The sequence below is a fragment of the Coregonus clupeaformis genome, unplaced genomic scaffold, assembly GCF_020615455.1.
Source record: "Coregonus clupeaformis isolate EN_2021a unplaced genomic scaffold, ASM2061545v1 scaf0709, whole genome shotgun sequence".
Lineage (NCBI taxonomy): Eukaryota > Metazoa > Chordata > Actinopteri > Salmoniformes > Salmonidae > Coregonus > Coregonus clupeaformis.
In genome coordinates, this window is record NW_025534164.1 from 92,909 (window position 1) to 164,997 (window position 72,089).

At 45.3% G+C, this 72,089-nt stretch overlaps 1 protein-coding gene across 1 annotated transcript; it reads right to left on the reverse strand.

The window, feature by feature from the left end:
- Window positions 1-10,462: 10,462 nt before the first annotated feature.
- On the reverse strand, window positions 10,463-48,093 carry LOC121560686 (speckle-type POZ protein-like A; the record flags this gene model as incomplete). Its single annotated transcript, XM_045216431.1, has 9 exons — window positions 47,725-48,093; window positions 46,195-46,353; window positions 30,671-30,787; window positions 28,397-28,518; window positions 27,886-28,037; window positions 27,631-27,758; window positions 11,178-11,355; window positions 10,701-10,756; window positions 10,463-10,585 (listed from the first exon to the last, which is right to left on the reverse strand). Coding segments are annotated over exons 2-9 (909 nt in total), but the record flags the coding sequence as incomplete, so codon positions are not given.
- Window positions 48,094-72,089: the final 23,996 nt, after the last annotated feature.

Consider the following 72,089-nt stretch of genomic DNA (forward strand, 5'->3'; position numbering starts at 1 on the left):
TAACCTATCCTCCTACTGAGAGAGACAGACAACCTATCCTCCTACTGAGAGAGAGAGACAATAACCTATCCTCCTACTGAGACAGAGACAACCTATGCTCCTACTGAGAGAGAGACAATAACCTATGCTCCTACTGAGAGAGAGACAATAACCTATCCTCCTACTGAGAGAGAGACAATAACCTATCCTCCTACTGAGAGAGAGACAATAACCTATCCTCCTACTGAGAGAGAAAATAACCTATCCTTCTCCAGAGAGACAATAACCTATCCTGCTACTGAGAAAGAGACAATAACATATCCTTCTACTGAGAGAGAGACACAATAACCTATCCTTCTACTGAGAGAGACAATAACCTATCCTCCTACTGAGACAGAGACAATAACCTATCCTCCTACTGAGAGAGAGCGATACAATAACCTATCCTCCTACTGAGAGAGAGACAATAACCTATCCTCCTACTGAGAGAGAGAGAGACAATAACCTATCCTTCTCCTGAGAGACAATAACCTATCCTCATACTGAGAGAGAGACAATAACCTATCCTCCTACTGAGAGAGAGCGATACAATAACCTATCCTCCTACTGAGAGAGAGAGACAATAACCTATCCTCCTACTGAGAGAGAGAGACACATAACCTATCCTTCTCCTGAGAGACAATAACCTATCCTCATACTGAGAGAGAGACAATAACCTATCATCCTACTGAGAGAGAGAGATAGAATAACCTATCATCCTACTGAGAGAGACAATAACCTATCCTTCTCCTGAGAGAGACAATAACCTATCCTCCTACTGAGAGAGAGACAATAACCTATCCTCCTACTGAGAGAGACAATAACCTATCCTCCTACTGAGACAATAACCTATCCTCCTACTGAGACAGAGACAATAACCTATCCTCCTACTGAGAAAGAAAGACAATAACCTATCCTTCTACTGAGAGAGAGACAATAATCTATCCTCCTACTGAGAGAGAGAGACAATAACCTATCCTTTTCCTGAGAGACAATAACCTATCATCCTACTGAGAGAGAGACAATAACCAATCCTCCTAATGAGAGAGAGACAATAACATATCCTCCTACTGAGAGAGAGATAGAATAACCTATCCTCCTACTGAGACAGAGACAATAACCTATCCTCCTACTGAGAGAGACAATAACCGATCCTCCTACTGACAGAGACAATAACCTATCCTCCTACTGAGAGAGACAATAACCTATCATCCTACTGAGAGAGACAATAACCTATCCTTCTCCTGAGAGAGACAATAACCTATCCTCCTACTGAGAGAGAGACAATAACCTATCCTCCTACTGAGACAGAGACAATAACCTATCCTCCTACTGAGACAGAGACAATAACCTATCCTCCTACTGAGACAGAGAGACAATAACCTATCCTCCTACTGAGAGAGAGACAACCTATCATCATCATACTGAGAGAGAGACAATAACATATCATCCTACTGAGAGAGAGACAATAACCTCTCCTACTGAGAGAGAGACAATAATCTATCCTCCTACTGAGAGAGAGAGACAATAACCTATCCTACTGAGAGAGAGACAATAATCTATCCTCCTACTGAGAGAGAGACAATAACCGATCCTCCTACTGACAGAGACAATAACCTATCCTCCTACTGAGAGAGACAATAACCTATCATCCTACTGAGAGAGACAATAACCTATCCTTCTCCTGAGAGAGACAACCTATCCTCCTACTGAGAGACAATAACCTATCCTCCTACTGAAAGAGAGAGACAATAACCTATCCTCCTACTGAGAGAGACAATAACCAATCCTCATACTGAGAGAGAGACAATAACCTATCATCCTACTGAGAGAGAGAGATAGAATAACCTATCATCCTACTGAGAGAGACAATAACCTATCCTTCTCCTGAGAGAGACAATAACCTATCCTCCTACTGGAGAGAGACAATAACCTATCCTCCTACTGAGAGAGAGACAATAACCTATCATCCTACTGAGAGAGAGACAATAACCTATCCTCCTACTGAGACAGAGACAATAACCTATCCTCCTACTGAGACAGAGACAATAACCTATCCTCCTACTGAGAAAGAAAGACAATAACCTATCCATCTACTGAGAGAGATACAATAATCTATCCTCCTACTGAGAGAGAGACAATCTATCCTCCTACTGAGAGAGAGACACTAATATATCCTCCTACTGAGAGAGACAACCTATCCTCCTACTGAGAGAGAGCGAGACAATAACCTATCCTTCTCCTGAGAGAGACAATAACCTATCCTCCTACTGAGAGAGAGACAATAACCTATCCTCCTACTGAGACAGAGACAATAACCTATCCTCCTACTGAGACAGAGACAATAACCTATCCTCCTACTGAGACAGAGAGACAATAACCTATCCTCCTACTGGAGAGAGAGACAACCTATCATCATACTGAGAGAGAGACAATAACATATCATCCTACTGAGAGAGAGACAATAACCTCTCCTACTGAGAGAGAGACAATAATCTATCCTCCTACTGAGAGAGAGAGACAATAACCTATCCTACTGAGAGAGAGACAATAATCTATCCTCCTACTGAGAGAGAGACAACCTATCATCATACTGAGAGAGAGAGACAATAACCTATCCTCCTCCTGAGAGAGAGAGAGACAATAACCTATCCTCCTATTGAGAGAGAGAGAGACAATAACCTATCCTCCTACTGAGAGAGAGAGACAATAACCTATCATCATACTGAGAGAGAGAGAGACAATAACCTATCATCCTACAGAGAGAGACAATAACCCATCCTCCTATTGAGAGAGAGCGAGACAATAACCTATCCTCCTACTGAGAGAGACAGACAACCTATCCTCCTACTGAGAGAGAGAGACAATAACCTATCCTCCTACTGAGACAGAGACAATAACCTATGCTCCTACTGAGAGAGACAATAACCTATGCTCCTACTGAGAGAGAGACAATAACCTATCCTCCTACTGAGAGAGAGACAATAACCTATCCTCCTACTGAGAGAGAGACAATAACCTATCCTCCTACTGAGAGAGAAAATAACCTATCCTTCTCCTGAGAGACAATAACCTATCCTGCTACTGAGAAAGAGACAATAACATATCCTTCTACTGAGAGAGAGACACAATAACCTATCCTTCTACTGAGAGAGACAATAACCTATCCTCCTACTGAGACAGAGACAACAACCTATCCTCCTACTGAGAGAGAGCGATACAATAACCTATCCTCCTACTGAGAGAGAGAGACAATAACCTATCCTCCTACTGAGAGAGAGAGAGACAATAACCTATCCTTCTCCTGAGAGACAATAACCTATCCTCATACTGAGAGAGAGACAATAACCTATCATCCTACTGAGAGAGAGAGATAGAATAACCTATCATCCTACTGAGAGAGACAATAACCTATCCTTCTCCTGAGAGAGACAATAACCTATCCTCCTACTGAGAGAGAGACAATAACCTATCCTCCTACTGAGAGAGACAATAACCTATCCTCCTACTGAGACAGAGACAATAACCTATCCTCCTACTGAGAAAGAAAGACAATAACCTATCCTTCTACTGAGAGAGAGACAATAATCTATCCTCCTACTGAGAGAGAGAGAGACAATAACCTATCCTTTTCCTGAGAGACAATAACCTATCATCCTACTGAGAGAGAGACAATAACCAATCCTCCTAATGAGAGAGAGACAATAACATATCCTCCTACTGAGAGAGAGATAGAATAACCTATCCTCCTACTGAGACAGAGACAATAACCTATCCTCCTACTGAGAGAGACAATAACCGATCCTCCTACTGACAGAGACAATAACCTATCCTCCTACTGAGAGAGACAATAACCTATCATCCTACTGAGAGAGACAATAACCTATCCTTCTCCTGAGAGAGACAATAACCTATCCTCCTACTGAGAGAGAGACAATAACCTATCCTCCTACTGAGACAGAGACAATAACCTATCCTCCTACTGAGACAGAGACAATAACCTATCCTCCTACTGAGACAGAGAGACAATAACCTATCCTCCTACTGAGAGAGAGACAACCTATCATCATACTGAGAGAGAGACAATAACATATCATCCTACTGAGAGAGAGACAATAACCTATCCTCCTACTGAGACAGAGACAATAACCTATCCTCCTACTGAGACAGAGACAATAACCTATCCTCCTACTGAGACAGAGAGACAATAACCTATCCTCCTACTGAGAGAGAGACAACCTATCATCATACTGAGAGAGAGACAATAACATATCATCCTACTGAGAGAGAGACAATAACCTCTCCTACTGAGAGAGAGACAATAATCTATCCTCCTACTGAGAGAGAGAGACAATAACCTATCCTACTGAGAGAGAGACAATAATCTATCCTCCTACTGAGAGAGAGACAACCTATCATCATACTGAGAGAGAGAGACAATAACCTATCCTCCTCCTGAGAGAGAGAGAGACAATAACCTATCCTCCTATTGAGAGAGAGAGAGACAATAACCTATCCTCCTACTGAGAGAGAGAGACAATAACCTATCATCATACTGAGAGAGAGAGAGACAATAACCTATCATCCTACAGAGAGAGACAATAACCCATCCTCCTATTGAGAGAGAGCGAGACAATAACCTATCCTCCTACTGAGAGAGACAGACAACCTATCCTCCTACTGAGAGAGAGAGACAATAACCTATCCTCCTACTGAGACAGAGACAATAACCTATGCTCCTACTGAGAGAGAGACAATAACCTATGCTCCTACTGAGAGAGAGACAATAACCTATGCTCCTACTGAGAGAGAGACAATAACCTATCCTCCTACTGAGAGAGAGACAATAACCTATCCTCCTACTGAGAGAGGAAATAACCTATCCTTCTCCTGAGAGACAATAACCTATCCTGCTACTGAGAAAGAGACAATAACATATCCTTCTACTGAGAGAGAGACACAATAACCTATCCTTCTACTGAGAGAGACAATAACCTATCCTCCTACTGAGACAGAGACAATAACCTATCCTCCTACTGAGAGAGAGCGATACAATAACCTATCCTCCTACTGAGAGAGAGACAATAACCTATCCTCCTACTGAGAGAGAGAGAGACAATAACCTATCCTTCTCCTGAGAGACAATAACCTATCCTCATACTGAGAGAGAGACAATAACCTATCATCCTACTGAGAGAGAGAGATAGAATAACCTATCATGCTACTGAGAGAGACAATAACCTATCCTTCTCCTGAGAGAGACAATAACCTATCCTCCTACTGAGAGAGAGACAATAACCTATCCTCCTACTGAGAGAGACAATAACCTATCCTCCTACTGAGACAATAACCTATCCTCCTACTGAGACAGAGACAATAACCTATCCTCCTACTGAGAAAGAAAGACAATAACCTATCCTTCTACTGAGAGAGAGACAATAATCTATCCTCCTACTGAGAGAGAGAGAGACAATAACCTATCCTTTTCCTGAGAGACAATAACCTATCATCCTACTGAGAGAGAGACAATAACCAATCCTCCTAATGAGAGAGAGACAATAACATATCCTCCTACTGAGAGAGAGATAGAATAACCTATCCTCCTACTGAGACAGAGACAATAACCTATCCTCCTACTGAGAGAGACAATAACCGATCCTCCTACTGACAGAGACAATAACCTATCCTCCTACTGAGAGAGACAATAACCTATCATCCTACTGAGAGAGACAATAACCTATCCTTCTCCTGAGAGAGACAATAACCTATCCTCCTACTGAGAGAGAGACAATAACCTATCCTCCTACTGAGACAGAGACAATAACCTATCCTCCTACTGAGACAGAGACAATAACCTATCCTCCTACTGAGACAGAGAGACAATAACCTATCCTCCTACTGAGAGAGAGACAACCTATCATCATACTGAGAGAGAGACAATAACATATCATCCTACTGAGAGAGAGACAATAACCTCTCCTACTGAGAGAGAGACAATAATCTATCCTCCTACTGAGAGAGAGAGACAATAACCTATCCTACTGAGAGAGAGACAATAATCTATCCTCCTACTGAGAGAGAGACAATAACCGATCCTCCTACTGACAGAGACAATAACCTATCCTCCTACTGAGAGAGACAATAACCTATCATCCTACTGAGAGAGACAATAACCTATCCTTCTCCTGAGAGAGACAACCTATCCTCCTACTGAGAGACAATAACCTATCCTCCTACTGAAAGAGAGAGACAATAACCTATCCTCCTACTGAGAGAGACAATAACCAATCCTCATACTGAGAGAGAGACAATAACCTATCATCCTACTGAGAGAGAGAGATAGAATAACCTATCATCCTACTGAGAGAGACAATAACCTATCCTTCTCCTGAGAGAGACAATAACCTATCCTCCTACTGAGAGAGAGACAATAACCTATCCTCCTACTGAGAGAGAGACAATAACCTATCATCCTACTGAGAGAGAGACAATAACCTATCCTCCTACTGAGACAGAGACAATAACCTATCCTCCTACTGAGACAGAGACAATAACCTATCCTCCTACTGAGAAAGAAAGACAATAACCTATCCATCTACTGAGAGAGATACAATAATCTATCCTCCTACTGAGAGAGAGACAATAATCTATCCTCCTACTGAGAGAGAGACACTAATATATCCTCCTACTGAGAGAGACAACCTATCCTCCTACTGAGAGAGAGCGAGACAATAACCTATCCTTCTCCTGAGAGAGACAATAACCTATCCTCCTACTGAGAGAGAGACAATAACCTATCCTCCTACTGAGACAGAGACAATAACCTATCCTCCTACTGAGACAGAGACAATAACCTATCCTCCTACTGAGACAGAGAGACAATAACCTATCCTCCTACTGAGAGAGAGACAACCTATCATCATACTGAGAGAGAGACAATAACATATCATCCTACTGAGAGAGAGACAATAACCTCTCCTACTGAGAGAGAGACAATAATCTATCCTCCTACTGAGAGAGAGAGACAATAACCTATCCTACTGAGAGAGAGACAATAATCTATCCTCCTACTGAGAGAGAGACAACCTATCATCATACTGAGAGAGAGAGACAATAACCTATCCTCCTCCTGAGAGAGAGAGAGACAATAACCTATCCTCCTATTGAGAGAGAGAGAGACAATAACCTATCCTCCTACTGAGAGAGAGAGAGACAATAACCTATCATCATACTGAGAGAGAGAGAGACAATAACCTATCATCCTACAGAGAGAGACAATAACCCATCCTCCTATTGAGAGAGAGCGAGACAATAACCTATCCTCCTACTGAGAGAGACAGACAACCTATCCTCCTACTGAGAGAGAGAGACAATAACCTATCCTCCTACTGAGACAGAGACAATAACCTATGCTCCTACTGAGAGAGAGACAATAACCTATGCTCCTACTGAGAGAGAGACAATAACCTATCCTCCTACTGAGAGAGAGACAATAACCTATCCTCCTACTGAGAGAGAGACAATAACCTATCCTCCTACTGAGAGAGAAAATAACCTATCCTTCTCCTGAGAGACAATAACCTATCCTGCTACTGAGAAAGAGACAATAACATATCCTTCTACTGAGAGAGAGACACAATAACCTATCCTTCTACTGAGAGAGACAATAACCTATCCTCCTACTGAGACAGAGACAATAACCTATCCTCCTACTGAGAGAGAGCGATACAATAACCTATCCTCCTACTGAGAGAGAGAGACAATAACCTATCCTCCTACTGAGAGAGAGAGACAATAACCTATCCTTCTCCTGAGAGACAATAACCTATCCTCATACTGAGAGAGAGACAATAACCTATCATCCTACTGAGAGAGAGAGATAGAATAACCTATCATCCTACTGAGAGAGACAATAACCTATCCTTCTCCTGAGAGAGACAATAACCTATCCTCCTACTGAGAGAGAGACAATAACCTATCCTCCTACTGAGAGAGACAATAACCTATCCTCCTACTGAGACAATAACCTATCCTCCTACTGAGACAGAGACAATAACCTATCCTCCTACTGAGAAAGAAAGACAATAACCTATCCTTCTACTGAGAGAGAGACAATAATCTATCCTCCTACTGAGAGAGAGAGAGACAATAACCTATCCTTTTCCTGAGAGACAATAACCTATCATCCTACTGAGAGAGAGACAATAACCAATCCTCCTACTGAGAGAGAGATAGAATAACCTATCCTCCTACTGAGACAGAGACAATAACCTATCCTCCTACTGAGAGAGACAATAACCGATCCTCCTACTGACAGAGACAATAACCTATCCTCCTACTGAGAGAGACAATAACCTATCATCCTACTGAGAGAGACAATAACCTATCCTTCTCCTGAGAGAGACAATAACCTATCCTCCTACTGAGAGAGAGACAATAACCTATCCTCCTACTGAGAGAGAGACAATAACCTATCCTCCTACTGAGACAGAGAGACAATAACCTATCCTCCTACTGAGACAGAGAGACAATAACCTATCCTCCTACTGAGAGAGAGACAACCTATCATCATACTGAGAGAGAGACAATAACATATCATCCTACTGAGAGAGAGACAATAACCTCTCCTACTGAGAGAGAGACAATAATCTATCCTCCTACTGAGAGAGAGAGACAATAACCTATCCTACTGAGAGAGAGACAATAATCTATCCTCCTACTGAGAGAGAGACAACCTATCATCATACTGAGAGAGAGAGACAATAACCTATCCTCCTCCTGAGAGAGAGAGAGACAATAACCTATCCTCCTATTGAGAGAGAGAGAGACAATAACCTATCCTCCTACTGAGAGAGAGAGAGACAATAACCTATCATCATACTGAGAGAGAGAGAGACAATAACCTATCATCCTACAGAGAGAGACAATAACCCATCCTCCTATTGAGAGAGAGCGAGACAATAACCTATCTTGCTACTGGGCCCATCATTAAGCTTTAAGACCAGTTAAAGTTATCTACAGTAGCTTATTTCCCATATATTGTAATAGCCTAAGCAGGTGTTGTCCTAAAGTTGCTGCTTTTCAAAATAACAATAATGAAAGTGTGTGTCTTTATGCCCTAGACATAGGATATTGTCAACCACAGCTTTATGAGAGGATGAGGCTCATGATTTATAATACCACGGTAAGACAGACAGTTTGACTGGCACTTTGGTCCATCCAGGCATGCGTCACACACACACACACACACACACACACACACACACACACACACACACACACACACACACACACACACACACACACACACACACACACACACACACACACACACACACACACACACTCCATGATGAAGCTCCTCCACCAGAAACGAATATTAGAAAAGATTTCCAGCACTTAGCCTCTGTCCAGGCATTCAACAACCATATTTTTCATCATGATTCGTCCAGGCATTCAACAACCATATCTTTCATCATGATTCGTCCAGGCATTCAACAACCATATCTTTCATCATGATTCGTCCAGGCATTCAACAACCATATCTTTCATCATGATTCGTCCAGCCTTTCAACAACCATATCTTTCATCATGATTCGTCCAGGCTTTCAACAACCATATCTTTCATCATGATTCGTCCAGGCTTTCAACAACCATATCTTTCATCATGATTCGTCCCAGGCTTTCAACAACCATATCTTTCATCATGATTCGTCCAGGCTTTCAACAACCATATCTTTCATCATGATTCGTCCAGGCTTTCAACAACCATATCTTTCATCATGATTCGTCCAGGCTTTCAACAACCATATCTTTCATCATGATTTGTCCAGGCTTTCAACAACCATATCTTTCATCATGATTCGTCCAGGCTTTCAACAACCATATCTTTCATCATGATTCGTCCAGGCTTTCAACAACCATATCTTTCATCATGATTCGTCCAGGCTTTCAACAACCATATCTTTCATTATGATTCGTCCAGGCTTTCAACAACCATATCTTTCATCATGATTCGTCCAGGCTTTCAACAACCATATCTTTCATCATGATTCGTCCAGTTGTATCATGTAATTTTGCGCTATAGCCCAACGTATTTTTTCTTTTGGGGGGTTGGCCAATAGGGGGAAACACCATCATATATCACGATGTTTTATGAGTTCATAATCTTTATAGGACAAAGGTTGACATCGTTGTTCTCCACAGAGAGAGCAGAGTTGTAGGGTTACAGTCTCCCCAACCATGCGGATTATTTAACATTTTTAAACTAATTGGATTATCATTTGAAATGACTCGTTAGCAGTATATCCACAGGCTACTGTAACATCTGGGGTTAGGGTTAGGGTTTAGGGGTTAGGGGTTAGGGTTGGGGTTGGGGTTGGGGTTGGGGTTGGGGTTAGGGTTGCCAATAACGACTAGCTACATTACATGCTGGCAGTCTTACTTTGTCAGCAGCTGCCAGCAGGTTGTCGGCCATCTTCTCCAGGTTGGGAGCTTTCCCTGTGTAGATGAATCCCATCATCTCCTTAAACACATCTGGGTCCACATCACTGATGTCCACACGGTTCTGAGACAGGTCACATAGACACAGTATCATTGTGTTACTATGACTATGATAAATACAGTAGTAGCAGCGCAACACAATGCGTTCACATCAGGTCATTCTCAATAAAACTACACACCTTTTTACTCTCCTCCATCTCATGTTCAAACATGGCGCTAAAGACGGGAGATCTCGCTGTCAACCAAAGAAGTAAAAACAACATTAGTATGTCTACGTCGTGATTCAAGGCATTCTTTACCAAACTGCTGCCATGTCTAAAGCAGTGAAGGAATCTATCCATATCCTTCAGTCAGCACAGCTGGGACGGCTGAGGTAAGGGAGGGCAGGAGAGCCCCATATGAACCCAGGTGTTACTGCTGTTACTAGTGGAGTGGAGGGGAAGGAGGGGTGTCAGAGTTAGGGGGAGGGGTTACAACCCAGGGTTAGGGTTGTTGCTGGTAGTGAGGTGGTTGTTGCTGGTAGAGAGCTGGTTGTTGCTGGTAGTGAGCTGGTTGTTGCTGGTAGAGAGCTGGTTGTTGCTGGTAGAGAGCTGGTTGTTGCTGGTAGTGAGGTGGTTGTTGCTGGTATTGTTAGAGAGGTATTGTCTGGGTCTTACCTGCCAGGATGGATTTGTGTGCCTTGAACTCCTGCCCCCCCACATAGAGGGAACAGTCAGTGAAGCGAGAACACTCCCACAGGCTCCCCAGGTCGTCTGACAGCTGGCACTCTGGGACCTTCAGCATGTTCATGTTGGACTGGCCAGAGATGTTCACAGAGTCCTGAACCACGCTCACCTAGAATATAATGCATTATCAATACATTATTTACAATGCCTTCAGAAAGTATTTATACCCCTTGACTTATTCCACGTCTTGTTGTGTTCAAGACGGATTTCAAAATTGATTCAATATATTTTTTTCCTCATCAATCTACACACAATACTTCATAATGACAAAGTGAAAACATGTTTTCAGAAATGTTTGCAAATGTATTGAAAATTAAATCCCCAAATCTCTCATTTACATAAGTATTCACACCCCTGAGTCAATACATGTTAGAATCACCTTTGGCAGCGATTACAGCTGAGAGTTTTTCTGGGTAAGTCTCTAAGAGCTTTGCACACATCGATTGTACAATATTTGCACATTATTCTTTTAAAAATTATTCAAGCTCTGTCAAGATGGTTGTTGATCATTGCTAGACAGCCATTTAAGTCTTGTCATAGATTTTCAAGCAGATTTAAGTCTAAACTGTAACTAGGCCACTCAGGAACATTCAATGTTGTCTTGGTAAGCAACTCCAGCGTATATTTGGCCTTGTGTTTTAGGTTATTGTCCTGCTGAAAGGTGAATTTGTCTACCAGTGTCTGTTGAAAGCAGACTGAACCAGGTTTTCCTCTGGGATTTTGCCTGTGCTTAGCTCTATTCTGTTTTTTTCTATCCTAAAAAACTCCCTAGTCCTTGCCGATGACAAGCGTACTCATAACATGTAAATAACAATGCAGCCACCACCATGCTTGAAAATACGGAGAGCGGTACTCAGGGATGCTTTGTGTTAGATTTGCCCCAAACATAAAGCTTTTTATTCAGGACATAAAGTTAATTTCTGTGCCAATTTCTTTGCAGTTTTACTTTAGTGCCTTGTTGCAAACAGGATGCATGTTTTTGAATATTTTAATTATGTACAGGCTTCCTTCTTTTCACTTTGTCAATTAGGTTAGTATTGTGGAGTAACTACAATGTTGTTGATCCATCCTCCGTTTTCTCCTATCACGGCCATTAAACTCTGAAACCGTTTTAAAGTCACCATTGGCCTCATGGTTTCCTTCCTCTCCGGCAACTGAGTTAGGAAGGATGCCTGTATCTTTATAGTGACTGGGTGTATTGATAAACCATCCAAAGTGTAAATAATAACTTCACCATGCTCAAAGGGATATTCAATGTCTGCTTTTTAAATGTTTACCCATCTACCAATCGGTGCCCTTCTTCGCGAGGCATTGGAAAACCTCCCTGGTCTTTGTGGTTGAATCTGTGTTTGAAATTCACTGCTCGACTGAGAGACCTTACAGATAATTCTGTTTGTGGCGTACAGAGATGAGGTAGTCATTCATAAATCATGTTAAACACTATTATTATACACAGAGTGAGTCCAAGCAACGTATCATGTGACTTGTTAAGCACATTTTTACTCCTGAAGATATTGAAGCTTGCCATAACAAAGGGGTTGGATACTTATTGACTCAAGACATTTCAGCTTTTTATTGTTTATTCATTTGTAAACATTTCTAAAAACATTATGGGATGTGTGTGTAAACCAGTGACACCAAATCTAAATGTAATCCATTTTAAATGTAGGCTGTAACGATTCGTCGATGTAGTAGATGGATCGTTACACCCCTAGCTGTAACACAACAACATGTGGGAAAAGTCAAGGGTTGTGAATCCTTTCTGAAGGCCCTGTATACATTATCTATACTAAAACATGTATTCATGTGGGACTGGCCAGAGATGTTCTAACTATCCTGCACCACGCTCATCTACACTACAATATCTTATATCTATACATCTATACCCATTTTGCTTGATAACGATAAATACTTTTCCATTAGTGGCAGGGCTCTAGACTGACTTTTCCATTAGTGGCAGGGCTATAGACTGACATCCATTAGTGGCAGGGCTCTAGACTGACTTTTCCATTAGGGGGAGGGCTATAGACTGACTTTTCCCATTAGGGGGAGGACTATAGACTGACTTTTCCATTAGGGGGAGGGCTATAGACTGACTTTTCCCATTAGGGGGAGGACTATAGACTGACTTTTCCATTAGGGGGAGGGCTATAGACTGACTTTTCCATTAGGGGGAGGGCTATAGACTGACTTTTCCCATTAGGGGGTAGAGCTCTAGACTGACTTTTCCATTAGGGGGAGGGCTCTAGACTGACTTTTCCCATTAGGGGGAGGGCTATAGACTGACTTTTCCATTAGGGGGAGGGCTATAGACTGACTTTTCCATTAGGGGGAGGGCTATAGACTGACTTTTCCATTAGTGGCAGGGCTCTAGACTGACTTTTCCATTAGTGGGAGGGCTATAGACTGACTTTTCCATTAGTGGCAGGGCTCTAGACTGACTTTTCCATTAGTGGGAGGGCTATAGACTGACTTTTCCATTAGGGGGAGGGCTATAGACTGACTTTTCCCATTAGGGGGAGGGCTATAGACTGACTTTTCCATTAGTGGCAGGGCTCTAGACTGACTTTTCCATTAGTGGGAGGGCTATAGACTGACTTTTCCATTAGGGGGAGGGCTATAGACTGACTTTTCCATTAGGGGGTAGAGCTCTAGACTGACTTTTCCATTAGCGGCAGGGCTCTAGACTGACTTTTCCATTAGGGGGAGGGCTATAGACTGACTTTTCCATTAGTGGCAGGGCTCTAGACTGACTTTTCCATTAGTGGGAGGGCTATAGACTGACTTTTCCATTAGTGGCAGGGCTCTAGACTGACTTTTCCATTAGTGGGAGGGCTATAGACTGACTTTTCCATTAGGGGGAGGGCTATAGACTGACTTTTCCCATTAGGGGGAGGGCTATAGACTGACTTTTCCATTAGTGGCAGGGCTCTAGACTGACTTTTCCATTAGTGGGAGGGCTATAGACTGACTTTTCCATTAGGGGGAGGGCTATAGACTGACTTTTCCATTAGGGGGTAGAGCTCTAGACTGACTTTTCCATTAGCGGCAGGGCTCTAGACTGACTTTTCCCATTAGGGGGAGGGCTATAGACTGACTTTTCCATTAGGGGGAGGGCTATAGACTGACTTTTCCATTAGGGGCAGGGCTCTAGACTGACTTTTCCATTAGTGGCAGGGCTATAGACTGACTTTTCCATTAGCGGCAGGGCTATAGACTGACTTTTCCATTAGGGGGAGGGCTATAGACTGACTTTTCCATTAGGGGCAGGGCTCTAGACTGACTTTTCCATTAGTGGCAGGGCTATAGACTGACTTTTCCCATTAGGGGAGGGCTATAGACTGACTTTTCCCATTAGGGGAGGGCTATAGACTGACTTTTCCCATTAGGGGAGGGCTATAGACTGACTTTTCCCATTAGGGGAGGGCTATAGACTGACTTTTCCCATTAGGGGGAGGACTATAGACTGACTTTTCCATTAGGGGAGGGCTATAGACTGACTTTTCCATTAGGGGAGGGCTATGGACTGACTTTTCCCATTAGGGGGTAGAGCTCTAGACTGACTTTTCCATTAGGGGGAGGGCTCTAGACTGACTTTTCCCATTAGGGGGAGGGCTATAGACTGACTTTTCCATTAGGGGGAGGGCTATAGACTGACTTTTCCATTAGGGGGAGGGCTATAGACTGACTTTTCCCATTAGGGGGAGGGCTATAGACTGACTTTTCCATTAGGGGGAGGGCTATAGACTGACTTTTCCATTAGGGGGAGGGCTATAGACTGACTTTTCCATTAGGGGGAGGGCTATAGACTGACTTTTCCCATTAGGGGGAGGGCTATAGACTGACTTTCCAATTAGTGGCAGGGCTCTAGACTGACTTTTCCATTAGTGGGAGGGCTATAGACTGACTTTTCCCATTAGGGGGAGGGCTATAGACTGACTTTTCCATTAGGGGGAGGGCTATAGACTGACTTTTCCATTAGGGGGAGGGCTATAGACTGACTTTTCCCATTAGGGGGAGGGCTATAGACTGACTTTTCCATTAGCGGCAGGGCTCTAGACTGACTTTTCCATTAGTGGCAGGGCTATAGACTGACTTTTCCCATTAGGGGGAGGGCTATAGACTGACTTTTCCCATTAGGGGGAGGGCTATAGACTGACTTTTCCATTAGCGGCAGGGCTCTAGACTGACTTTTCCATTAGTGGCAGGGCTATAGACTGACTTTTTCCCATTAGGGGAGGGCTATAGACTGACTTTTCCCCATTAGGGGGAGGGCTATAGACTGACTTTTCCCATTAGGGGAGGGCTATAGACTGACTTTTCCCATTAGGGGGAGGGCTATAGACTGACTTTTCCATTAGGGGGAGGGCTATAGACTGACTTTTCCATTAGGGGGAGGGCTATAGACTGACTTTTCCATTAGGGGAGGGCTATAGACTGACTTTTCCATTAGGGGAGGGCTATAGACTGACTTTTCCATTAGGGGGAGGGCTATAGACTGACTTTTCCCATTAGGGGGAGGACTATAGACTGACTTTTCCATTAGGGGGAGGGCTATAGACTGACTTTTCCATTAGGGGGAGGGCTATAGACTGACTTTTCCATTAGTGGCAGGGCTCTAGACTGACTTTTCCATTAGTGGGAGGGCTATAGACTGACTTTTCCATTAGGGGGAGGGCTATAGACTGACTTTTCCATTAGGGGGAGGGCTATAGACTGACTTTTCCCATTAGGGGAGGGCTATAGACTGACTTTTCCATTAGTGGCAGGGCTCTAGACTGACTTTTCCATTAGGGGGAGGGCTATAGACTGACTTTTCCATTAGGGGGAGGGCTATAGACTGACTTTTCCATTAGGGGGAGGGCTATAGACTGACTTTTCCATTAGGGGGAGGGCTATAGACTGACTTTTCCATTAGGGGGTAGAGCTCTAGACTGACTTTTCCATTAGTGGCAGGGCTCTAGACTGACTTTTCCATTAGTGGGAGGGCTATAGACTGACTTTTCCCATTAGGGGGAGGGCTATAGACTGACTTTTCCATTAGGGGGAGGGCTATAGACTGACTTTTCCATTAGGGGGAGGGCTATAGACTGACTTTTCCCATTAGGGGGAGGGCTATAGACTGACTTTTCCCATTAGGGGGAGGGCTATAGACTGACTTTTCCATTAGGGGGAGGGCTATAGACTGACTTTTCCCATTAGCGGCAGGGCTATAGACTGACTTTTCCCATTAGGGGGAGGGCTATAGACTGACTTTTCCATTAGGGGGAGGGCTATAGACTGACTTTTCCATTAGGGGGAGGGCTATAGACTGACTTTTCCATTAGGGGAGGGCTATAGACTGACTTTTCCATTAGGGGGTAGAGCTCTAGACTGACTTTTCCATTAGTGGCAGGGCTATAGACTGACTTTTCCATTAGGGGGAGGGCTATAGACTGACTTTTCCATTAGGGGGAGGGCTATAGACTGACTTTTCCCATTAGGGGGAGGGCTATAGACTGACTTTTCCATTAGGGGGAGGGCTATAGACTGACTTTTCCATTAGGGGGTAGAGCTCTAGACTGACTTTTCCATTAGCGGCAGGGCTCTAGACTGACTTTTCCCATTAGGGGGAGGGCTATAGACTGACTTTTCCATTAGGGGGAGGGCTATAGACTGACTTTTCCCATTAGCGGCAGGGCTATAGACTGACTTTTCCCATTAGGGGGAGGGCTATAGACTGACTTTTCCATTAGGGGGAGGGCTATAGACTGACTTTTCCCATTAGGGGGAGGGCTATAGACTGACTTTTCCCATTAGGGGAGGGCTATAGACTGACTTTTCCCATTAGGGGGAGGGCTATAGACTGACTTTTCCATTAGGGGGAGGGCTATAGACTGACTTTTCCATTAGGGGCAGGGCTATAGACTGACTTTTCCCATTAGGGGGAGGGCTATAGACTGACTTTTCCATTAGGGGGAGGGCTATAGACTGACTTTTCCATTAGGGGAGGGCTATAGACTGACTTTTCCATTAGGGGGAGGGCTATAGACTGACTTTTCCATTAGGGGGAGGGCTATAGACTGACTTTTCCCATTAGCGGCAGGGCTATAGACTGACTTTTCCATTAGGGGGAGGGCTATAGACTGACTTTTCCCATTAGGGGGAGGGCTATAGACTGACTTTTCCATTAGGGGGAGGGCTATAGACTGACTTTTCCATTAGGGGGAGGGCTATAGACTTACTTTTCCATTAGGGGCAGGGCTATAGACTGACTTTTCCCATTAGGGGGAGGGCTCTAGACTGACTTTTCCATTAGTGGGAGGGCTATAGACTGACTTTTCCCATTAGGGGGAGGGCTATAGACTGACTTTTCCCATTAGGGGGAGGGCTATAGACTGACTTTTCCCATTAGTGGCAGGGCTCTAGACTGACTTTTCCATTAGTGGCAGGGCTATAGACTGACTTTTCCCATTAGGGGGAGGGCTATAGACTGACTTTTCCATTAGGGGGAGGGCTCTAGACTGACTTTTCCATTAGGGGGAGGGCTATAGACTGACTTTTCCCATTAGGGGGAGGGCTATAGACTGACTTTTCCATTAGGGGGAGGGCTATAGACTGACTTTTCCCATTAGGGGGAGGGCTATAGACTGACTTTTCCATTAGGGGGAGGGCTATAGACTGACTTTTCCCATTAGCGGCAGGGCTATAGACTGACTTTTCCATTAGGGGGAGGGCTATAGACTGACTTTTCCATTAGGGGGAGGGCTATAGACTGACTTTTCCATTAGGGGGTAGAGCTCTAGACTGACTTTCCAATTAGTGGCAGGGCTCTAGACTGACTTTTCCATTAGTGGGAGGGCTATAGACTGACTTTTCCATTAGTAGCAGGGCTCTAGACTGACTTTTCCATTAGTGGCAGGGCTATAGACTGACTTTTCCATTAGGGGGAGGGCTATAGACTGACTTTTCCATTAGTGGGAGGGCTATAGACTGACTTTTCCATTAGTAGCAGGGCTCTAGACTGACTTTTCCATTAGTGGCAGGGCTATAGACTGACTTTTCCATTAGGGGGAGGGCTAGAGACTGACTTTTCCATTAGGGGGAGGGCTATAGACTGACTTTTCCATTAGTGGCAGGGCTCTAGACTGACTTTTCCATTAGGGGGAGGGCTATAGACTGACTTTTCCCATTAGGGGGAGGGCTATAGACTGACTTTTCCATTAGTGGCAGGGCTCTAGACTGACTTTTCCCATTAGGGGGAGGGCTATAGACTGACTTTTCCCATTAGGGGGAGGGCTATAGACTGACTTTTCCATTAGGGGGAGGGCTCTAGACTGACTTTTACATTAGCGGCAGGGCTCTAGACTGACATCCATTAGCGGCAGGGCTCTAGACTGACATCCATTAGCGGCAGGGCTATAGACTGACATCCATTAGCGGCAGGGCTCTAGACTGACTTTTACATTAGCGGCAGGGCTCTAGATTGACATCCATTAGCGGCAGGGCTATAGACTGACTTTTACATTAGCGGCAGGGCTCTAGACTGACATCCATTAGCAGCAGGGCTCTAGACTGACATCCATTAGCGGCAGGGCTCTAGACTGACATCCATTAGCGACAGGGCTCTAGACTGACATCCATTAGTGGCAGGGCTCTAGACTGACATCCATTAGCGACAGGGCTCTAGACTGACATCCATTAGTGGCAGGGCTCTAGACTGACTTTTACATTAGTGGCAGGGCTATAGACTGACTTTTCCATTAGCGGCAGGGCTCTAGACTGACTTTTACATTAGCGGCAGGGCTCTAGACTGACATCCATTAGCGGCAGGGCTATAGACTGACTTTTACATTAGCGGCAGGGCTATAGACTGACTTTTACATTAGCGGCAGGGCTCTAGACTGACATCCATTAGCGGCAGGGCTCTAGACTGACTTTTACATTAGCGGCAGGGCTCTAGACTGACTTTTCCATTAGCAGCAGGGCTCTAGACTGACTTTTCCATTAGCGGCAGGGCTCTAGACTGACATCCATTAGCGGCAGGGCTCTAGACTGACATCCATTAGCGGCAGGGCTATAGACTGACATCCATTAACGGCAGGGCTCTAGACTGACATCCATTAGCTGCAGGGCTCTAGACTGACATCCATTAGCGGCAGGGCTCTAGACTGACTTGTACATTAGCGGCAGGGCTCTAGACTGACTTTTACATTAGCGGCAGGGCTCTAGACTGACTTTTCCATTAGCGGCAGGGCTCTAGACTGACATCCATTAGCGGCAGGGCTCTAGACTGACATCCATTAGCGGCAGGGCTATAGACTGACATCCATTAGCGGCAGGGCTCTAGACTGACATCCATTAGCAGCAGGGCTCTAGACTGACATCCATTAGCGGCAGGGCTCTAGACTGACATCCATTAGCGGCAGGGCTCTAGACTGACATCCATTAGCGGCAGGGCTCTAGACTGACATCCATTAGCGGCAGGGCTCTAGACTGACATCCATTAGCAGCAGGGCTCTAGACTGACATCCATTAGCGGCAGGGCTCTAGACTGACATCCATTAGCGACAGGGCTCTAGACTGACATCCATTAGCGGCAGGGCTCTAGACTGACATCCATTAGCGACAGGGCTCTAGACTGACATCCATTAGTGGCAGGGCTCTAGACTGACTTTTACATTAGTGGCAGGGCTATAGACTGACTTTTCCATTAGCGGCAGGGCTCTAGACTGACATCCATTAGCGACAGGGCTATAGACTGACATCCATTAGTGGCAGGGCTCTAGACTGACTTTTACATTAGTGGCAGGGCTCTAGACTGACATCCATTAGTGGCAGGGCTCTAGACTGACTTTTACATTAGTGGCAGGGCTATAGACTGACTTTTACATTAGGGGGAGGGCTATAGACTGACTTTTCCATTAGCGGCAGGGCTCTAGACTGACATCCATTAGCGACAGGGCTCTAGACTGACATCCATTAGCGGCAGGGCTCTAGACTGACATCCATTAGCAGCAGGGCTCTAGACTGACTTTTACATTAGCGGCAGGGCTCTAGACTGACTTTTACATTAGCGGCAGGGCTCTAGACTGACTTTTCCATTAGCGGCAGGGCTCTAGACTGACATCCATTAGTGGCAGGGCTCTAGACTGACATCCATTAGCGGCAGGGCTCTAGACTGACTTTTCCATTAGCGGCAGGGCTCTAGACTGACATCCATTAGCGGCAGGGCTCTAGACTGACTTTTCCATTAGCAGCAGGGCTCTAGACTGACTTTTCCCATTAGGGGGAGGGCTATAGACTGACTTTTCCCATTAGGGGGAGGGCTATAGACTGACTTTTCCCATTAGGGGGAGGGCTATAGACTGACTTTTCCCATTAGGGGGAGGGCTATAGACTGACTTTTCCCATTAGGGGGAGGGCTATAGACTGACTTTTCCATTAGTGGCAGGGCTCTAGACTGACTTTTCCCATTAGGGGGAGGGCTCTAGACTGACTTTTCCCATTAGGGGGAGGGCTATAGACTGACTTTTCCCATTAGGGGGAGGGCTATAGACTGACTTTTCCATTAGGGGGAGGGCTATAGACTGACTTTTCCATTAGGGGGAGGGCTATAGACTGACTTTTCCATTAGGGGCAGGGCTATAGACTGACTTTTCCATTAGGGGGAGGGCTATAGACTGACTTTTCCCATTAGGGGGAGGGCTATAGACTGACTTTTCCCATTAGGGGGAGGGCTATAGACTGACTTTTCCATTATGGGGTAGAGCTCTAGACTGACTTTCCCATTAGCGGCAGGGCTCTAGACTGACTTTTCCATTAGGGGGAGGGCTATAGACTGACATCCATTAGCGACAGGGCTCTAGACTGACATCCATTAGCAGCAGGGCTCTAGACTGACATCCATTAGCAGCAGGGCTCTAGACTGACTTTTACATTAGCGGCAGGGCTCTAGACTGACATCCATTAGCGGCAGGGCTATAGACTGACTTTTACATTAGCGGCAGGGCTCTAGACTGACTTTTCCATTAGCAGCAGGGCTCTAGACTGACTTTTCCATTAGTGGCAGGGCTCTAGACTGACATCCATTAGCAGCAGGGCTCTAGACTGACTTTTCCATTAGCGGCAGGGCTCTAGACTGACATCCATTAGTGGCAGGGCTCTAGACTGACATCCATTAGCGGCAGGGCTCTAGACTGACTTTTCCATTAGCAGCAGGGCTCTAGACTGACTTTTCCCATTAGGGGGAGGGCTATAGACTGACTTTTCCCATTAGGGGGAGGGCTATAGACTGACTTTTCCCATTAGGGGGAGGGCTATAGACTGACTTTTCCCATTAGGGGGAGGGCTATAGACTGACTTTTCCCATTAGGGGGAGGGCTATAGACTGACTTTTCCCATTAGGGGGAGGGCTATAGACTGACTTTTCCATTAGTGGCAGGGCTATAGACTGACTTTTCCCATTAGGGGGAGGGCTATAGACTGACTTTTCCCATTAGGGGGAGGGCTATAGACTGACTTTTCCCATTAGGGGGAGGGCTATAGACTGACTTTTCCATTAGGGGCAGGGCTATAGACTGACTTTTCCCATTAGGGGGAGGGCTATAGACTGACTTTTCCATTAGCAGCAGGGCTCTAGACTGACTTTTCCATTAGTGACAGGGCTATAGACTGACTTTTCCCATTAGGGGGAGGGCTATAGACTGACTTTTCCATTAGTGGCAGGGCTATAGACTGACTTTTCCATTAGGGGGAGGGCTATAGACTGACTTTTCCATTAGGGGGAGGGCTATAGACTGACTTTTCCATTAGGGGCAGGGCTATAGACTGACTTTTCCCATTAGGGGGAGGGCTATAGACTGACTTTTCCATTAGCAGCAGGGCTCTAGACTGACTTTTCCATTAGTGACAGGGCTATAGACTGACTTTTCCCATTAGGGGGAGGGCTATAGACTGACTTTTCCCATTAGGGGGAGGCCTATAGACTGACTTTTCCATTAGGGGCAGGGCTATAGACTGACTTTTCCCATTAGGGGGAGGCCTATAGACTGACTTTTCCATTAGGGGCAGGGCTATAGACTGACTTTTCCATTAGTGGCAGGGCTATAGACTGACTTTTCCATTAGGGGGAGGGCTATAGACTGACTTTTCCATTAGGGGCAGGGCTATAGACTGACTTTTCCATTAGTGGCAGGGCTATAGACTGACTTTTCCCATTAGGGGGAGGGCTATAGACTGACTTTTCCCATTAGGGGGAGGGCTATAGACTGACTTTTCCATTAGGGGCAGGGCTATAGACTGACTTTTCCCATTAGGGGGAGGGCTATAGACTGACTTTTCCATTAGCAGCAGGGCTCTAGACTGACATCCATTCCAGTGCCAAGTAAGACATGAAAGAAGTTTGCTATTTCATCTAACATGTTCAGGGAATGTATGATGGATATTTTGATGTGCAACATGCCAAAATAGGATCCAGAATAATCCGATTTATTTTGCCTCCAAGTTTTTGGTGCATATTGTCCTAGGCTATATGCTACATAATTCACCATCTGAGGAAGTGGGAACTCAAAACACATTAGCTAGATTGCTAACTCTAAATATTATATTGTTGCTACATACCCATGTAATTGATCTAAAAGTGAATTTAACATCCTACAAATGGCCCACCCATCTCAATGACATAGTTTGTAAAGTGGTGCTTTAGCCTCTATATTGACAGTTGAGAAATAACTCACACCTGTCCCTGTTTCACTGCTGGCTCTCACTCCCATCATACACCTGTCCCTGTTTCACTGCTGGCTCTCACTCCCATCATACACCTGTCCCTGTTTCACTGCTGGCTCTCACTCCCATCATACACCTGTCCCTGTTTCACTGCTGGCTCTCACTCCCATCATACACCTGTCCCTGTTTCACTGCTGGCTCTCACTCCCATCATACACCTGTCCCTGTTTCACTGCTGGCTCTCACTCCCATCATACACCTGTCCCTGTTTCACTGCTGGCTCTCACTCCCATCATACACCTGTCCCTGTTTCACTGCTGGCTCTCACTCCCATCATACACCTGTCCCTGTTTCACTGCTGGCTCTCACTCCCATCATACACCTGTCCCTGTTACACTGCTGGCTCACACTCCCATCATGCACCTGTCCCTGTTTCACTGCTGGCTCTCACTCCCATCAAGCACCTGTCCCTGTTTCACTGCTGGCTCTCACTCCCATCATACACCTGTCCCTGTTTCACTGCTGGCTCTCACTCCCATCATACACCTGTCCCTGTTACACTGCTGGCTCTCACTCCCATCAAGCACCTGTCCCTGTTTCACTGCTGGCTCTCACTCCCATCATACACCTGTCCCTGTTTCACTGCTGGCTCTCACTCCCATCAAGCACCTGTCCCTGTTTCACTGCTGGCTCTCACTCCCATCATACACCTGTCCCTGTTACACTGCTGGCTCTCACTCCCATCATACACCTGTCCCTGTTTCACTGCTGGCTCTCACTCCCATCATACACCTGTCCCTGTTTCACTGCTGGCTCTCACTCCCATCATACACCTGTCCCTGTTTCACTGCTGGCTCTCACTCCCATCATACACCTGTCCCTGTTTCACTGCTGGCTCTCACTCCCATCATACACCTGTCCCTGTTTCACTGCTGGCTCTCACTCCCATCATACACCTGTCCCTGTTTCACTGCTGGCTCTCACTCCCATCATACACCTGTCCCTGTTTCACTGCTGGCTCTCACTCCCTCGCCCCACTTTGCATATGGAGTAAATGGAGAGATACATTCTGATAAGCGCTAGCATACTGACAGTTGAGCAACATTTCAAAATGTAATTGCGGGAAAGATGTTTTAAAACAACTACTGTTACTGATGAAAAAATAGTAGAGTCTCTGCTTGATGGGAGTGAGAGCCAGCAGTGAAACAGGGACAGGTGTATGATGGGAGTGAGAGCCAGCATGAAACAGGGACAGGTGTATGATGGGAGTGAGAGCCAGCAGTGAAACAGGGACAGGTGTATGATGGGAGTGAGAGCCAGCAGTGAAACAGGGACAGGTGTATGATGGGAGTGAGAGCCAGCAGTGAAACAGGGACAGGTGTATGATGGGAGTGAGAGCCAGCAGTGAAACAGGGACAGGTGCTTGATGGGAGTGAGAGCCAGCAGTGAAACAGGGACAGGTGTATGATGGGAGTGAGAGCCAGCAGTGAAACAGGGACAGGTGCTTGATGGGAGTGAGAGCCAGCAGTGAAACAGGGACAGGTGTATGATGGGAGTGAGAGCCAGCAGTGAAACAGGGACAGGTGTATGATGGGAGTGAGAGCCAGCAGTGAAACAGGGACAGGTGTATGATGGGAGTGAGAGCCAGCAGTGAAACAGGGACAGGTGTATGATGGGAGTGAGAGCCAGCAGTGAAACAGGGACAGGTGTATGATGGGAGTGAGAGCCAGCAGTGAAACAGGGACAGGTGTATGATGGGAGTGAGAGCCAGCATTGAAACAGGGACAGGTCAGATACTTTCATTGCAGGAAGCAGGTTAATGCACATTACTGTTGACCAAATAATGGTTTTAGAAGTAAAAATCTGCAGGAACGTTGTGTAGCCTAATCAACGAAATGACCAGCTTCGGTGAGAGGAGGGTCAGTGTAATTCAGTTGATCATCCCAGCTCTAATCTACACTAAAACATAATGTTGGACTGGCCACTGATGCTAACAGTCTTGCATCACGCTCAGCTACAATACATTCATCTATACTACAATACATGTACAATGTCGACAATACATTCCTGATTTGGAAAGAACTTTGTTTGAATAGTTTGTTTTAGTATGAAGAGTTCTTAATGACTAAACTAGTTAAATGTTCATATTGACGCAGTATCTCCTGGTCTTTGTTAGGCCATTAAAGCAGAAGGGAAAACACATTGGAATCCAAATTAAATAGCCAATTGTAACCGAACGAATTAATTAACTTCCTGAAACGCCTAATTAATGAGAGACGTTCCATCTCCAATTTGAATCTAATTTGTTTATAAAATTGCCAATTTCCTTGAAAATGTTAGACCTTGCTGCAAACCATGTCAGGCAAACTGCCACTTATTCCTAGCAGTATTCAGTTAACTGCAAATTCATTGGACACTTCATTTAACTTGTCCCTCCAAAGAGACGTTTCAGAAAACACTTTTATTGTTCTTGACACATTCTAATGTCAGTTCTATTCAATTATTGGTTTTACAACTCCAGTTAGGAACATAATGAATTTAGTGTTAGCAGGAGTGTTTCACTAAACTTGAGATTTTGATCTAACGTGACTGGTCATGACACCAGAGAGCCTGTTCACTACCCTACACTGTCCTGTGAGGTAGGGACCCTTCTCTAGATGGGTGTGAGGTAGGGACCCTTCTCTAGATGGGTGTGAGGTAGGGACCCTTCTCTAGATGGGTGTGAGGTAGGGACCCTTCTCTAGATGGGTGTGAGGTAGGGACCCTTCTCTAGATGGGTGTGAGGTAGGGACCCTTCTCTAGATGGGTGTGAGGTAGGGACCCTTCTCTAGATGGGTGTCAGGTAGGGACCCTTCTCTAGATGGGTGTCAGGTAGGGACCCTTCTCTAGATGGGTGTGAGGTAGGGACCCTTCTCTAGATGGGTGTCAGGTAGGGACCCTTCTCTAGATGGGTGTGAGGTAGGGACCCTTCTCTAGATGGGTGTGAGGTAGGGACCCTTCTCTAGATGGGTGTCAGGTAGGGACCCTTCTCTAGATGGGTGTCAGGTAGGGACCCTTCTCTAGATGGGTGTCAGGTAGGGACCCTTCTCTAGATGGGTGTCAGGTAGGGACCCTTCTCTAGATGGGTGTGAGGTAGGGACCCTTCTCTAGATGGGTGTGAGGTAGGGACCCTTCTCTAGATGGGTGTCAGGTAGGGACCCTTCTCTAGATGGGTGTCAGGTAGGGACCCTTCTCTAGATGGGTGTCAGGTAGGGACCCTTCTCTAGATGGGTGTGAGGTAGGGACCCTTCTCTAGATGGGTGTGAGGTAGGGACCCTTCTCTAGATGGGTGTCAGGTAGGGACCCTTCTCTAGATGGGTGTCAGGTAGGGACCCTTCTCTAAATCTTCTCTAGTGTGCTGATTCAGATGGACTGGCAGCATTCTGCCCATCATCATAACTGGAATATGAGAAACTGTGTGTGTGAGAGTGGTAACAGTGATACTGTGTGTGTGTGTGTGTGTGTGTGTGAGTGGTAACATGGATACTGAGTCCATGTAGACGGTCTTACCTCACAGAACAGGGTTAGCTTGTCGTCAGGTAACAGCCATGTCTTACCTCACAGAACAGGGTTAGCTTGTCGTCAGGTAACAGCCATGTCTTACCTCCCAGAACAGGGTTAGCTTGTCGTCAGGTAACAGCCATGTCTTACCTCACAGAACAGGGTTAGCTTGTCGTCAGGTAACAGCCATGTCTTACCTCCCAGAACAGGGTTAGCTTGTCGTCAGGTAACAGCCATGTCTTACCTCACAGAACAGGGTTAGCTTGTCGTCAGGTAACAGCCATGTCTTACCTCCCAGAACAGGGTTAGCTTGTCGTCAGGTAACAGCCATGTCTTACCTCCCAGAACAGGGTTAGCTTGTCGTCAGGTAACAGCCATGTCTTACCTCACAGAACAGGGTTAGCTTGTCGTCAGGTAACAGCCATGTCTTACCTCCCAGAACAGGGTTAGCTTGTCGTCAGGTAACAGCCATGTCTTACCTCCCAGAACAGGGTTAGCTTGTCGTCAGGTAACAGCCATGTCTTACCTCACAGAACAGGGTTAGCTTGTCGTCAGGTAACAGCCATGTCTTACCTCCCAGAACAGGGTTAGCTTGTCGTCAGGTAACAGCCATGTCTTACCTCCCAGAACAGGGTTAGCTTGTCGTCAGGTAACAGCCATGTCTTACCTCCCAGAACAGGGTTAGCTTGTCGTCAGGTAACAGCCATGTCTTACCTCACAGAACAGGGGTTAGCTTGTCGTCAGGTAACAGCCATGTCTTACCTCACAGAACAGGGTTAGCTTGTCGTCAGGTAACAGCCATGTCTTACCTCACAGAACAGGGTTAGCTTGTCGTCAGGTAACAGCCATGTCTTACCTCCCAGAACAGGGTTAGCTTGTCGTCAGGTAACAGCCATGTCTTACCTCACAGAACAGGGTTAGCTTGTCGTCAGGTAACAGCCATGTCTTACCTCCCAGAACAGGGTTAGCTTGTCGTCAGGTAACAGCCATGTCTTACCTCCCAGAACAGGGTTAGCTTGTCGTCAGGTAACAGCCATGTCTTACCTCCCAGAACAGGGTTAGCTTGTCGTCAGGTAACAGCCATGTCTTACCTCACAGAACAGGGTTAGCTTGTCGTCAGGTAACAGCCATGTCTTACCTCACAGAACAGGGTTAGCTTGTCGTCAGGTAACAGCCCGTTGGCTTCATCAAGCAGGAAATCTCTTCTAATAAACTTTTTGAAGCCCCAGTCCTTCCCCTGGACAAACCGATAGGCTCTTTGGCTTTCTGCAGGGAGGAGGCAGAATCCAAAACACTTAGTTTGTGTCTATGAGGCTCTAACTAGGAGAATACAAGTAACTAGTATGTTTGTTGAATGATGATTTCCATAAAGTAAGTTGTGTTTGTTACTAACCCATAGCTTTAGTCTCTTCTCTTTTAGTGTTCAATAAGGAAAACTTGAACTTCGCTCTGACTTCACTTTTTGGACAACTAACAAGAAGTAAATACAACGACAGATAATCTTTGCTTTCATCATCCAGTCCTTTTGGGTTGACTCTCAGACACCTGGGTAGGAAACAGAGGTGGAACACAACAGAATATTAGTTCTGGTACAGCCAGATCCAGTCCTTTTGGGTTGACTCTCAGACACCTGGGCAGGAAACAGAGGAGGAACACAACAGAATATTAGTTCTGGTACAGCCAGATCCAGTCCTTTTGGGTTGACTCTCGGACACCTGGGCAGGAAACAGAGGAGGAACACAACAGAATATTAGTTCTGGTACAGCCATATCCAGTTGAGACTATATTACCACAGTAGTCATACTTATCCACACAGACAACAAGTCTCCTGACATAAAGCATTGACTCTATAATTAATTGATGACAGTATTAATACAGTAAATGTTGTGACTAATAAAGTTTACCATTTCATCTTGTCATTAGGTCCAGCGGAGAAGGTTGAACTCTTTAAAACCTCCCCCATCTCCTCTCTACAGAAACTGAAGTTGTTGATGGTCCACATGTAGGAGAACTTCACTACTTTTACCTGAAAGAAAAAGGCAACAATCACAACTGTTCTATCCATTTTAAAAGACAGCCTGTGCTGTTGACAAGCAAAAAGAAAACATCCATTACAGAAAGACAAAAACGCCAAAATTAAATATAAAGCCAAACAATCAATGGTGATAAGTAGACCTAGTGAACTAATCTAACCTAGATGTCTGCCATGGGCGGACAGGCAGGCAGGCAGACATCGGGCAGGCAGGCAGGCAGACAGACAGACATCGGGCAGGCAGGCAGACAGACAGACAGACCTCGGGCAGGCAGGCAGACATCGGGCAGGCGGGCAGGCAGGCAGGCAGGCAGGCAGACAGACAGACATCGGGCAGGCGGGCAGGCAGGCAGGCAGGCAGGCAGACAGACATCGGGCAGGCAGGCAGACAGACAGACATCGGGCAGGCAGGCAGGCAGACAGACATCGGGCAGGCAGACAGACATCGGGCAGGCAGGCAGACATCGGGCAGGCAGGCAGACAGACAGACATCTGGCAGGCAGGCAGGCAGACAGACATCTGGCAGGCAGGCAGGCAGACAGACATCGGGCAGGCAGGCAGACAGACAGACATTGGGCAGGCAGGCAGACAGACATTGGGCAGGCAGGCAGACAGACATTGGGCAGGCAGGCAGACAGACATTGGGCAGGCAGGCAGACAGACATTGGGCAGGCAGGCAGACAGACATCGGGCAGACAGACAGACAGACATTGGGCAGGCAGGCAGACAGACATTGGGCAGGCAGGCAGACAGACATCGGGCAGGCAGACAGACAGACAGACATTGGGCAGGCAGGCAGACAGACATTGGGCAGGCAGGCAGGCAGACAGACATCTGGCAGGCAGGCAGGCAGACAGACATCTGGCAGGCAGGCAGGCAGACAGACATTGGGCAGGCAGGCAGACAGACAGACATTGGGCAGGCAGGCAGACAGACATTGGGCAGGCAGGCAGACAGACATCTGGCAGGCAGGCAGACAGACATTGGGCAGGCAGGCAGACAGACATCGGGCAGACAGACAGACAGACATTGGGCAGGCAGGCAGACAGACATTGGGCAGGCAGGCAGACAGACATCGGGCAGGCAGACAGACAGACATTGGGCAGGCAGGCAGACAGACATTGGGCAGGCAGGCAGGCAGACAGACATCGGGCAGGCAGACAGACAGACAGACATTGGGCAGGCAGGCAGACAGACATTGGGCAGGCAGGCAGACAGACATCGGGCAGGCAGGCAGACATCGGGCAGGCAGGCAGACAGACAGACATCTGGCAGGCAGGCAGGCAGACAGACATCTGGCAGGCAGGCAGGCAGACAGACATTGGGCAGGCAGGCAGACAGACAGACATTGGGCAGGCAGGCAGACAGACATTGGGCAGGCAGGCAGACAGACATTGGGCAGGCAGGCAGACAGACATTGGGCAGACAGACAGACAGACATTGGGCAGGCAGGCAGACAGACATTGGGCAGGCAGGCAGACAGACATCGGGCAGGCAGACAGACAGACAGACATTGGGCAGGCAGGCAGACAGACATTGGGCAGGCAGGCAGACAGACAGACATCTGGCAGGCAGGCAGGCAGACAGACATCTGGCAGGCAGGCAGGCAGACAGACATTGGGCAGGCAGGCAGACAGACATTGGGCAGGCAGGCAGACAGACATCGGGCAGGCAGACAGACAGACATTGGGCAGGCAGGCAGACAGACATTGGGCAGGCAGGCAGACAGACATCGGGCAGGCAGACAGACAGACAGACATTGGGCAGGCAGGCAGACAGACATTGGGCAGGCAGGCAGGCAGGCAGACAGACATCGGGCAGGCAGACAGACAGACAGACATTGGGCAGGCAGGCAGACAGACATTGGGCAGGCAGGCAGACAGACATTGGGCAGGCAGGCAGACAGACATTGGGCAGGCAGGCAGACAGACATCGGGCAGGCAGGCAGACAGACATCGGGCAGGCAGGCAGACAGACAGACATTGGGCAGGCAGGCAGACAGACATCGGGCAGGCAGGCAGACAGACATCGGGCAGGCAGACAGACAGACAGACATTGGGCAGGCAGGCAGACATTGGGCAGGCAGGCAGACAGACATTGGGAAGGCAGGCAGACATACATCGGGCAGGCAGCCAGGCCCCCCTACCTGTGTGTAACACCAGCTCTCCGCCACAGGCCCTGTAGACATGTCCCCTGGTGGAGGAGGGGAAGGGACCCGTGACATGGCTTCTCCCTCAGCAGCAGCTTCACCACTTAACCTTTCCTACAGGGGAGCAGAGGAGCAGTTAAGACTAATACACAACAACATCAGACTGAGCCATCAGCACTCCATTACCACATCAGACTGAGCCATCAGCACTCCATTACCACATCAGACTGGGACTGAGCCATCAGCACTCAATTACCACATCAGACTGAGCCATCAGCACTGCATTACCACATCAGACTGAGCCATCAGCACTGCATTACCACATCAGACTGAGCCATCAGCACCCCATTACCACATCAGACTGGGACTGAGCCATCAGCACTCCATTACCACATCAGACTGAGCCATCAGCACTGCATTACCACATCAGACTGAGCCATCAGCACTGCATTACCACATCAGACTGAGCCATCAGCACTGCATTACCACATCAGACTGAGCCATCAGCACTCCATTACCACATCAGACTGGGACTGAGCCATCAGCACTCCATTATCACATCAGACTGAGCCATCAGCACTGCATTACCACATCAGACTGAGCCATCAGCACTGCATTACCACATCAGACTGAGCCATCAGCACTCCATTACCACATCAGACTGAGCCATCAGCACTCCATTACCACATCAGACTGAGCCATCAGCACTGCATTACCACATCAGACTGAGCCATCAGCACTCCATTACCACATCAGACTGAGCCATCAGCACTCCATTACCACATCAGACTGAGCCATCAGCACTGCATTACCACATCAGACTGGGACTGAGCCATCAGCACTGCATTACCACATCAGACTGGGACTGAGCCATTAGAACTGCATTACCACATCAGACTGAGCCATCAGCACTGCATTACCACATCAGACTGAGACTGAGCCATCAGTACTGCATTACCACATCAGACTGAGCCATCAGCACTGCATTACCACATCAGACTGAGCCATCAGCACTGCATTACCACATCAGACTGAGCCATCAGCACTCCATTACCACATCAGACTGAGCCATCAGCACTGCATTACCACATCAGACTGAGGCATCAGCACTGCATTACCACATCAGACTGAGCCATCAGCACTCCATTACCACATCAGACTGAGCCATCAGCACTGCATTACCACATCAGACTGAGCCATCAGCACTGCATTACCACATCAGACTGAGCCATCAGCACTCCATTACCACATCAGACTGAGCCATCAGCACTGCATTACCACATCAGACTGAGCCATCAGCACTGCATTACCACATCAGACTGAGCCATCAGCACTCCATTACCACATCAGACTGGGACTGAGCCATCAGCACTCCATTACCACATCAGACTGAGCCATCAGCACTGCATTACCACATCAGACTGAGCCATCAGCACTGCATTACCACATCAGACTGAGCCATCAGCACTGCATTACCACATCAGACTGAGCCATCAGCACTGCATTGCCACATCAGACTGAGCCATCAGCACTCCATTACCACATCAGACAGCCATCAGCACTCCATTACCACATCAGACTGAGCCATCAGCACTGCATTACCACATCAGACTGAGCCATCAGCACTCCATTACCACATCAGACTGAGCCATCAGCACTGCATTACCACATCAGACTGAGCCATCAGCACTGCATTACCATATCAGACTGAGCCATCAGCACCCCATTACCACATCAGACTGGGACTGAGCCATCAGCACTGCATTACCACATCAGACTGAGCCATCAGCACTGCATTACCACATCAGACTGAGCCACCAGCACAACATTCTACTGAAACCAGGTTAGAGGTTAAGGAACGAGGGCTATAGAGGGGGAGGAGAGAGATTAGACAGTTCTATTTAGCAACAAGTGATAGCCTAGCCACCAACAACAGGGAAACATTTCAATATTGATCTATTTTTGACTGTTTGTACAAGACAGTCCAGATTAGGGTTGTGGCAGTCATGACATTTTGTCAGCTGGTGATTGTCAAGCAAATAACTGCCAGTCTCACCGTAATTGACCGTTGATGAACATAAACACATTTAGCATCTCCGGCTCCCACACATACAAGCCTACAGACCACTGATTTATCCACACAGCCTACAGACCACTGATACATCCACACAGCCTACAGACCACTGATTCATCCACACAGCCTACAGACCACTGATACATCCACACAGCCTACAGACCACTGATACATCCACACAGCCTACAGACCACTGATTCATCCACACAGCCTACAGACCACTGATACATCCACACAGCCTACAGACCACTGATTCATCCACACAGCCTACAGACCACTGATACATCCACACAGCCTACAGACCACTGATACATCCACACAGCCTACAGACCACTGATACAGCCTACAGACCACTGATACATCCACACAGCCTACAGACCACTGATTCATCCACACAGCCTACAGACCACTGATACATCCACACAGCCTACAGACCACTGATACAGCCTACAGACCACTGATACATCCACACAGCCTACAGACCACTGATACATCCACACAGCCTACAGACCACTGATACAGCCTACAGACCACTGATTCATCCACACAGCCTACAGACCACTGATACATCCACACAGCCTACAGACCACTGATACAGCCTACAGACCACTGATTCATCCACACAGCCTACAGACCACTGATACATCCACACAGCCTACAGACCACTGATACATCCACACAGCCTACAGACCAATGATTCATCCACACAGCCTACAGACCACTGATTCATCCACACAGCCTACAGACCACTGATACATCCACACAGCCTACAGACCACTGATTCATCCACACAGCCTACAGACCACTGATTCATCCACACAGCCTACAGACCACTGATTCATCCACACAGCCTACAGACCACTGATACATCCACACAGCCTACAGACCACTGATACAGCCTACAGACCACTGATACAGCCTACAGACCACTGATACAGCCTACAGACCACTGATACAGACCTTTGGAACCCTAACCTTAACTCTAACCCTAATAAATCCATGTAATGTAGCCTACACCATCAACCCTAACCCTAATAAATCCATGTAATGTAGCCTACACCATCAACCCTAACCCTAATAAATCCATGTAATGTAGCCTACACCATCAACCCTAACCCTAACCCTAATAAATCCATGTAATGTAGCCTACACCATCAACCCTAACTCTAACCCTAATAAATCCATGTAATGTAGCCTACACCATCAACCCTAACCCTAACCCTAATAAATCCATGTAATGTAGCCTACACCATCAACCCTAACTCTAACCCTAATAAATCCATGTAATGTAGCCTACACCATCAACCCTAACCCTAACCCTAATAAATCCATGTAATGTAGCCTACACCATCAACCCTAACCCTAACCCTAATAAATCCATGTAATGTAGCCTACACCATCAACCCTAACCCTAATAAATCCATGTAATGTAGCCTACACCATCAACCCTAACCCTAATAAATCCATGTAATGTAGCCTGCACATTCACAATAAATCCATTATTTATTATAAACAGGTCTAATGAAAGATGATATGAAGAAAATGTCGTCTATTTCAGAAGAACAGAATAGCATCCTCTGAGTTGTCCTTATGTTAGGTCCTGATCTGGCTATGCCATATCGCTGTGGGCTACACTAGTTCATTTAGCAGGCAAGATTTGCTTAGAATTCCATGGCATTATTTTATATTTTTGTATAGTATGAACAATAAAATTGAACATAGCTAAAAAAAATAGAAAGGATATTTTTCCCCAACCGATTTCCGAGGGAGTGCGCACATGCGGCTATTCTGTGTTAAGCAGTTAACAAAGAAACAGGTCCTCCTATATGCTTAATTTAGAGTTATTTATGCAACTTTAGTTGTTCTATAAACATTGGGTTATATGTTTAGATTTCTAAAACAGTTTAAGGCTACATAACACGACTAATGATGATTTGAAAACGGTATGGAGCTCTCTCGGCTGTACACACTTCATCAGTCTCTCATTCACTATTTGACAACCACTTGATAATATTCTCACCCATAAAATTATTATCAATTTAATCTGGTCTTTACATATAGCCTAATAATATGTGTGGATTATTAATTTTTTTATAGAACGGCCCCTAAAACATATTTATACAGTAACAGTCAAAAGTTTGGACACACCTACTCATTCAAGGGTTTTTCTTTATTTTAAGTATTTTCTACACTGTAAAATAGTGACGAAATCAAAACTATGAAATAACACATATGGAATCATGTAGTAACCAACAAAAGTGTTGGACAAATCAAAATATATGTTATATTTGAGATTCTTCAAAGTAGCCACCCTTTGCCTTGATGACAGCTTTGCACACTCTTGGCATTATCTCAACCAGCTTCACCTGGAATGCTTTTCCAACGGTCTTGAAGGAGTTCCCACACATGCTGAGCACTTGTTGGCTGCTTTTCCTTCACTCTGCGGTCCAACTCATCCAAAACCATCTCAATTGGGTTGAAGTCAGGTGATTGTGGAGGCCAGGTCATCTGATGCAGCACTCCATCACTCTCCTTCTTGGTCAAATAGCCCTTCCACAGCCTGGAGGTGTGTTGGGTCATTGTCCTTTTGAAAAACAAATGATTGTCCCACGCTGAGCTGTAGTCAATGAACAGCATTCTCACGTAGGTGTTCCTTTTATCCATGAGGGAAAGGCGAGTGTGGAGTGGTATAAGTATTGGAGTGGGTCTAGGGTTTCTGTGATGATGGTGTTTATGTAAGCCATGACCAGCCTTTCAAAGCACTTCATGGCTACAGATGTGAATGCTACGGGTTGGTAGTAATTTAGGCAGGTTACCTTGGCGTTCTTGGGCACAGGGAATATAGTGGTCTGCTTGAAACATGTTGGTATTACAGACTCGGTCAGGGAGAGGTTGAAAATGTCAGTGAAGACACTTGCCAGTTGGTCAGCGCATGCTCTGAGTACACGTCCTGGTAATCCGTCAGGCCCTGCGGCCTTGTGAATGTTGACCTGTTTAAAGGTCTTATTCACATCGGCTATGGAGAGCGTGATCACACAGTGGTCCGGAACAGCTGGTGGTCTCATGCATGCTTCAGTGTTGCTTGCCTCGAAGCGCGCCTAGAAGTCAGTTAGCTTGTCTGGTAGGCTCGTGTCACTGGGCAGCTCGCTGCTGTGCTTCCCTTTGTAGTCCGTAATAGTTTGCAAGCCCTGCCACCTCCAGCGAGCATTAGAGCCTGTATAGTAGGATTCAATCTTAGTCCTGTATTGACGCTTTGATTGTTTGATGGTTCGTCTGAGGGCATTGCGGGATTTCTTATAAGCGTCCGGGTTAGTGTCCCGCTCCTTGAAAGCGGCAGCTCTACCCTTTAGCTCAGTGCGGATGTTGCCTGTAATCCATGGCTTCTAGTTGGGGTATGTACGTACGGTCACTGTGGGGACGACGTCATCGATGCACTTATTGATGAAGCCAGTGACTGATGTGGTGTACTCCTCAATGCCATCGGAAGAATCCTGGAACATATTCCAGTCTGTGCTAGCAAAAAAATCTTGTAGCTTAGCATCCACGTCATCTGACCACTTCCGTATTGAGCGAGTCACTTTTATTTTTATTTAACCTTTATTTAACCAGGTAAGCCAGTTGAGAACAAGTTCCCATTTACAACTGCGACCTGGCCAAGATAAAGCAAAGCAGTGTGATAAAAAAAAACAGAGTTACATATGGGGTAAACAAAACATAAAGTCAAAAATACAACAGAAAATATATATACAGTGGGTGCAAATGTAGCAAGTTATGGAGGTAAGGCAATAAATAGGCCATAGTGCAAAGTAATTACAATTTAGTATTAACACTGGAATGATACAGTGGGGGAAAAAAGTATTTAGTCAGCCACCAACTGTGCAAGTTCTCCCACTTAAAAAGATGATTTTCATCATAGGTACATGTCAATTATGACAGACAAATTGAGGAAAACAAATCCAGAAAATCACATTGTAGGATTTTTTATGAATTTATTTGCAAATTATGGTGGAAAAGAAGTATTTGGTCACCTACAAACAAGCAAGATTTCTGGCTCTCACAGACCTGTAACTTCTTCTTTAAGAGGCTCCTCTGTCCTCCACTCGTTACCTGTATTAATGGCACCTGTTTGAACTTGTTATCAGTATAAAAGACACCTGTCCACAACCTCAAACAGTCACACTCCAAACTCCACTATGGCCAAGACCAAAGAGCTGTCAAAGGACACCAGAAACAAAATTGTAGACTTGCACCAGGCTGGGAAGACTGAATCTGCAATAGGTAAGCAGCTTGGTTTGAAGAAATCAACTGTGGGAGCAATTATTAGGAAATGGAAGACATACAAGACCACTGATAATCTCCCTCGATCTGGGGCTCCACGCAAGATCTCACCCTGTGGGGTCAAAATGATCACAAGAATGGTGAGTGAAAATCCCAGAACCACACAGGGGGACCTAGTGAATGACCTGCAGAGAGCTGGGACCAAAGTAACAAAGCCTACCATCAGTAACACACTACGCCGCCAGGGACTCAAATCCTGCAGTGCCAGACGTGTCCCCCTGCTTAAGCCATGTCCAGGCCCGTCTGAAGTTTGCTAGAGTGCATTTGGATGATCCAGAAGAGGATTGGGAGAATGTCATATGGTCAGATGAAACCAAAATAGAACTTTTTGGTAAAAACTCAACTCGTCGTGTTTGGAGAACAAAGAATGCTGAGTTGCATCCAAAGAACACCATACCTACTGTGAAGCATGGGGGTGGAAACATCATGCTTTTGGGCTGTTTTTCTGCAAAGGGACCAGGACGACTGATCCGTGTAAAGGAAAGAATGGGGCCATGTATCGTGAGATTTTGAGTGAAAACCTCCTTCCATCAGCAAGGGCATTGAAGATGAAACGTGGCTGGGTCTATCAGCATGACAATGATCCCAAACACACCGCCCGGGCAACGAAGGAGTGGCTTCGTAAGAAGCATTTCAAGGTCCTGGAGTGGCCTAGCCAGTCTCCAGATCTCAACCCCATAGAAAATCTTTGGAGGGAGTTGAAAGTCCGTGTTGCCCAGCAACAGCCCCAAAACATCACTGCTCTAGAGGAGATCTGCTTGGAGGAATGGGCCAAAATACCAGCAACAGTGTGTGAAAACCTTGTGAAGACTTACAGAAAATGTTTGACCTGTGTCATTGCCAACAAAGGGTATACAGTGAGGGAAAAAAGTATTTGATCCCCTGCTGATTTTGTACGTTTGCCCACTGACAAATAAATGATCAGTCTATAATTTTAATGGTATGTTTATTTGAACAGTGAGAGACAGAATAACAACAAAAAAATCCAGAAAAACGCATGTCAAAAATGTTATAAATTGATTTGCATTTTAATGAGGGAAATAAGTATTTGACCCCCTCTCAATCAGAAAGATTTCTGGCTCCCAGGTGTCTTTTATACAAGTAACGAGCTGAGATTAGGAGCACACTCTTAAAGGGAGTGCTCCTAATCTCAGCTTGTTATCTGTATAAAAGACACCTGTCCACAGAAGCAATCAATCAATCAGATTCCAAACTCTCCACCATGGCCAAGGCCAAAGAGCTCTCCAACGATGTCAGGGACAAGATTGTAGACCTACACAAGGCTGGAATGGGCTACAAGACCATCGCCAAGCAGCTTGGTGAGAAGGTGACAACAGTTGGTGTGATTATTCGCAAATGGAAGAAACACAAAAGAACTGTCAATCTGTCTCGGCCTGGGGCTCCATGCAAGATCTCACCTCGTGGAGTTGCAATGATCATGAGAACGGTGAGGAATCAGCCCAGAACTACACGGGAGGATCTTGTCAATGATCTCAAGGCAGCTGGGACCATAGTCACCAAGAAAACAATTGGTAACACACTACGCCGTGAAGGACTGAAATCCTGCAGCGCACGCAAGGTCCCCCCTGCTCAAGAAAGCACATATACAGGCCCATCTGAAGTTTGCCAATGAACATCTGAATGATTCAGAGGAGAACTGGGTGAAAGTGTTGTGGTCAGATGAGACCAAAATCGAGCTCTTTGGCATCAACTCAACTCGCCGTGTTTGGAGGAGGAGGAATGCTGCCTATGACCCCAAGAACACCATCCCCACCGTCAAACATGGAGGTGGAAACATTATGCTTTGGGGGTTTTTTTCTGCTAAGGGGACAGGACAACTTCACCGCATCAAAGGGACGATGGACGGGGCCATGTACCGTCAAATCTTGGGTGAGAACCTCCTTCCCTCAGCCAGGGCATTGAAAATGGGTCGTGGATGGGTATTCCAGCATGACAATGACCCCAAACACACGGCCAAGGCAACAAAGGAGTGGCTCAAGAAGAAGCACATTAAGGTCCTGGAGTGGCCTAGCCAGTCTCCAGACCTTAATCCCATAGAAAATCTGTGGAGGGAGCTGAAGGTTTGAGTTGCCAAATGTCAGCCTCGAAACATTAATGACTTGGAGAAGATCTGCAAAGAGGAGTGGGACAAAATCCCTCCTGAGATGTGTGTAAACCTGGTGGCCAACTACAAGAAACGTCTGACCTCTGTGATTGCCAACAAGGGTTTTGCCACCAAGTACTAAGTCATGTTTCGCAGAGGGGTCAAATCCTTATTTCCCTCATTAAAATGCAAATCAATTTATAACATTTTTGACATGCGTTTTTCTGGATTTTTTTGATGTTATTCTGTCTCTCGCTGTTCAAATAAACCTACCATTAAAATTATAGACTGATCATGTCTTTGTCAGTGGGCAAACGTACAAAATCAGCAGGGGATCAAATACTTTCTTCCCTCACTGTATAACAAAGTATTGAGAAACTTTTGTTATTGACCAAATACTTATTTTCCACCATAATTTGCAAATAAATTCATAAAAAATCCTACAATGTGATTTTCTGGATTTTTTTTTCTCATTTTGTCTGTCATAGTTGACGTGTACCGATGATGAAAATTACAGACCTAGGTATTTGTAGTTGTCCACATACTCTAGGTCAGACCCGTCAAGAGTAGTGATTCTAGTCGGGTGGGCGGGTGCCAGCAGCGTTCGATTGAAGAGCATGCATTTAGTTTTACTAGTGTTTAAGAGCAGTTGGAGGCTACGGAAGGAGTGTTGTATGGCATTGAAGCTCGTTTGGAGGTTTGTTAACACAGTGTCCAATGAAGGGCCAGATGTATACAAAATGGTGTCGTCTGCGTAGAGGTGGATCTGAGAGTCACCAGCAGCAAGAGCGACATCATTGATATACACAGAGAATAGAGTCGGCCCGAGAATTGAGCCCTGTGGCACACCCATAGAGACTGCCATAGGTCCAGACAACAGGGCCTCCGATTTGACACATTGAACTCTATCTGAGAAGTAGTTGGTGAACCAGGCGAGGCAGTCATTTGAGAAACCATGGCTATTTAGTCTGCCAATAAGAATGCAGTGGTTGACAGAGTCAAAAGCCTTGGCCAGGTCGATGAAGACGGCTGCACAGTACTGTCTATTATCGATCGCGGTTATAATATCGTTTAGGACCTTGAGCGTGGCTGAGGTGCACCCATGACCAGCTCGGAAACCGGATTGCATAGCGGAGAAGGTACGGTGGGATTCGAAATGGTCGGTGATCTGTTTGTTAACTTGGCTTTCAAATACTTTCGAAAGGCAGGGCAGGATGGATATAGGTCTGTAACAGTTTGGATCTAGAGTGTCACCCCCTTTGAAGAGGGGGATGACCGCGGCAGCTTTCCAATCTCTGGGGATCTCAGATGATACGAAAGATAGGTTGAACAGGCTAGTAATAGGGGTTGCTACAATTTCGGCGGCTAATTTTAGAAAGACAGGGTCCAGATTGTCTAGCCCAGATGATTTGTAGGGGTCCAGATTTTGCAGCTCTTTCAGAACATCAGCTGTCTGAATTTGTGTGAAGGAAGGCAAGTTGCAGCGGAGGGTGCAGAGCTGGTGGCCGGGGTAGCCAGGTGGAAAGCATTGCCAGCCGTAGCAAAATGCTTCTTCAAATTCTCGATTATTGTACATTTATCGGTGGTGATAGTGTTTCCTAGCCTCAGTGCAGTGGGCAGCTGGGAGAAGGTGCTCTTATTCTCCATGGACTTTACAGTGTCCCAAAACTTTTTGGAGTTAGTGCTACAGGATGCAAATTCCTGTTTGAAAAAGCTAGCCTTTGCTTTCCTAACTGATTGTGTATATTGGTTCCTAACTTCCCTGAAAGGTTGCATATCGCGGGGGCTGTTCGATGCTAATGCAGTATGGCACAGGATGTTTTTGTGCTGGTTATGGGCAGTCAAGTCTGGGGTGAACCAGGGGCTATATCTGTTCTTAGTTCTGAATTTTTTGAATGGGGCATGCTTATTTAAGATTGAGAGGAAAGCACTTTTAAAGAACAACCAGGCATCCTCTACTGACGGAATGAGATCTATATCCATCCAGGATACCTGGGCCAGGTCAATTAGAAAGGCCTGCTCGCTAAAATGTTTTATGGAGCATTTGACAGTGTTGAGGGGTGGTCGTTTGACCGCGGACCAATTACGGATGCAGGCAATAAGGCAGTGATCGATGAGATCCTGGTTGAAGACAGCGGAGGTGTATTTAGAGGGTAGGTTAGTCAGGATGATATACATTTACGTCATTTAGCAGACGCTCTTATCCAGAGCGACTTACAAATTGGTGCATTCACCCTATAGCCAGTGGGTTAACCACTTTACAATAAAACATTATTATTTTTTATTTTTTGGGGGCGGGTAGAAGGATTACTTCATCCTATCCCAGGTATTCCTTAAAGAGGTGGGGTTTCAAATGTCTCCGGAAGGTGGTCAGTGACTCCGCTGTCCTGGCGTCGTGAGGGAGCTTGTTCCACCATTGGGGTGCCAGAGCAGCAAATAGCTGCTGAGCTGAGCGGGAACTGTGCTTCCGTAGAGGTAGGGGAGCTAGCAGGCCAGAGGTGGATGAACGTAGTGCCCTCGTTTGGGTGTAGGGTCTGATCAGAGCCTGAAGGTAAGGAGGTGCCGTTCCCCTCACAGCTCCGTAGGCAAGCACCATGGTCTTGTAGTAGATGCGAGCCTCAACTGGAAGCCAGTTACTTTAAAGTATTTTGTGTAGATCATTGACAAAAAAATTACAATTAAATCCATTTTAATCCCACCTTGTAACAACAAAATGTGGAAAATGTCAAGGGGTGTGAATACTTTTACTGATGACTTCTGTAAGTGTTTTGCACAAAGGATTTTGGGGCATTGTTTACTATCCAGCATCAACCTCTTGTTGTTCTGTAGTATCTCATCATCAAAGACCACATATATTTACTATAAACCAAAGAACCTCTCCTGTGTCTCTGCATTTGCATTGATGTCAGAGAGAATAGAAGGACAATAGAGCGCTGAGTCCGTTTGGCAGGCTAATAATGACCATCAGCGGACAGTTCCAATAGAGTGCTGAGTCCGTTTGGTAGGCTAATAATGACCATCAGCGGGCAGTTCCAATAGAGTGCTGAGTCCGTTTGGTAGGCTAATAATGACCATCAGCGGGCAGTTCCAATAGAGCGCTGAGTCCGTTTGGTAGGCTAATAATGACCATCAGCGGGCAGTTCCAATAGAGTGCTGAGTCCGTTTGGTAGGCTAATAATGACCATCAGCGGGCAGTTCCAATAGAGCGCTGAGTCCGTTTGGTAGGCTAATAATGACCATCAGCGGGCAGTTCCAATAGAGCGCTGAGTCCGTTTGGTAGGCTAATAATGACCATCAGCGGGCAGTTCCAATAGAGCGCTGAGTCCGTTTGGTAGGCTAATAATGACCATCAGCAGGCAGTTCCAATAGAGTGCTGAGTCCGTTTGGCAGGCTAATAATGACCATCAGCGGGCAGTTCCAATAGAGTGCTGAGTCCGTTTGGCAGGCTAATAATGACCATCAGCGGGCAGTTCCAATAGAGTGCTGAGTCCGTTTGGTAGGCTAATAATGACCATCAGCGGGCAGTTCCAATAGAGTGCTGAGTCCGTTTGGTAGGCTAATAATGACCATCAGCGGGCAGTTCCAATAGAGTGCTGAGTCCGTTTGGTAGGCTAATAATGACCATCAGCGGGCAGTTCCAATAGAGTGCTGAGTCCGTTTGGTAGGCTAATAATGACCATCAGCGGGCAGTTCCAATAGAGCGCTGAGTCCGTTTGGTAGGCTAATAATGACCATCAGCGGGCAGTTCCAATAGAGTGCTGAGTCCGTTTGGCAGGCTAATAATGACCATCAGCGGGCAGTTCCAATAGAGTGCTGAGTCCTTTTGGTAGGCTAATAATGACCATCAGCGGGCAGTTCCAATAGAGTGCTGAGTCCGTTTGGTAGGCTAATAATGACCATCAGCGGGCAGTTCCAATAGAGTGCTGAGTCCGTTTGGTAGGCTAATAATGACCATCAGCGGGCAGATCCAATAGAGTGCTGAGTCCGTTTGGTAGGCTAATAATGACCATCAGCGGGCAGTTCCAATAGAGTGCTGAGTCCTTTTGGTAGGCTAATAATGACCATCAGCGGGCAGTTCCAATAGAGTGCTGAGTCCGTTTGGTAGGCTAATAATGACCATCAGCGGGCAGTTCCAATAGAGTGCTGAGTCCGTTTGGTAGGCTAATAATGACCATCAGCGGGCAGTTCCAATAGAGTGCTGAGTCCGTTTGGCAGGCTAATAATGACCATCAGCGGGCAGTTCCAATAGAGTGCTGAGTCCGTTTGGCAGGCTAATAATGACCATCAGCGGGCAGTTCCAATAGAGCGCTGAGTCCGTTTGGTAGGCTAATAATGACCATCAGCGGGCAGTTCCAATAGAGTGCTGAGTCCGTTTGGTAGGCTAATAATGACCATCAGCGGGCAGATCCAATAGAGTGCTGAGTCCGTTTGGTAGGCTAATAATGACCATCAGCGGGCAGTTCCAATAGAGCGCTGAGTCCGTTTGGTAGGCTAATAATGACCATCAGCGGGCAGTTCCAATAGAGTGCTGAGTCCGTTTGGTAGGCTAATAATGACCATCAGCGGGCAGTTCCAATAGAGTGCTGAGTCCGTTTGGTAGGCTAATAATGACCATCAGCGGGCAGTTCCAATAGAGCGCTGAGTCCGTTTGGTAGGCTAATAATGACCATCAGCGGGCAGTTCCAATAGAGTGCTGAGTCCGTTTGGTAGGCTAATAATGACCATCAGCAGGCAGTTCCAATAGAGTGCTGAGTCCGTTTGGTAGGCTAATAATGACCATCAGCGGGCAGTTCTGGAGAAGTTAACGGTCAAGTGGAGGTAATACGGTCACCGTAACAGCCCTAGTCCAGATAACATGTTACTGGATCACTATTACTGACTTATTGCACTAAGCTATATCCCAATTATATCTCCTTCCCCACAAAGTGTGCACTTGTTCACTTCCCTTCACTGATCTGAAATGAATGGGATCAGAAATATGGTGGAAACTCACTCTAGCCAATGCCTCCACCAATCAAATGGATCAGAAATATGGTGGAAACTCACTCTAGCCAATGCCTCCACCAATCAAATGCTTTTAGATGTGTCATGTAGTGAACGAGCGAACACTTCAATAGAAATACAATTATTATTATTATTACTGAGACTCTAGTCTGAGACGTGTCTCTAGTCTCAACAGTCTCCTCATCTAGTTGTGTTTCATGACCTGTCTCAACAGTCTCATCATCTAGTTGTGTTTCATGACCTGTCTCAACAGTCTCCTCATCTAGTTGTGTTTCATGACCTGTCTCAACAGTCTCCTCATCATCTAGTTGTGTTTCATGACCTGTCTCAACAGTCTCCTCATCATTTAGTTGTGTTTCATGACCTGTCTCAACAGTCTCCTCATCATTTAGTTGTGTTTCATGACCTGTCTCAACAGTCTCCTCATCTAGTTGTGTTTCATGACCTGTCTCAACAGTCTCCTCATCATTTAGTTGTGTTTCATGACCTGTCTCAACAGTCTCCTCATCATCTAGTTGTGTTTCATGACCTGTCTCAACAGTCTCCTCATCTAGTTGTGTTTCATGACCTGTCTCAACAGTCTCATCATCTAGTTGTGTTTCATGACCTGTCTCAACAGTCTCATCATCTAGTTGTGTTTCATGACCTGTCTCAACAGTCTCATCATCTAGTTGTGTTTCATGACCTGTCTCAACAGTCTCATCATCGTCTAGTTGTGTTTCATGACCTGTCTCAACAGTCTCCTCATCATCTAGTTGTGTTTCATGACCTGTCTCAACAGTCTCATCGTCTAGTTGTGTTTCATGACCTGTCTCAACAGTCTCCTCATCATCTAGTTGTGTTTCATGACCTGTCTCAACAGTCTCATCATCATCTAGTTGTGTTTCATGACCTGTCTCAACAGTCTCCTCATCATCTAGTTGTGTTTCATGACCTGTCTCAACAGTCTCATCATCATCTAGTTGTGTTTCATGACCTGTCTCAACAGTCTCATCGTCTAGTTGTGTTTCATGACCTGTCTCATCATTATCTAGTTGTTTCATGTCTCGACAGGCCTGCCGCCAGTTCATTGTCTCGACAGGCCTGCCGCCAGTTCATTGTCTCGACAGGCCTGCCGCCAGTTCATTGTCTCGACAGGCCTGCCGCCAGTTCATTGTCTCGACAGGCCTGCCGCCAGTTCATTGTCTCGACAGGCCTGCCGCCAGTTCATTGTCTCGACAGGCCTGCCGCCAGTTCATTGTCTCGACAGGCCTACCGCCAGTTCATTGTCTCGACAGGCCTGCCGCCAGTTCATTGTCTCGACAGGCCTGCTACCAGTTCATTGTCTCAACAGGCTACCAGCCTAGACAGGTCTGGAAGACAACACTGATGCATTCACTGAGCTGCCCTGTCCAACCCTGTTCAACACTGACCCTGTTCAACCCTGTCCAACCCCAACCCTGTCCAACCCCAACCCTGTTCAACCCCAACCCTAACCCTGTTCAACTTCTGCTTGCCACTTATTTGCCCGGACATACTATTCTAATGAATTACCCTTCTAATTTAGACTGGTCAGGACAGAATCCAAACACACCCATCATCCCTAACCCTTCTAATTTAGACTGGTCAGGACAGAATCCAAACACACCCATCATCCCTAACCCTTCTAATTTAGACTGGTCAGGACAGAATCCAAACACACCCATCATCCCTAACCCTTCTAATTTAGACTGGTCAGGACAGAATCCAAACACACCCATCATCCCTAACCCTTCTAATTTAGACTGGTCAGGACAGAATCCAAACACACCCATCATCCCTAACCCTTCTAATTTAGACTGGTCAGGACAGAATCCAAAGACACCCATCATCCCTAACCCTTCTAATTTAGACTGGCGAGGACATAATCCAAATCCACCCGACTATGAATAACTTGATATGCATTGTAACATATCCACTACATTACTATCATGACATTAAATTGGTAAGAAATCAGACCTGTGGAACTTGTACTGTACTCACCAGCAGACGTTGAAAGGAATGCTTATATTTCATGCTATTGATGGGAATCCCATGTACCCACCTCTCAGGACGGGTGATCAAATTAATGGTTAGAGATCAGAGTTCCCTAGGACCTAGGTTATCACTGACTGCTTCATGGTGCTGTCTGGAGATCCCACTCTGAGGAAAGAACAACCAACATTCAGACACTTGTTGGAACCAATCAAAATTCAGATGGATGTAAACCCCTTTGTCATCTGGGCCTGAACAGAAGTGACTTTCAAAAAGTAGCAGTTGCCTGACATGCCTGCAGACCAACCAACACCCTGATAATAGCCAACAGAAATCATGTCAGAATAAGATAATTATATTCCATGTATGTTATCATATATCTTAGAAGCATGTATGACTTCTTGTCAAATGACAGCTGTAGTCTGATGTTTTGGAGCAAGCTAGCTACTGGATGTTAGCTCTCAATTAATGTTTACCTGGAAACCCACATACATCATAATTATAGCTAAGAGCTTTATGAATGTCAGTTGGTGAAAAGTGAGAACCATTTTGCTTTATAATTGCCACATCTTCCAAACAAAACTAGTTAGCCAATCATCCCGGGTAAGCTAGTTGAGCATAGCTAGCCAGCTAAGGACCGGTCTCTTATCATTATGATATGTCAGCTAGCAATATAGCCGGCTAGTTTATCCTTGTGTTTTAGGACAAAAGTATTTGCTGTCCGCCTACGATTAATTTGATAATATGCGGCCAGAAGATGTTACCTTTATTTGGCCCAGACTCGGTGCTGAGGTTGTTTGTGTTGGCTAGCTAACGTTAGCTGTTTTGAAGCTAACGTTAAACCAGCAAGATTCAAAATAGCTAGCTAGACTGCCCTCCATTACTAGTTTGAACCAGGTTGATACGGGCTGTTAGCTAGCTAGACTGCCCTCCATTACTAGTTAGAACCAGGCACTATTAAGTGTTGATACGGGCTGTTAACTATCTAGCTTGCTAAATGTTTGGTAAACTGGCGAAGCTATATCATGACTAGGTACTGTACCATAGCTTCACGCTAGCTAACCTCTAAATAGTTGATTCCTCGGCGAGATAGCTATCAAAACTCCAACTAAATAACTGGTTGACTAACGTTAACAATAACATGGTGGCAGAACTAATGACTAACTGGAAAGTATAGTTAGCTATCTAGTTAACGTTGGTTTACACGGTTGTTCTGTTTGAGCAGGCCTGGCTAGCTAACGGTAGCTTAAAATCACTGTTGCTAGTTAATTGGTCAAGATCAAGCTTCGAAACAAAGGCGCTTCAGCATAATCTTCTTGAAAAACACTGCTGTTACCAACTAACATCGGACACTAGTTGGATACAGATGCTAAAATACAAACACACATGTAGTTCAGTTACCAATCATTACAAGGCTTGTTCGATAATATTGTTTTAGAAATACATCGGCGTCCAACGAAATGCTTATTCTGATGGAAAAGACTAGCTAACGTTAGCTAGCTAGGGGAAATTGGAAAATATGATGTTTTGACTACGAACCTTTCATTTCCATGCTTCCACTAAATGCAACGAATCATATCTCAGCCGTTCATTTCACCATCAGTTATTTTGCTAAACAATGTAAAACTGCGTTTGAAACATTCTAGCTACGTAAGATGTATAGCTATATGTTTTTCCAAGTCTACCATGCTAGGCTAGTTGTAGGCTTGTGAGGTGGCAGCAGATCAGTTAGCGGCTAGCTTCTCCCTGCAGACAACGCGGTTGCTGGAACATTTTTACTTCCTGGTCTCATCAGCAGATGATTTATGTGGTATTTTCTATCCTGCACAGCGCTCATGCCGCTTTCAAAACAACTGGGAACTCGGAAAAATACGAGGTCAAATCATTACGTCAGTGATCTTCAGGTCGGAAAGTCGGAGCCCTAGAAAGAGGCCCGAGTTCCCGAGTTGGAATTACGAGTTGGATGACAGACCGTTCAAATCGATCTTTCCTAGTTGGAGCTCGTTTTTTTTTCCGAGTTCCCATTTGTTTTGAACGCATTGAAGTCGGAAGTCGGAGATTTCAGAGTTCCCAGTTGTTTTGAACACGGCATGACTCAGCCGTTGAAAAAGTACTCAATTGGCATACTTGAGTAAAGGTAAAGATACCTTAATAGAAAATGACTAAAGTACATTTTAGTCATTTAGCAGACGCTCTTATCCAGAGCGACTTACAGTTAGTGAATGCATACATGTATATATATATATATATATTTTTTTTTTTTATACTGGCCCCCGTGGGAAACGAACCCACATCCCTGCCGGCCAAACCCTCCCCTACCTTGGACGACGCTGGACCAATTGTGCGCCGCCCATGGGTCTCCCGGTCGCGGCCGGCTGCAACAGAACCGGGACTCGAACCAGGATCTCTAGTGGCACAGCTAGCCTTAGGCCACTCGGGAGTAAAGTAAAAGTAAAAGTCACCCAGTAAACTACTACTTGAGTAAAAGTCTAAAAGTGTTTTGTTTTAAATATACTTAAGTATCAAAAGTGGGCTCCTAACCAACTGTGCTATTTTGTTTGTTTTTTCGCGTTGTTTGTAACTTATTTTTTAACTTATTGTGTACATAATGTTGCTGCTACCGTCTCTTATGACTGAAAATAACTTTTGGACATCAGAACAGCGATTACTCACCTCGAACTGGACGAACATTTTTCCGATTTGAAGAATATACTGCTTTCTTGGGAACGGGCCCAAATCCCGTCATTAGATTGAAGAAAAGACGGAGAAAAAGGGGTCGGAGGTCGGGCTGCCTTCTGAGAATTCGTAGGCGAGTGAGTAAACGTCCACCACCGTCCGTTCTATTGGCCAACGTGCAATCACTGGAAAACAAAATGAATGATCTAAGATCAAGAATATCCTACCAACTGGACATTAAAAACTGTAACATCTAACGTTTCACCGAGTCGTGGCTGAACGACGACACAGATAATACAGAGCTGGCAGGATTTTACATGCATCGGCTGGACAGAGAAGTAAGACGAGGGGCGGGGGTGTGTGTCTATTTGTCAATAACAGTTGGTGCGCGATGTCTACTATTAAAGAAGTCTCAAGGTATTGCTCGCCTGGGGTAGAGTACCTTATGATAAACTGTAGACCACACTCTAATCTACCAAGAGAGTTCTCATCTATATTATTCATAGCTGTCTATTTACCACCACAAACCGATGCTAGCGCTAAGACCACACTCAATGAGCTGTATAAGGCCATAAGCAGACAGGAAAATGCTCATCCAGAAGCAGCGCTCCTAGTGGCCGGGGACTTTAATGCAGGCAAATTTAAATCCGTTTGACCTACCAGCATGTGCAACCAGAGGAAAAAAAACTCTAGACCACCTTTACTCCACACACAGAGACACATAGAAAGCTCTCCCTCGCCCTCCATTTGGCAAATCTGACCATAATTATATCCTCCTGATTCCTGCTTATAAGCTAAAACTAAAGCAGGAAGTACTAGTGACTCGCTCAATACGGAAGTGGTCAGATGACGCGGATGCTACGCTACAGGACTGTTTTGCTAGCACAGACTGGAATATGTTCTGGGATTCATCGAATGGCATTGAGGAGTACACCACCTCAGTCATCGGCTTCATCAATAAGTGCATCGACGACGTCATCCACACAGTGGCTGTACGTACATATCCCAACCAGAAGCCATGGATTACAGGCAACAGCCGCATCACGCTAAAGGCTAGATCTGCCGCTTTCAAGGAGCGGGACACTAATCCGGACAGTTATAAGAAACCCTGCTACGCCCTCAGATGAACCATCAAACAGGCAAAGAGTCAATACAGGACTAAGATTGAATCGTACTACACCGGCTCTGACGCTCGTCGGATGTGGCAGGGCTTGAAAACTATTACGGACTACAAAAGGAAACCCAGCCGCGAGTTGCCCAGTGACACGAGCCTACCAGATGAGCTAAATGCCTTTTAGGCTCGCTTCGAGGCAAGCGACACTGAAGTATGCATGAGAGCACCGGCTGTTCCGGACGACTGTGTGATAACGCTCTCGTTAGCCGATGTGAGCAAGACCTTTAAACAGGTCAACATTCACAAGGCCGCAGGGCAAGACGGATTACCAGGACGTGTACTCCAAGCATGTGCTGACCAACTGGCAAGTGTCTTCACCGACATTTTCAACCTCTCCCTGACCGAGTCTGTAATACCTACATGTTTCAAGCAGACCATCATAGTCCCTGTGCCCAAGGAAGCGAAGGTAACCTGCCTAATGATTACCGCCCCGTAGCACTCACGTCTATAGCCATTAAGTGATTTGAAAGGCTGGTCATGGCTCACATCAACACCATCAACACCATCATCCCAGAAACCCTAGACCCACTCTAATTCGCATACCGCCCCAACAGAGCCACAGATGACGCAATCTCAATTGCACTCCACACTGCCCTTTCCCACTTGGACAAAAGGAACACCTATGTGAGAATGCTGTTCATTGACTACAGCTCAGCGTTCAACACCATATTGCCCACAAAGCTCATCACTAAGCTAAGGACCCTGGGACTAAACACCTCCCTCTGCAACTGGATCCTGGACTTTCTGATGGGCTGCCTCCAGGTGTTAAGGGTAGGCAACAACACGTCTGCGTGCTTTGTCCCCACCTGTACTCCCTGGTCACTGACGGGCCGCCCCCAGGTGTTAAGGGTAGGCAACAACACGTCTGCGTGCTCAGTCCCCACCTGTACTCCCTGTTCACTGACGGGCTGCCTCCAGGTGTTAAGGATAGGCAACAACACGTCTGCGTGCTTTGTCCCCACCTGTACTCCCTGTTCACTTACGGGCTGCCTCCAGGTGGTAAGGGTAGGCAACAACACGTCTGCGTGCTTAGTCCCCACCTGTACTCCCTGTTCACTAAGACTGCATAGCCAAACACGACTCCAACACCATCATTAAGTTTGCTGACGACACAACAGTGGTAGGCCTGATCACCGACAACGATTAGACAGCCTATAGGGAGGTCAGAGACCTGGCCATGTGGTGCCAGGATAACAACCTCTCCCTCAATGTGACCAAGACAAAGGAGCTGATCGTGGACTACAGGAAAAGGAGGGCCGAACAGGCACCCATTAACATCGACGGGGCTGTAGTGGAGCGGGTCGAGAGTTTCAAGTTCCTTGGTGTCCACATCACCAACAAACTATCATGGTCCAAACACACCAAGACAGTCGTGAAGAGGGCACGACAACACCTTTTCCCCCACAGGAGACTGAAAAGATTGGGCATGGTTCCCCAGAACCTCAAAAGTTATACAGCTGCACCATCGAGAGCATCCTGAATGGTTGCATCACCGCCTGGTATGGCAACTGCTTGGCATCTGACCATAAGGTGCTACAGAGGGTAGAGTGTACGGCCCAGTACATCACTGGGGCCAAGCTTCCTGCCATCCAGGACCTATATACCAGGCGGTATCAGAGGAAAGCCCAAAAAATTGTCAAAGACTCCAGTCACCCTAGTCATAGACTGTTCTCTCTGCTACCGCACGGCAAGCGGTACCGGAGCGCCAAGTCTAGGACCAAAAGGCTCCTTAACAGCTTCTACCCCCAAGCCATAAGACTGCTGAACAATTAATCAAATGGCCACCCAGACTATTTACATTGACCCCCCCCATTTGTTTTTACACTGCTGCTACCCGCTGTTTATTATCTACGTATAGTCACTTTACCCCTATGTAACAGTGTTGCTTCCGACCCTCTCCTCGCCCCTACCTGGGCTTGAACCAGGGACCCTCTGCACACATCGACAACAGTCACCCTCGAAGCACCGTTACCCGTCGCTCCACAAAAGCAGCGGCCCTTGCAGAGCAAGGGAAACAACTACTTCAAGGTCTCAGAGCGAGTGACGTCACCGATTGAAATGCTACTAGTGCGCACCGCTAACTAGCTAGCCATTTCACACCGGTTACACCTACCTACATGTACAAATTACCTCAACTAATCTCTACCCTCGCACATTGGCTCAGTACCAGTACCCCCTGTATATAGCCTCGTTATTGTTATTTTATTGTGTTACTTTTTATTTTATTTTAATTATTTTCTTAACTCTTTCTTAACTCTCCTGTTGTATTCGGCGCATGTGACAAATATTTGTTTTGATTTGATTTAACTGTGCTTTGTTTGATTGGAATCCCTAACTGTGCTTTATTTGATTGGAATCACTAACTGTGCTTTGTTTGATTGGAATCACTAACTGTACTTTGTTTGAACGCAGCCCACCTTTCTTCTCTCTCCCTCTGACATCACTCGCCTGGTGAACACAAAGCAGCTTTGGGTAATGGCGCTTTCAAGACAACTGGAAACTCAGAATTAATGAGGTTAAATCATGATGTCATGTTGGAAAGTCGGAGCTCTAGAAAAATGCCATAGTTCTCGAGTTGGAATTCCGAGTTTGATGACCGTTCAAAACGATTTTTCCCAGTCGGAGCTTGTTTTTTTTGCGAGTTCCCAGTTTATTTGAACGCACTGAAATCGGAAGTCTGATTTTTCCGATTTCTGAGCTCCCAGTTGTTTTGAACGCGGCATAAGCTGCTCAGAAACAATACACTATAATGACACCCTGTAGGCCTGTGATAACTAGGCGTCCGCATGCTTCACATCCGAAACAGTTTGTGCATACAGTATATTATGACTACATTTTGTGAATTTTGGTCTTCGCCAAGGTTTTTTTTCAAGTGTTCCTGCACACAAAAACAATTATTGAGGCCGAAGTCGGTAGCCAAAGTTTATGCCCCTTAGTTGGTGATTGGTCAACATTAGGGTTAACCTAATGGAGCCTCAGAGTGGAGGTGTCATAATACCCATAAAACCTAGCGGTCAAACAGGGAAATGGTTCCAGTCGTTTAGAAACACTTAAAATAAGGGATGTGTTTCTTGTAGGCTTACCCTGGCGTGACGTTTTGATAACCGTGTAAATCTCTCTTGGACAAGGTAAGGTATCAATATATTAGCCAAAAATGAAATGCTAATTAGCTGCTAATGTGGCTATCATACAGAACTACAGAGAGGAAGAAGAAGAGGCCCAACTCGGCGGAAGATCTGTCTCCCTCCAGCAGGTGGTGTGTGTTTGTTATTTTGCTCTCCAAGCAAGGAGTTTTAGTGTGGAGGTCAATGAGAGATTGTTGAATTTGGTCAACAAAACATTTTATGGCTTATTTGCTACGTGAGGTTTATTTGATCGAATAGAAATTTCGTAAAGTTTAAGTTGTTACGAGTGTACTGATATAAGTAGGACACTTGAAATCCCGGCAACTTTTAGAAAAAAACTTTATATTGGAATTGTCTCGTGATGGCTATGCATATTCATGGCTGAGGATAGTAGAATAGCATCTCTCTCCATTGAATACAGGCGATTGACGTCAACAACCCTCATCGAATATTCAAAAAGGATTACAATAATGAGATGTATCCACCAATCCAAAGAAAGGATAGGTGGGAGCTAGACTCCCATTTTTAGGGTGGAGAAACATGTATCTTGTCAGTATATCCATGATCTTTGAGAACTGAAAATGCCTGTCTCAAGGTTCACGTCACTCATTAGGGCCATGATGATCTGGATGAGACTGCCGAACCGAGGCAAAGGTAAGAATCTCTGGATTAACTATCAAATGTTAGCTAAATGTAAGTATTTAATAAAATGGCTAAAGTTGTTTAAATTGACAATTCTGTGAACTGTCTTGGGCAAGTTTTAAATAGAAAACACCTGTCATCTAGCTAGCTAGCTAGCTCATGGTTAGATAGTTAGCAACATTAGTCTGGCTAGATGGCTACATTAGCCGTCTATTTGTCTAGCCATTTAAATGCATGAGAAATTCATAAACGAGTTTAGCTTTCTTTGGCTTTTATAAACCAACAGTCTAGCTTGCTAGTTAACTTAGATGGTGAAGCTAGGGCTAGGCGTTCTTGATCATGTTTGTTTGTGTCTGTGGGTGAAGGGTGTAAAGCCTATTTCAAGTACTACTTGACTTGTAGCTACCCTAGCTAGCTGTATTTTTTTAGTCTGGCTTTTTGAGGTTTCATAGATGGACTGATTAGCATCCTCTATTGAGTCAACAGTGTGCTTACTTTACTGCAGAGAAATAGTAATGGCGTCTTTTTGTAGGCACTAATATGACATTTACATAAGTATTCAGACCCTTTACTCAGTACTTTGTTGCAGCACATTTGGCAGCGATTACAGCCTCAAGTCTTCTTGGGTATGACGCTACAAGCTTGGCACACCTGTATTTGGGGAGTTTCTCTCATTCCTCTCTGCAGATCCTCTCAAGCTCTGTCAGGTTGGATGGGGAGCGTTGCTGCACAGCTATTTTCAGGACTCTCAAGAGATGTTCAATTGGGTTCAAGTCTGGCTGGGCCACTCAATGACATTCAGAGACTTGTCCCGAAGCCACTCCTGCGTTGTGTTTGGCTGTATGCTTAGAATTGTTGTCCTGTTGGAAGGTGAACCTTAGCCCCAGCCTGAGCGCTCTGGAGCAGGTTTTCATCAAGGATCTCTCTGTACTTTGCTCCGTTCATCTTTCCCTCGATCCTGACTTATCTCCCAGTCCCTGCCACTGAAAAACATCCTCACAGCATGATGCTGCCACCACCATGCTTCACCGTAGGGATGGTGCAAGGTTTCATCCAGACTCATGGTCTGAGACTCCTTTAGGTGGCTTTTGGCAAATTCCAAGCGGGCTGTCATGTGCCTTTTATTGAGTGGCTTCCTCTGGCCACTCTACCATAAAGGCCTGATTGGTGGAGAGCTGCAGAAATGGTTGTCCTTCTGGAAGTTTCTCCCATCTCCACAGAGGAACTCTAGAGCTCTGTCAGTGTAACCATCGGGTTCTTGGTTTCCTCCCTGACCAAGGCCCTTCTACCCCGATTGCTCAGTTTGGCCGGGCGGACAGTTCTAGGAAGAGTCTTGGTGGTTCCAAACTTCTTCCATTTAAGAATGATGGAGGCCACTGTGTTCTTGGGGACCTTCAATGCTGCAGAAATGTTTTGGTACCCTTCCCCAGATCTGTGCCTTGTCACAATCCTGTCTCGGAGCTCTACGGACAATTCCTTTACCTCATGGCTTGGTTTTTGTTCTGACATGCACTGTCAACTGTGGGACCTTATATAGACAGGTGTGTGCCTTTCCAAATCATGTCCAATCAATTGAATTTACCACACATGGACTCAAATCAACACGATTTTGTGAGAAGACCGATTTTCGGGATTTGTCATTGTCTTCTTCTTCTTCTTCTTCTTCTTCTTCTTTTTCTATGATATAATGGCGTTCCGCAAACCAACGTTAAAGGTGCATGCCGCCACCTACTGTGCTGGAGGGTCAATCACGGTTTACAACATTTCTAAGTCCTCCTCCCTAACTCAGTATTTTTGAGAAAATAAAGAAGAGCCCTACTAACTTCTAATAGACCCTCACCCATCCCCAAACCCCTCCCCCATCCCCAAACCCCTCCCCCATCCCCAAACCCCTCACCCATCCCCAAACCCCTCACCCATCCCCAAACCCTCCCCCATCCCCAAAATCCCCCATTTTTTTAAAATTGTGGAATAATAGTGAAGACATCAAAACTATGAAATAACACATATGGAATCGTGTAGTAACCAAAAAATTGTTAAACAAATCAAAATATATTTTATATTTGAGATTCTTCAAATAGCCACCCTTTGCCTTGATGACAGCTTTGCACACTCTTGGCATTCTCTCAACCAGCTTCACCTGGAATGCTTTTCCAACAGTCTTGAAGGAGTTCCCACATATGCTGAGCACTTGTTGGCTGCTTTTCCTTCACTCTGCGGTCCGACTCATCCCAAATCATCTCAATTAGGTTGAGGTCGGGGGATTGTGGAGGCCAGGTCATCTGATGCAGCACTCCATCTCTCTCCTTCTTGGTCAAATAGCCCTTACACAGCCTGGAAGTGTGTTGGGTCATTGTCCTGTTGAAAAACAAATGATAGTCACACTATGCCCAAAACAGATGGGATGGCATATCGCTGCAGAATGCTGTGGTAGCCATGCTTGTTAAGTGTGCCTTGAATTATAAATAAATCACAGACAATGTCACCAGCAAATCACCCACACACCATAACACCTCCTCCTCCATGCTTTACGGTGGGAACTACACATGTGGAGATCGTCCGTTCACCCACACTGCGTCTCACAAAGATACGGCTGTTGGAACCAAAATTATCACATTTGGACTCCAGACCAAAGGACTGATTGGCTCAAATGCATTAAGAAGGAAATAAATTCCACAAATGAACTTTTAAGAAGGCACACCTGTTAATTGAAATGCATTCCAGGTGACTACCTCATGAAGCTGGTTGAGAGAATGCCAAGAGTGTGCAAAGCTGTCATCAAGGCAAAGGGTGGCTATTTGACCCTGCTGGTCATCTATGAACGTTTGAACATCTTGGAGAAAAATCTGGCCTTAATGGCCATGTACTGTTATAATCTCCACCCGGCACAGCCAGAAGGGGACTGGCCACCCCTCAGAGCCTGGTTCTTCTCTCGGTTTCTTCCTAGGTTTCTGCCTTTCTAGGGAGTTTTTCTTAGCCACCATGCTTCTACATATGCATTGCTTGCTGTTTGGGGTTTTAGGCTGGGTTTCTGTATAGCACTTTGTGACATCTGCTGATGTAAAAATGGCTTTATAAATAAAAGTTGATTGATTGATTTGAAAATCTCAAATCTCAAATATATTCTGATTTGTTTAACACTTTTTTGGTTAATACATGATTCTATATGTGTTATTTCATAGTTTTGATGTCTTCACTATTATTCTACAATGTAAAGAAAAATGTAAAAATAAAGAAAAACCCTTGATTGAGTAGGTGTGTCCAAACTTTTGACTGGTAGTGTATATATCGTTTCAAAGCTCTTTTGGCTAACTGGTCTACAATTTCATTCCCTTCCACACCTGAATGTGCTGGAACCCAGCAGAATCTCACTACTACACCAGTCTCTCAATTCTCCATAATAACATTAATACCTCCAATAGGTCACTCCTATTATATTTACCAGATGATAAACTATTCAATACAGACAGAGAATTGAGAATACTATAATTCTACCAGGTTGTATGTCCTCCACCAACCGTTATCACCAACAGTCCAACTGAGTATTACTAGTATAGTACCATAGTATACTGACAGTTCATCTGTTAGTCTTCTACATATCTGCACATCAAATTCAGGAACGTAAACGCTTGCTCCAGGGTCCATGGATCCATCTGTGAATAGAGGTAAAAAAGCATAAAAACGTATACCAATATAATTGTCAACTAGTTTCCCTGTATCACTGACTTCTGACCAATCTTTCCTTTTCTCTACCAAGGTTAGATCAACAACAGGGTCTGGGAGTAACCATGGAGGAACATCCCCTATCACCACAGAAGGGCCAACCTCCAGCTCCCTCAACCCACTCTCATCAGCAAGCTTTCCAACTGTCCAACCAAAACCACTGCCTTGTCTCCTAGTATATTCCCAACAGTCATCTAGAACAGTAGCAGTGGGATGCTAAATTGTAAAGTGGTTATCCCACTGGCTATAGGGTGAATGCACCAATTTGTGAGTCGCTCTGGATAAGAGCGTCTGCTAAATGACGTAAATGTGCCCTTGAGCAAGGCACTTAACCCTAATTGCTCCTGTAAGTCGCTCTGGATAAGAGCGTCTGCTAAATGACTAAAATGTAAATGTAAATGTAATGCTCAACCTCACAGCTTTTCAACTTAATAATAGTCCCCTGTAGCTCAGTTGGTAGAGCATGGCGCTTGCAACGCCAGGGTTGTGGGTTCGTTTCCCACGGGGGGCCAGTATGAAAATGTATGCACTCACTAACTGTAAGTCGCTCTGGATAAGAGCGTCTGCTAAATTACTAAAATGTAAAATGTAAGCTAATGACAATTTTTTGCGCCGTATATTGAAAGGCATCTCACCTGCCTCCACTAGTAAGGCACATAGAGATGTTGATTTAAATGCACCAATACATCCTTAAAGCTTTATTCTGGATTCTGTCCAGCTTCTGAAGCCGTCTTCCCCGCTGTTCCATAAACTATACATCCGTAATCAATTGTCGTCCTGATCAGAGCTCTATAAATATCCATCAACAATTGTCTGTCAGCAACCGATTCATAAAATCGGTTCATAAAATCAGCCCCATTCAAAAAATACAGAACTAAGAACAGATATAGCCCCTGGTTCTCCTCAGACTTGACTGCCCTTGACCAGCACAAAAACATCCTGTGGCGTACTGCATTAGCATCAAATAGCCCCCGTGATATGCAACTTTTCAGGGAAGTTAGGAACCAATATACACAAGCAGTTAGGAAAGCAAAGGCTAACTTTTTCAAACAGAAATTTGCATCCTGTAGCACTAACTCCAAAAAGTTTTGGGACACTGTAAAGTCCATGGAAAATAAGAGCACTTCCTCCCAGCTGCCCACTGCACTGAGGCTAGGGAAACACTATCACCACCGATAAATCTACAATAATCGAGAATTTCAACAAGCATTTTGCTACGGCTGGCCATGCTTTCCACCTGGCTACCACTACCCCGGCCACCAGCTCTGCACCCTCCGCTGCAACTTGCCCATGCCCCCCGCTTCTCCTTCACACAAATCCAGACAGCTGATGTTCTAAAAAGAGCTGCAAAATCTGGACCCCTACAAATCATCTGGACTAGACAATCTGGACCCTTTCTTTCTAAAACTAGCCGCTCAAATTGTCGCAACCCCTATTACTAGCCTGTTCAACCTCTCTTTCGTAACGTCTGAGATCCCCAGAGATTGGAAAGCTGCCGCGGTCATCCCCCCTCTTCAAAGGGGGGTGACACTCTAGATCCAAACTGTTACAGACCCATATCCATCCTGCCCTGCCTTTCAAAAAGTTTTTGAAAGCCAAGTCAACAAACAGATCACCAACCATTTCGAATCCCACCGTACCTTCTCTGCTATGCAATCCGGTTTCGAGCTGGTCATGGGTGCACTTCAGCCACGCTCAAGGTCCTAAATGATATTATAACCGCGATCGATAATAGACAGTACTGTGCAGCCGTTTTCATTGACCTGGCCAAGGCTTTCGACTCTGTCAACCACCGCATTCTTATTGGCAGACTAAATAGCCTTGGTTTCCCTAATGACTGCCTCGCCTGGTTCACCAACTACTTCTCAGATAGAGTTCAATGTGTCAAATCGGAGGGCCTGTTGTCTGGACCTATGGCAGTCTCTATGGGGGTGCCACAGGGTTCAATTCTTGGGCCAACTCTTTTCTCTGTGTATATCAATGACGTCGCTCTTGCTGCTGGTGACTCTCAGATCCACCTCTACGCAGACGACACCATTTTGTATACATCTGGCCCTTCATTGGACACTGTGTTAACAAACCTCCAAACGAGCTTCAATTCCATACAACACTCCTTCAGTAGCCTCCAACTGCTCTTAAACACTAGTAAAACAAAATGCATGCTCTTCAACCGAACGCTGCTTGCACCCGCCCACCCGACTAGAATCACTACTCTAGACGGGTCTGACCTAGAGTACGTGGACAACTACAAATATCTAGGTGTCTGGTTAGACTGTAAACTCTCCTTCCAGACTCACATTAAGAATCTCCAATCCAAAGTTAAATCTAGAATCGGTTTCCTATTTCGCAACAAAGCCTCCTTCACTCATGCTGCCAAACATGCCCTTGTAAAACTGACTATCCTACCGATCCTTGACTTCGGCGATGTCATTTACAAAATAGCCTCCAACACTCTACTCAGCAAATTGGATGTTGTCTATCACAGTGCCATCCGTTTTGTCTCCAAAGCCCCATATAATACCCACCACTGTGACCTGTACGCTCTTGTTGGCTGGTCCTCACTACATATTCGCCGCCAAACCCACTGGCTCCAGGCCATCTATAAATCACTGCTAGGCAAATCCCGCCTTATCTTAGCTCATTGGTCACCATAGCAACACCCACCCGTAGTCTGCGCTCCAGCGGGTATATCTCACTGGTCATCCCCAAAGCCAACACCTCCTTTGGCCGCAATTCCTTCCAGTTCTCTGCTGCCAATGACTGGAACAAACTGCAAAAATCTCTGAAGCTGGAGACGCTTATCTCCCTCACTAACTTTAGGCATCAGTTGTCAGAGCACCTTACCGATCACTGCACCTGTACACAGCCCATCTGAAATTAGCCCGCCCAACTACCTCATCCCTATATTGTTATTTATTTTGCTCATCTGTACCCCAGTATCTCTATTTGCACATCATCTCTTGCACATCATTCCAGTGTTAATACTAAATTGTAATTATTTTGCACTATAGCCTATTTTATTGCCTTACCTCCATAACTTGCTAAATTTGCACACTGTATATTAATTGTATTTCTGTTGTATTTTTTTTGATTTTTGTTTTGTTTTACCCCATATGTAACTCTGTGTTGTTGTTTTTATCGCACTGCTATGCTTTATCTTGGCCAGGTCGCAGTTGTAAATGAGAACTTGTTCTCAACTGGTTTACCTGGTTAAATAAAGGTGAAATAAAAAAAATAAAAATAAAATAACCAGAGACCGAGTGCATAAGATTCACCACCTTACACTTTGTTTCAACATTTATGACATGATCTTTCTATGTATATCGCTCATTGAACCATAGACCCAAATATTTGTACTTAGAAACCCTCCCCATAGACTGTCCATACAGAAACAACTGGATATTATCAGCAACTTTCTTCTTCGAGAAGAACATACAGCAGGACTTCGCTACTGACAATTTAAACCCCAGTCAATCGACCATCTTTCAACATCCACTATAGCTTGTTGAATAGATTTGATCACATGAGAGACATTCCTTCCCCTCTTCCAAACAGCTCCATCATCAGCATACAGGGAAGCCCCAATACCCCTACCTTCATTCGAAAACACATCGTTAATCATAATGTTGAACAAAATAGGACTGATAGCACTGCCTTGAGGAATACCATTGTCAACTCCATAGGCATCAGATAAAATGGATCCTATTTTAACTTGAAAGGAGCGATTTAAATAAGAAGGTCAAAACCCAGTTATATAACCTCCCACAAATACCAAGTATTTCCATCTTAATCAGTAGGCCTTCTCTCTACATAGTGTCATAAGCCTTTTCAATGTAAAAGCCATTACTTCTTTCATGACCAGAGTTTTTACAACTTCATTGCTCACCAATACTAATGCATCCAAAGTAGATCTACCTTTACGGAATCCACTGACATTGACTCAATAAACCTCTATGTTCCAGGAAATATGACAATCTATTGACTATCATCTTTTCCATCAGTTTACACAAGTTAGAGGTCAGTACTATTGGTCTATTACTATCAGCACATGAAGGGTCCTTACCAGGCTTTACAAAAGGTAATATTACTGCAGGTTTCCAACCAGAAGGTATAAACCCCTCACTCCAAATATTATTAAATAATCCCAGGAGAACATGTATGACCTCATCAGGTAGATGCTTAAACATTACATAGCACAACTGATCATGACCTGGGTCTGATAGCCACAGCCTATTAAGGCTGAGCGCATCTCATGTATGGTAAAATTAGCATCCAAAGAAGAGTCAACAGTATGCCTTTTCTTATACACATTAACATGAGCATTTAAAATCTCACACCTGCATTGCTTATACACTTTATTCAAAGTAACCCCACTATGTACCCTAGAAAATTCTTCCAGTCATCTTCTTCAACGTAGACCCCCAGCTCAGTACCCTGCCTATTGTAGAGCAGAACTGTCTCCATGCATTTCTCTTAACAGACTCCTCCGTACTAAAGCTCTCTTCCTTTGGAAATCAACTATTCTCAGGAGTCATATTCCTACACAACACTCTGTAAGCTTTATTTATTTCTCGAATAGCCACAGTGCACTCTTCAGTCCACCAAGGAACCACCTTCCTTTTCTCACCCACTTCCCTCACTGGTACATACAGTGTATAAATATACAGTATATAAATATACAGTGTATAAATATACAGTGTATACATCCGCAGCACTTAAAATCAGAGGTCAGAGGCAGCACATACATCAACCAGCCTCTCTAAAGACAACTGTCCAACAGACTTTAAGCAATGATCACCAAACTTTTGAATGGTACCCTATCTGGAATAGTAACATCAAAGTTCATGGTACACGAAATCGGGAAATGATCACTTCCAACAGTAGAATCATTCATTACATTACATTCACACATACAGTGGGGGAAAAAAGTATTTAGTCAGCCACCAATTGTGCAAGTTCTCCCACTTAAAAAGATGAGAGAGGCCTGTAATTTTCATCATAGGTACACGTCAACTATGACAGACAAATTGAGAAAAATAAATCCAGAAAATCACATTGTAGGATTTTTTATGAATTTATTTGCAAATTATGGTGGAAAATAAGTATTTGGTCACCTACAAACAAGCAAGATTTCTGGCTCTCACAGACCTGTAACTTCTTCTTTAAGAGGCTCCTCTGTCCTCCACTCGTTACCTGTATTAATGGCACCTGTTTGAACTTGTTATCAGTATAAAAGACACCTGTCCACAACCTCAAACAGTCACACTCCAAACTCCACTATGGCCAAGACCAAAGAGCTGTCAAAGGACACCAGAAACAAAATTGTAGACCTGCACCAGGCTGGGAAGACTGAATCTGCAATAGGTAAGCAGCTTGGTTTGAAGAAATCAACTGTGGGAGCAATTATTAGGAAATGGAAGACATACAAGACCACTGATAATCTCCCTCGATCTGGGGCTCCACGCAAGATCTCACCCCGTGGGGTCAAAATGATCACAAAAATCCCAGAACCACACGGGGGGACCTAGTGAATGACCTGCAGAGAGCTGGGACCAAAGTAACAAAGCCTACCATCAGTAACACACTACGCCACCATGGACTCAAATCCTGCAGTGCCAGACGTGTCCCCCTGCTTAAGCCAGTACATGTCCAGGCCCGTCTGAAGTTTGCTAGAGTGCATTTGGATGATCCAGAAGAGGATTGGGAGAATGTCATATGGTCAGATGAAACCAAAATATAACTTTTTTGGTAAAAACTCAACTCGTCGTGTTTGGAGGACAAAGAATGCTGAGTTGCATCCAAAGAACACCATACCTACTGTGAAGCATGGGGGTGGAAACATCATGCTTTGGGGCTGTTTTTCTGCAAAGGGACCAGGACGACTGATCCGTGTAAAGGAAAGAATGAATGGGGCCATGTATCGTGAGATTTTGAGTGAAAACCTCCTTCCATCAGCAAGGGCATTGAAGATGAAACGTGGCTGGGTCTTTCAGCATGACAATGATCCCAAACACACCGCCCGGGCAACGAAGGAGTGGCTTCGTAAGAAGCATTTCAAGGTCCTGGAGTGGCCTAGCCAGTCTCCAGATCTCAACCCCATAGAAAATCTTTGTAGGGAGTTGAAAGTCCGTGTTGCCCAGCGACAGGCCCAAAACATCACTTCTCTAGAGGAGATCTGCATGGAGGAATGGGCCAAAATACCAGCAACAGTGTGTGAAAACCTTGTGAAGACTTACAGAAAATATTTGACCTGTGTCATTGCCAACAAAGGGTATATAACAAAGTATTGAGAAACTTTTGTTATTGACCAAATACTTATATTCCACCATAATTTGCAAATAAATTCATTAAAAATCCTACAATGTCATTTTCTGGATTTATTTGTCTCATTTTGTCTGTCATAGTTGACGTGTACCTATGATGAAAATTACAGGCCTCTCTCATCTTTTTAAGTGGGAGAACTTGCACAATTGGTGGCTGACTAAATCCTTTTTTCCCCACTGTAGATGCAACAGACTTAGAAGCCATTGTCCGGATGTAACCCCTCTAACAACATCAACTCATCCATCGTTAAGACATACTAATGCTCTTGTTTCCATCATATCTTCCACAATAGTACCATTAGCATCTGTATGTGTGCTTCCCCATAAACTATTATGTGCATTAAAGTCGCCCCAGCATATCTCTCTAAAGCCTAATTCTCCTGATATTTCATCAAACATCGCTACAGATAGTTGTGTAACTTAATATTACTACCTGCAATCACACATTCATATTCAGATGAGACATTTATATTACGATACACAAGACCTTCCCTTATGAACGTAGCACCACCACCACCCTGTTCAATTGATCTATCAGATCTGATTGAACAATAACCAGGAATAATAAATTCCAGATGTGGTCTAAGCCATGTTTCTTGAACACATATCACATCAGGTTTGATCTCTAAATCTATTACACATTTCTTAAACTCCTGACCGTTAGCAAGAAGGCTTCTGTCATTCCACTGAAGGATAACACAACCCATAACTCTAATTATCATCACACTGAGACATTCCATCATTACTATTATTAGGAGTCAACATATCAACAACCATGGCGACAGTAACATATGTTACTCCTAAAAACTCTGTTGCTGCTTCCACACTGATCTTCAACTTGGCAGTTCTTCTTTCCAGAAACGCAGTCAGGTTGATAACCTTTCCAATGAAGGCTATGAAGTCAATCTGATTACTATTAAGGTGTCCTTTGACGCGACACATTTGTGAGAGCAAGATTTCTGAACAGGTCTCGTGTTCGTGTCTGGACCAACATAATCAACATTTCCTACAGTAGGTCCACTTACTCCAGGAGTAACCCTATTATAGCCATCATTCTGCCTAATAGTTCCACCAATCTGCATAAGAGACATTATGAGTGATTTGATATCTTTGTCTCTAGCCTCTTTCTGCACCTGGTATCCACCTGGTATCCACCTGGTATTCTCCTGGTATACCTGTAGCTGTGTTCCCCCCCACAATTACAACAGTTAACCTGGACATTGTTCCCACATTCCCCATAACCACATTCCCCAGTGACTCGGTTAATAAAAAAGTGGTCAGATGACGCAGATGCTAAGCTACAGGACTGTTTTGCTAGCACAGACTGGAACATGTTCTGGGATTCTTCAGACAGCATTGAGGAGTACACCACATCAGTCACTGGCTTCATCAATAAGTGCATCGATGATGTCGTCCCCACAGTGACCGTATGTACATACCCCAACCAGAAGCCATGGATTACAGGAAACATCCGCACTGAGCTAAAGGGTAGAGCTGCCGCTTTCAAGGAACGGGACTCTAACCCGGACGCTTATAAGAAATCCCGCTATGACCTCCGACGAACCATCAAACAGGCAAAGAGTCAATACAGGACTAAGATTGAATCGTACTCACACTGGCTCTGACGCTCGTCGGATGTGGCAGGGCTTGAAAACTATTACAGACTACAAAGGGAAGCACAGCCGCGAGCTGCCCAGTGACACAAGCCTACCAGACGAGCTAAACCACCTCTATGCTCGCTCGAGGCAAGCAACACTGAAGCATGCATGAGAGCACCAGCTGTTCCGGATGACTATGTGATCACGCTCTCCGTAGCCGATGTGAGTAAGACTTTTAAGCAGGTCAACATTCACAAGGCCGCAGGGCCGGACGGATTACCAGGACGTGTACTCCGAGCATGTGCTGACCAACTGGCAAGTGTCTTCACTGACATTTTCAACATGTCCCTGACTGAGTCTGTAATACCAACATGTTTCAAGCAGACCACCATAGTCCCCGTGCCCAAGGACTCTAAGATAACCTGCCTAAATGACTACCGACCCGTAGCACTGACGTCTGTAGCCATGAAGTGCTTTGAAAGGCTGGTCATGGTTCACATCAACAGCATTATCCCAGAAACCCTAGACCCACTCCAATTTGCATACCGCCCCAACAGATCCACAGATGATGCAATCTCTATTGCACTCCACACTGCCCTTTCCCACCTGGACAAGAGGAACACCTACGTGAGAATGCTATTCATTGACTACAGCTCAGCATTCAACACCATAGTGCCCTCTAAGCTCATCACTAAGCTAAGGATCCTGGGACTAAACACCTCCCTCTGCAACTGGATCCTGGACTTCCTGACGGGCCGCCCCAGGTGGTAAGGGTAGGTAACAACACATCTGCCACACTGATCCTCAACACGGGGCCCCTCAGGGGTGCGTGCTCAGTCCCCTCCTGTATCTCTCTGTTCACCCATGACTGCATGGCCAGGCACGACTCCAACACCATCATTAAGTTTGCCGACGACACAACAGTGGTAGGCCTGATCACCGACAACGATGAGACAGCCTATAGGGAGGAGGTCAGAGATCTGGCCGTGTGGTGCCAGGACAACAACCTCTCCCTCAACGTGACCAAGACAAAGGAGATGATTGTGGACTACAGGAAAAAAAAGAGGACTGAGCACGCCCCCATTCTCATCGACGGGGCTGTAGTGGAACAGGTTGTCCACATCACCAACGAACTATCATGGTCCAAACACACCAAGACAGTCGTGAAGAGGGCACGACAAAGCCTATTCCCCCTCAGGAGACTGAAAAGATTTGGCATGGGTCCTCAGATCCTCAAAAAATTATACAGCTGCACCATCGAGAGCATCCTGACTGGTTGCATCACCGCCTGGTATGGCAACTGCTTGGCCTCCGACCGCAAGGCAATACAGAGGGTAGTGCGTACGGCCCAGTACATCACTGGGGCAAAGCTTCCTGCCATCCAGGACCTCTATACCAGGCGGTGTCAGAGGAAGGCCCTCAAAATTGTCAAAGACTCCAGCCACCCTAGTCATAGACTGTTCTCTCTGCTACCGCACGGCAAGCGGTACCGGAGTGCCAAGTCTAGGTCCAAAAGACTTCTCAACAGCTTCTACCCCCAAGCCATAAGACTCCTGAACAGCTAATCATGGCTACCCTGACTATTTGCACTGCCCCCCCACCCCATCCTTTTTACGCTGCTGCTACTCTGTTAATTATTTATGCATAGTCACTTTAACTCTACCCACATGTACATATTACCTCAACTACCTCAACTAGCCGGTGCCCCCGCACATTTGACTCTGCACGGTACCCCCCTGTATATACAGTGGGGAAAAAAAGTATTTAGTCAGCCACCAATTGTGCAAGTTCTCCCACTTAAAAAGATGAGAGAGGCCTGTAATTTTCATCATAGGTACACGTCAACTATGACAGACAAATTGAGAAAAAGAAATCCAGAAAATCACATTGTAGGATTTTTAATGAATTTATTTGCAAATTATGGTGGAAAATAAGTATTTGGTCACCTACAAACAAGCAAGATTTCTGGCTCTCACAGACCTGTAACTTCTTCTTTAAGAGGCTCCTCTGTCCTCCACTCGTTACCTGTATTAATGGCACCTGTTTGAACTTGTTATCAGTATAAAAGACACCTGTCCACAACCTCAAACAGTCACACTCCAAACTCCACTATGGCCAAGACCAAAGAGCTGTCAAAGGACACCAGAAACAAAATTGTAGACCTGCACCAGGCTGGGAAGACTGAATCTGCAATAGGTAAGCAGCTTGGTTTGAAGAAATCAACTGTGGGAGCAATTATTAGGAAATGGAAGACATACAAGACCACTGATAATCTCCCTCGATTCGGGGCTCCACGCAAGATCTCACCCCGTGGGGTCAAAATGATCACAAAAACGGTGAGCAAAAATCCCAGAACCACACGGGGGGACCTAGTGAATGACCTGCAGAGAGCTGGGACCAAAGTAACAAAGCCTACCATCAGTAACACACTACGCCGCCAGGGACTCAAATCCTGCAGTGCCCCTGCTTAAGCCAGTACATGTCCAGGCCCGTCTGAAGTTTGCTAGAGTGCATTTGGATGATCCAGAAGAGGATTGGGAGAATGTCATATGGTCAGATGAAACCAAAATATAACTTTTTGGTAAAAACTCAACTCGTCGTGTTTGGAGGACAAAGAATGCTGAGTTGCATCCAAAGAACACCATACCTACTGTGAAGCATGGGGGTGGAAACATCATGCTTTGGGGCTGTTTTTCTGCAAAGGGACCAGGGCCGACTGATCCGTGTAAAGGAAAGAATGAATGGGGCCATGTATCGTGAGATTTTGAGTGAAAACCCCTTCCATCAGCAAGGGCATTGAAGATGAAACGTGGCTGGGTCTTTCAGCATGACAATGATCCCAAACACACCGCCCGGGCAACGAAGGAGTGGCTTCGTAAGAAGCATTTCAATATCCTGGAGTGGCCTAGCCAGTCTCCAGATCTCAACCCCATAGAAAATCTTTGGAGGGGAGTTGAAAGTCCGTGTTGCCCAGCGACAGCCCCAAAACATCATTGCTCTAGAGGAGATCTGCATGGAGGAATGGGCCAAAATACCAGCAACAGTGTGTGAAAACCTTGTGAAGACTTACAGAAAACGTTTGACCTGTGTCATTGCCAACAAAGGGTATATAACAAAGTATTGAGAAACATTTGTTATTGACCAAATACTTATTTTCCACCATAATTTGCAAATAAATTCATTAAAAATCCTACAATGTGATTTTCTGGATTTTTTTCTCTCAATTTGTCTGTCATAGTTGACGTGTACCTATGATGAAAATTACAGGCCTCTCTCATCTTTTTAAGTGGGAGAACTTGCACAATTGGTGGCTGACTAAATACTTTTTTCCCCACTGTATAGCCTCCCTACTGTCACTTTATTTTACTTCTGCTCTTTTTTTTCTCAACACTTTTTTTGTTTATTTTTTATTTTTACTTTTTTCTTGTTTAAAATAAATGCACTGTTGGTTAAGGTCTGTAAGTAAGCATTTCACTGTAATGTCTGCACCTGTTGTATTCGGTGCATGTGACCAATAAAATTTGATTTGCTTTGATTTGACTTGGCACATATTTTCTTTCCTTTGCACAGAGCCGCTACATGTCCCATTCTCTGGCATTTAAAACACCTTAATGGAGGTGGGACAAACTCTCTAACAGTGAAAGCCAGGAATCCCATCTGTACAACCTTCTCAGACAGTAATAATACTGACAGGCTTCCACTTCTCTGCCCCTCTTTCCTACTGAACAGCCGTTTGGCTTCAACCACCCCCCTCTACGTGTTCTTTTAAATCATCTATGGACATAGATAGTGGACCCTAACCCTAACCCTAACCCTAACCCTAACCCTCAGCATAGCTGAAGCTCCAGGGACATGACCTGTGATTTTCTTCCCCATGAGAGTTTTCATTTTCAGAATCTTCCCTTGCGGAAGGAACATGGTCAGCTTCAGAATATTACCAGTATACCAATGAACGGGCTAATGTGATTTCCCCTATCTCTTTCTTAACGGCATCGGTTAATCGAATAGGGTGTATTTGAGACCACATGGTCTCACCAAACACTATTACATCTTTCCTGTGGTCCTCTGTAGCTCAATTGGTAGAGCATGGTGCTTGTAACGCCAGGGTAGTGGGTTCGATCCCCGGGACCACCCATACGTAAAAATGTATGCACACATGACTGTAAGTCGCTTTGGATAAAGGCGTCTGCTAAATGGCATATTATTATTATTATTATATATTATTGAATTCTAAATAAATCATCGGTTAATGGAATAGGGTGTATATGAGACCACATGGTCTCACCAAACACCATTACATCTTTCCACCCCGACACATAATTACTTTAGTTTTTCACTACCTTCATCCTCTTAACGTTCTAAACACTGGAAGTGCCACTGCTGTGCTTATAGCAGGACCATTCTGATTCCTTTTCCTTTTCACTACAGATCATCCAGGTCCATGACATCATCATCCCCACCATCAGAACTATCATCCATGTTGACCATAGACCAGCACAGCTGTTGCTAAAACCGCCACAATATAGAACCATGGATTCTATTTAGTTTCCTTGTTTGAAGTCGAACCTCGCGCGTCAAGCTTACGCCTCCTCAGAAAACCACACCTGAGGTTTCTCTCTCTTCTCGTTCATGGTCTGACAAACACCGCTCTAGCTCTGTCACCTTTCACCGCTGTAGCTCTGTCACCTTTCACCGCTCTAGCTCTGTCACCTTTCACCGCTGTAGCTCTGTCACCTTTCACCGCTGTAGCTCTGTCACCTTTCACCGCTCTAGCTCTGTCACCTTTCACCGCTCTAGCTCTGTCACCCCGCAGCTCTGTCACTCACCGCTCAGCTCTGTCACCTTTCACCGCTCTAGCTCTGTCACCTTTCACCGCTCTAGCTCTGTCACCTTTCACCGCTCTAGCTCTGTCACCTTTCACCGCTCTAGCTCTGTCACCTTTCACCGCTCTAGCTCTGTCACCTTTCACCGCTCTAGCTCTGTTACCTTTCCCCACAGATGCGGAAGTGCGTCATCGGCGAATGCGGTGTATTGAGACTCATCCAATGCAAAAAAAACAGATAACTCTAGTTTAAACGGACAGATTTTTATGGGGATTTATTTTTTATTATGCTAATTCGATTTCCGTGGGGTGCGGACATTGACTCTAGGGGTTGAACTAATAAAACCAAATGAATGTTGTTCTCTAGGTCTCGTAATATTGACCCTGAGGACCTGCGTATTTGTACATTGAAGGGGCCCAAATTGAGCAAGTTCCCCATTTATAAGTACTTGGGTATTTGGATTGACGATAAGCTCTCTTTTAAAATACACATTGAAAAACTGACCAAAAACCTGAGAATTAAGACTGGTTTCTTTTATAGAAATAAATCCTTCCAAATTTTGGAAAGTAGAAGGAAGATTGTTCAAGCAACATTTTTCCCAGTACTTGATTATGGTGATACATGCATGGAGCAGCCGCTGTTTTAAAACCTTTAGACTCGGTCTATCACTCAAAGGTCTATCACTCAAAGGTCTATCACTCAAAGGTCTATCACTCAAAGGTCTATCACTCAAAGGTCTATCACTCAAAGGTCTATCACCCAGCACTGCGTTTTATCACTGGGGATAATCTTCGTAGACATCATGTCATTTGGTATAGTTCTGTTGGCTGGGAGTCTCTGACTAACAGAAGGGCCCAGCATTGGCTACTTTTTGTATATAAAGCGGTTCTTCAGAGACTCCCCACTACCTCAGCTCACGCATTAATTGGAGATCCAGCAATTTTCAGACCCGCTCTCTGGACTGACTGGCTCTGTAGGTCCCGCGGGTCTCCACTAACCTGGGAAAAAATGCTTTTAGTTTTTATGCCTCGAGCTCGTGGAGTTCAGGCCACCGTGAAGCTGGACTCGCTGATCTCCATTGGAGACATTTTGAGGGAGATAATAAGTGATAGTTTGTTTTGATTAATCTTCTTGTATTTATTGTATTGTGTTGATGTTGTTATTTTGCTTTATGTTATATTGAATTGATTGTTTCATGTTCACAGGGCTCCCTTGAGAATGAGGCCCTGTTCTCAGTGGTGACCCCCCCTGTTTAAAAAAGAATGAGGCCCTGTTCTTTTTATTTTATTTTACCTTTATTTAACCAGGTAAGCCAGTATTTCACCTTTATGTAACCAGGTAAGCCAGTATTTCACCTTTATTTAACCAGGTAAGCCAGTATTTCACCTTTATTTAACCAGGTAAGCCAGTATTTCACCTTTATTTAACCAGGTAAGCCAGTATTTCACCTATATTTAACCAGGTAAGCCAGTATTTCACCTTTATTTAACCAGGTAAGCCAGTATTTCACCTTTATTTAACCAGGTAAGCCAGTATTTCACCTTTATTTAACCAGGTAAGCCAGTATTTCACCTTTATTTAACCAGGTAAGCCAGTTGAGAACAAGTTCTCATTTACAATCTGGCCAAGATAAAGCAAAGCAGTGCGATAAAAACAACAACACAGAGTTACATATGGGGTAAACAAAACATAAAGTCAAAAATACAACAGAAAAGATATATACAGTGTGTGCAAATGTAGCAAGTTATGGAGGTAAGGCAATAAATAGGCCAGAGTGCAAAATAATTACAATTTAGTATTAACACTGGAGTGATAGATGT